General features: G+C 42.9%; 2 protein-coding genes across 3 annotated transcripts in view; both read right to left on the reverse strand.

The window, feature by feature from the left end:
* Positions 1 to 11566: 11566 nt before the first annotated feature.
* Positions 11567 to 46382, reverse strand: FXN (frataxin). The gene is made up of 5 exons (XM_082243120.1): positions 46170 to 46382; positions 42282 to 42379; positions 42005 to 42125; positions 20933 to 21030; positions 11567 to 11934 (listed from the first exon to the last, which is right to left on the reverse strand). The coding sequence occupies exons 1-5, from the start codon at positions 46266 to 46268 to the stop codon at positions 11793 to 11795; spliced, it is 558 nt and encodes a 185-aa protein (XP_082099246.1). The 5' UTR covers positions 46269 to 46382; the 3' UTR covers positions 11567 to 11792.
* A 10292-nt stretch (positions 46383 to 56674) lies between these two features.
* The window catches only part of PIP5K1B (phosphatidylinositol-4-phosphate 5-kinase type 1 beta), a 152811-nt gene continuing 137396 nt past the window's right edge, over positions 56675 to 72089 (reverse strand). For both annotated transcript variants that reach the window (XM_082256004.1, XM_082256003.1), the window contains exon 15: positions 56675 to 57412. In XM_082256004.1, the coding sequence (XP_082112130.1) occupies positions 57410 to 57412 (3 nt within the window). In that variant the 3' untranslated portion in view covers positions 56675 to 57409. The remainder of the gene's footprint in view (positions 57413 to 72089) is intronic.

Below are 72089 nucleotides of genomic sequence, written 5' to 3' on the forward strand. Positions count from 1 at the left end.
TTCTCAATGACAATGGAGGTTTACTGAACAAACTGGCCACTTAAACCGGGGCATAGATGGGTTAGAGTCATAGTTGGCTCATACGGGACCGGCTGACATTTGAACCATCTATAGGCAGGCAGATTGTACCCAAGTCATCGTGTGATCCATGTGTTGATGGATGAACTAAGCGATTTTCTTTAGTTGCAGGAAATTAAATCATATCATGGATGGCCCGTCTTAGAGCAGAAGATTTCTGAAAGAAATAATTCAAAATAAAGAAATGACAGCTCGCACCCCCCCCCCCTCCACACTCTGACACCTTTCCGGCTGTCGGCTTGTAGTTTTCAATGAACTACCAGGGTCCTGTGAGCGCTGTGGTAGTTCATTCATTCTTCCAGTCAGCATGTATCAGCTTCCTCCTAAGAGGTAAGAGCATGTTGATACACTGAAAGATCTGCAGGAGACCTGCATGGTACCAGCGATCTGCTGGTACCTTTACAGGCTCCTGCAGCAGAAAATAATAAATACACATTTTTTTTTACCTGCAAAAGATTTTGCATTTACCCTTACCTTACCTAACTTACCCTTTATGACCCATGTGCATCAGTTAGGTGTACTGCTATGCATTAGGTTAAGGCACCCCATTCTTCTTCTGTGGCCTAACACACCACAACAGACTTAAAATTATACCTGTGCATTTTTGGTATCCCAGTGCACCACAACACACAGGTGGTGCATTTGGGTGTTTTTTTTTAAAATGAATGGCATTAACACATGTATTACTGCACATTGTGGTAACAAGTGCAAAGGTGTGAACAGGCCTTTATAATGCAGTGGAAACCTTGTCTTAAGTATTTTTCTTTTTAGAAAGAATTTTTCCAAATCATTTTTTCTAAGCAATCAGTAATTCCTGCGCACCAGAACTAATGATTATTTTAATAAGATCATCAGGTTACCCAAGTGCTGCGTAAAAAGTTTTACTACAGCACACAGGGATCATATATTTCTACTTGATTCATTACAGGATCCAGAAATTAAGCAAGGTACTGAATAAAAACACAAATCTCCTTGGTATCGTGCCCTATATAAGTAGATGTCTATTGATAACTTTAACAATAATGTTACAGAGAAGGATTCCAGTCTCAAATAGTCCTGTACTGCATATCAGATTTGGAGCAGTAACGGAATTTGCTATGGTGCTTGACATCTGTTATGTACGTGCTTGTTCCAGCGCAAGTATGGAACAAATCAAAGAATCAAATGAGTGACAGTCCCACAGGGAGCATCTTCAAAAACTAGTCGTCAGCACCAGATGCTCCTCCTCCTGTATTTTGTGCTGTCCTGCTTCACTTTAGGGTGCATTTCATGAATTATTCTTTTTAGTGAGCCTGATTTTCTTTATTGCATCAGGTTGGTGCACTTTTTGTTAGCATTTCCATTTTAGTACTGGGCTATCCCAGTCTTTTTGCTTGAGTCATGCAGGGTAACTAACTATGCTTCCTGCACCAATATGACGACACAGACAACGGTCAGGAGTGGCATGCACCATATTAACCAGATAGTTCTGTTTCAGGTCTATCTGTGACACCAGTGCCATTTTTTTTCCAGAGTGACAGAAACTAGGGTCTGCACCTAGTTAAGAGATAATGCAGCAGTTTTCCACATAAAAATTCCTGCCATATCTGACCTGGCACACAGGATTTGATCTGTCAGCGCATAGCTCACTTCCCTCTCCCTGCATGTGCGGGGGGTTACACTACATAAGCAGAGTCTGCAGGGTTAACAACCCTCTCCCCTCCTGTGCAGTTCAAGATCTGTGCAGTAGTCCAGTATGCAACAACTCCTGCATTTGACCTTTGTTCAGGAGTTATGTGTAATAAAGACTGGTTACTGCTGATCTCTCTCATTGTGTAGTTTTCTGCAAATGACCTCTAGTGGGTGGACCTGCTGCCCCCCCACAACTCTACTTTCTGCACAGCCTATGTACAGCACAACATAGCATAGCATAACATTACCACTAAATTTATGAGGTAATATCTGGGTCTGCTAAGACATTTGATTCACACAAAGTGGATTTATATCCTTTGCAGCTAGTTTCTAGTTTTTGTACCTAGAGTTCTGCTTTAACCACTTGCCGACTGCCGCACAACTATTTACGGCGGCAGTCAGCCCCTCACAGGCAAAGTGACGTAGGGCTACGTCACTAGCCTGTGAGGCTCTAGGGGGCGAGCGCGCCACCGGAGGTGCGCTCCCGCCCCCACTCGCTCCCTAACATCCCCGCCCGTGTGACCGGCAGACCCGATGCCCACCGGTCACTTGCGATCGTCCGGTACAGAGGGAGAAAGGCAGGCGGATAATGTAAACAAAGCCGCCTGTCATTCTCCCCTGTGTAAGTGCAGAGATCATACGGTCCTGCTATGTAGGATCGTATATCTCTGTAGTTACACAAAAAGCCACATCCCTTTACAGTTAGAAGCATGCCCCTAGGGACACACTTAACCCCTCCTTCTCCAATAAAGTTAACCCCTTCCCTGCCAGTGTCATTTTTATAGTAACAGTGCATATGTATAGCACCGATTACTGTAGTAATGTCACTGGTACCCCCAAAAGTGTCAAAAATGTCAGTCAGAGGTCCGATCTGTCCGCCGCAATGTCGCAGTCCCGCAAAAAAAAAATCGCAGATCGCCGCCATTACTCGTTAAAAAAAAACAATAAAAATTACAAAAATCTTTCCCTTAGTTAGTAAACACAATAACTTTTGCGCAAACCCATCAAAATACGCTTATTGCGATTTTTTTTTACCAAACATATGTAGCGGAAAACAAATTGGCCTAAAATGTTAAAAAATTTAGATTTTTACATTTTTTTGGGGGGGAATTTCATATAAAAAAATTTGAAAAATATTGTTATTTTTGCAAAATTGTCGCTCTTTTTTTGTTTATATCGCATGATCAAAAAATCGCACAGGTGATCAAATACCACCAAAAGAAAGCTCTGTTTGTGGGAAAAAAAGAATGTCAATTTAATTTGGGCCTTGTATCTATACAAGCACGGTGTCAGGAACGCATTAGGCTTCTCCCGATGACGTCATTCTTATGAAATGCATAGAACGTCATTGCGTCCCTTCCCGCCTCACATTTCCAGTCCATCGAACACATTGCGCCAGAGATTGTGACTTACCTGCACTGGTCTTTGCACTTGTCCCTTTATATGGATTGATGTATTTTTTTAGATTCATTTATTGTGTTTTTTGCATTCCTTACACTGAGAGCACTTTATATTACACCACGTCCTGTCATATATTCATGATGCGTATTGTTCATTGATTTTTTGCACTTTATTTGCAACCAGAGCAATTTATTTATACATTATAGATACATATAGATACTTTTTTACACATTAAGGGCACAAAACATTAGCACTTTATATTTGTTTATTACATATTATAGGCCCAAATGCATTAGTATTTTGTTTTGATACACCAAGTTTCTCAGGCAGTGCCACCCATCCCTCCTTTTAACTCAAATAACCTTGCTGTGCTCTTGTGGCACCCTCCTTGTGGGATGCTTAGATGACCTCCTGTAAAAGGAACAGACAGTTCTGTCAGGCAACGTGGCTTCGATCAGGTGGATCCTGAGCCCTTAAAAATTGGTGATGGAATCATCTAATCATATGCAGTACTTGGGTCTACTCCTAGACAGAGCTCAGAGCAGAATGTTCTTTCTGGAGGAAAAACTTCAGATTCTCTGGGCTTAGATTCATGCTCTCCAGTCCAGGAGTAACCCGACCTATCAATTTTTCCTTTGAAGGAGCCTAACAATGGAAGGCAGCCTTTCAGCTTGGGAGGAGTCCTAGGCAGCCTGTTTGTAGAAGGACTTGAAGCAGTCTCAATTCCCAACTAACATCCTGGACGCTGTGAGATTTGGCTATCTCTGCAGTGTTGGACCACCCTGTTGAAAAATGATGTAATCTGGATTGTCTTACAAAGCCACAACGGGAATCTTTCCGAGGCAGGGGAGGTAGACTGTCATGGGCAGAACTTCTTAATCTAACCATGTCCCCTGTGCACTTCTCCCAGGCATGGGCAATTGGAAGGCAGACTTCTTCAGCTGGCAATATCTGAGTTTGAAGAACTGGTCATTTACACTCCTAGACTTGGAGGTGTTTCAATGGGAAACCCAAATGTGGATCTCCAGATCCAAGAACAAAGTGGACCAATTTGCCTCCAAGTATGGAGATCCTCTAGTGCAAGCAGTGGATGCTCTGGTGACTCCATAAGATCGGTACACCCTGATCTCTGCATTTCCTTAACTGAGAATTCCTTATCACCTGTTTTGCAGGATCGAGGAGGAGAGCATACCAGTAATGTTTATTGTTCCAGAATGGTCCAGGATGTGATACACTGACCTGACAGGACTCCTGAGGTTCCGTGGGCTGTTCTGGTAATAAGCATCTTCTGTTTCAAGGGCTGATTTACGATCATCGTTCACCATTGCTGGATTTAAAGGCATTATTATTGCAGCCCAGGTTGTAGGGGAGAGGGGCATCTCTATATCTGTGATTCCTACAAAGCTAAAAGCTAGAAACACTGCTTCCTGCAAGGTCTATCATCAAATGAGGCAGAATTACTACACTTGGTTTGAGTCTGGGGGATTCCACATTGGTAGTTTCTCCATGGAAAGAATCCTCTTCTTTCTGCAATTGTTTTAGTCCATCAAAGGTTAGATTTTCTGTCCTATTTTGTTTCAATGTCAGTAGGCCTCTCTCTCATTGATTAAGTCCTCTGTAAATGGTGGTCTCTCATAACTTCTCCCTGAGACTTTTTGGGTTCTGAATTTGATTCTCGGTGCACTACAAAAACTGCTGTTTGAACCAATTAGACATTCCTCTCTTTTCTCTCACCCATATAGTGGTAACGCTTGTAGTCATCACCTCTGGGTGTCAGAACTAGTAAATAATCCTGCAAGGAACTCTTTCTGGTTTGAACAGAGACAACATGGTGTTGAGACCAAGGACTTTCTTCTTGCCCAAGGTAGTTTCTTCCTTTCACCTCAAACAGGTCACTGTTCTTCTGTCCAGTTACAGTTCAACTTTGCTACATTATCTGGATGTGGTATTGGGCTTGAGAATCTCTTCTCTTACCTACTGCTTCTTTTAAAAGACATTAATTCTTTGTTATCCTGGATGAACCTTGGAAAGGTGCTCTGGCTTCTTGCTCCATCATCGCTAAGTGGCTCTGGGAGACCATCATCCAAGCTTATAGTTTTCTAGGATTGGGCTCTAAGCTTTCCTGTCAATGCGCAATCTTTGAGACCTGTAATTTCTTCTTGGGCTTCTAGGCATCATCAAACCTCTGTCTCCCAGATTTTCAAGGTTGCCACCTGGTTCTTCCTACCAGTTGGATGTTGTGACCTTATCTGATGTCAGCTTTGGGCATAAGGTGCTACAAGCAACTCCCTAGCTGCAGCCAGGCCCCAGTTTTCTGTTTATTTCTTGGGTCTGTGAGAGTTTGCGGTGTTGTGCACCCCTCTGTTGGACTGCTCTCAGACATCCAATCTAAGAACTCCTGTGTCCCTCAACAGATAAGTGAGAAAAAACTGTGCTTCCCCAAAAATAAGCCTGGGTCTTATATTAATATTGGCTACAAAAAAAAAGCATTAGGGCTTATTTTTAGGGGATGTCTTATTTGTCCCATCTTCTCTCACCCTCTCCCTACCTGTCAGCTCAGGTTTAAGTATCTCTGTAATCCCCATAATAAACTCTACCTTGTAAAATCCTTTAATTTGTTCTCTAAATGGATTTTATAATGTCCAGTGTGTGTCTTTATGTAACATTGTAGAAAATATCTTATTTACAGCGTCGATGGGCGCTTGCATGACCCATTGGAGCTCTTCTTTCCCGGTCTGAGCACTGCTGAGGGAGATGGCGAGATCCCCGCTGACATCAGCCCTGCTCCGTGCACTGCAGAGGGAGGGGCAGGTGATGTCACCTGAGAGGAAGAGAAGAGCTCCGGCAGGTCACATGAGCACTCAGCGGCGCTTTAACCACTTGCCGACTGCCCTCAGTAGATTTACTGCGGCAGTCAGCCCCTCACAGGCAAAGTGACGTAGGCAAGGAGCGATGTCCGCCGGTCACTCGGCGATCGGCGGGGGAGAGGGAGAAAGGCAGGCAGCTTGTGTAAACAAGCTGCCTGTCAGTTCTCCCTGTGTAGAAACACTGATCATACGGTTCTACTATATAGGACCGTTGATCAGTGTAACTACAGCTCAACAGACAGCCAATCACAGTTAGAATCACGCCCCTAGGGACACACACAGCCCCTCCCTCTCAAATAAAGTTAACCCCTTCACTGCCAGTGTATTTTTACAGTAATCAGTGCATAGATATAGCACTGATTACTGTAGAAATGTCACTGGTAACCCCAAAAGTGTCAAAAATGTCAGTCAAGGGTCCGATCTGTCCGCCCCAATGTCGCAGTACCGCAAAAAAAAAAAAAAAAAAAAAAAAATCGCAGATTGCCGCCATTACGCGGTAAAAAAAAAAAAAAAACAACAAAAATGACAAAAATCTTTCCCTTTGTTAGTAAACGCAATAACTTTTGCGCAAACCAATCAAAATACGCTTTTTGCGATTTTTTTTACCAAACATATGTAGCATAAAACAAATTGGCCGAAAATGTTAAAAAATTTTGATTTTTACTTTTTTTTTTTGGGGAATTTCATATAAAAAAAATGTGAAAAATATTGTTATTTTTGCAAAATTGTCGCTCTTTTTTTGTTTATATCGCATGATCAAAAAATCGCACAGGTGATCAAATACCACCAAAAGAAAGCTCTGTTTGTGGGAAAAAAAGAATGTCAATTTAATTTGGGCCTTGTATCTATACAAGCACGGTGTCAGGAACGCATTAGGCTTCTCCCGATGACGTCATTCTTATGAAATGCATAGAACGTCATTGCGTCCCTTCCCGCCTCACATTTCCAGTCCATCGAACACATTGCGCCAGAGATTGTGACTTACCTGCACTGGTCTTTGCACTTGTCCCTTTATATGGATTGATGTATTTTTTTAGATTCATTTATTGTGTTTTTTGCATTCCTTACACTGAGAGCACTTTATATTACACCACGTCCTGTCATATATTCATGATGCGTATTGTTCATTGATTTTTTGCACTTTATTTGCAACCAGAGCAATTTATTTATACATTATAGATACATATAGATACTTTTTTACACATTAAGGGCACAAAACATTAGCACTTTATATTTGTTTATTACATATTATAGGCCCAAATGCATTAGTATTTTGTTTTGATACACCAAGTTTCTCAGGCAGTGCCACCCATCCCTCCTTTTAACTCAAATAACCTTGCTGTGCTCTTGTGGCACCCTCCTTGTGGGATGCTTAGATGACCTCCTGTAAAAGGAACAGACAGTTCTGTCAGGCAACGTGGCTTCGATCAGGTGGATCCTGAGCCCTTAAAAATTGGTGATGGAATCATCTAATCATATGCAGTACTTGGGTCTACTCCTAGACAGAGCTCAGAGCAGAATGTTCTTTCTGGAGGAAAAACTTCAGATTCTCTGGGCTTAGATTCATGCTCTCCAGTCCAGGAGTAACCCGACCTATCAATTTTTCCTTTGAAGGAGCCTAACAATGGAAGGCAGCCTTTCAGCTTGGGAGGAGTCCTAGGCAGCCTGTTTGTAGAAGGACTTGAAGCAGTGTCAATTCCCAACTAACATCCTGGACGCTGTGAGATTTGGCTATCTCTGCAGTGTTGGACCACCCTGTTGAAAAATGATGTAATCTGGATTGTCTTACAAAGCCACAACGGGAATCTTTCCGAGGCAGGGGAGGTAGACTGTCATGGGCAGAACTTCTTAATCTAACCATGTCCCCTGTGCACTTCTCCCAGGCATGGGCAATTGGAAGGCAGACTTCTTCAGCTGGCAATATCTGAGTTTGAAGAACTGGTCATTTACACTCCTAGACTTGGAGGTGTTTCAATGGGAAACCCAAATGTGGATCTCCAGATCCAAGAACAAAGTGGACCAATTTGCCTCCAAGTATGGAGATCCTCTAGTGCAAGCAGTGGATGCTCTGGTGACTCCATAAGATCGGTACACCCTGATCTCTGCATTTCCTTAACTGAGAATTCCTTATCACCTGTTTTGCAGGATCGAGGAGGAGAGCATACCAGTAATGTTTATTGTTCCAGAATGGTCCAGGATGTGATACACTGACCTGACAGGACTCCTGAGGTTCCGTGGGCTGTTCTGGTAATAAGCATCTTCTGTTTCAAGGGCTGATTTACGATCATCGTTCACCATTGCTGGATTTAAAGGCATTATTATTGCAGCCCAGGTTGTAGGGGAGAGGGGCATCTCTATATCTGTGATTCCTACAAAGCTAAAAGCTAGAAACACTGCTTCCTGCAAGGTCTATCATCAAATGAGGCAGAATTACTACACTTGGTTTGAGTCTGGGGGATTCCACATTGGTAGTTTCTCCATGGAAAGAATCCTCTTCTTTCTGCAATTGTTTTAGTCCATCAAAGGTTAGATTTTCTGTCCTATTTTGTTTCAATGTCAGTAGGCCTCTCTCTCATTGATTAAGTCCTCTGTAAATGGTGGTCTCTCATAACTTCTCCCTGAGACTTTTTGGGTTCTGAATTTGATTCTCGGTGCACTACAAAAACTGCTGTTTGAACCAATTAGACATTCCTCTCTTTTCTCTCACCCATATAGTGGTAACGCTTGTAGTCATCACCTCTGGGTGTCAGAACTAGTAAATAATCCTGCAAGGAACTCTTTCTGGTTTGAACAGAGACAACATGGTGTTGAGACCAAGGACTTTCTTCTTGCCCAAGGTAGTTTCTTCCTTTCACCTCAAACAGGTCACTGTTCTTCTGTCCAGTTACAGTTCAACTTTGCTACATTATCTGGATGTGGTATTGGGCTTGAGAATCTCTTCTCTTACCTACTGCTTCTTTTAAAAGACATTAATTCTTTGTTATCCTGGATGAACCTTGGAAAGGTGCTCTGGCTTCTTGCTCCATCATCGCTAAGTGGCTCTGGGAGACCATCATCCAAGCTTATAGTTTTCTAGGATTGGGCTCTAAGCTTTCCTGTCAATGCGCAATCTTTGAGACCTGTAATTTCTTCTTGGGCTTCTAGGCATCATCAAACCTCTGTCTCCCAGATTTTCAAGGTTGCCACCTGGTTCTTCCTACCAGTTGGATGTTGTGACCTTATCTGATGTCAGCTTTGGGCATAAGGTGCTACAAGCAACTCCCTAGCTGCAGCCAGGCCCCAGTTTTCTGTTTATTTCTTGGGTCTGTGAGAGTTTGCGGTGTTGTGCACCCCTCTGTTGGACTGCTCTCAGACATCCAATCTAAGAACTCCTGTGTCCCTCAACAGATAAGTGAGAAAAAACTGTGCTTCCCCAAAAATAAGCCTGGGTCTTATATTAATATTGGCTACAAAAAAAAAGCATTAGGGCTTATTTTTAGGGGATGTCTTATTTGTCCCATCTTCTCTCACCCTCTCCCTACCTGTCAGCTCAGGTTTAAGTATCTCTGTAATCCCCATAATAAACTCTACCTTGTAAAATCCTTTAATTTGTTCTCTAAATGGATTTTATAATGTCCAGTGTGTGTCTTTATGTAACATTGTAGAAAATATCTTATTTACAGCGTCGATGGGCGCTTGCATGACCCATTGGAGCTCTTCTTTCCCGGTCTGAGCACTGCTGAGGGAGATGGCGAGATCCCCGCTGACATCAGCCCTGCTCCGTGCACTGCAGAGGGAGGGGCAGGTGATGTCACCTGAGAGGAAGAGAAGAGCTCCGGCAGGTCACATGAGCACTCAGCGGCGCTTTAACCACTTGCCGACTGCCCTCAGTAGATTTACTGCGGCAGTCAGCCCCTCACAGGCAAAGTGACGTAGGCAAGGAGCGATGTCCGCCGGTCACTCGGCGATCGGCGGGGGAGAGGGAGAAAGGCAGGCAGCTTGTGTAAACAAGCTGCCTGTCAGTTCTCCCTGTGTAGAAACACTGATCATACGGTTCTACTATATAGGACCGTTGATCAGTGTAACTACAGCTCAACAGACAGCCAATCACAGTTAGAATCACGCCCCTAGGGACACACACAGCCCCTCCCTCTCAAATAAAGTTAACCCCTTCACTGCCAGTGTATTTTTACAGTAATCAGTGCATAGATATAGCACTGATTACTGTAGAAATGTCACTGGTAACCCCAAAAGTGTCAAAAATGTCAGTCAAGGGTCCGATCTGTCCGCCCCAATGTCGCAGTACCGCAAAAAAAAAAAAAAAAAAAAAAAAAAAAAAAAATCGCAGATTGCCGCCATTACGCGGTAAAAAAAAAAAAAAAAACAACAAAAATGACAAAAATCTTTCCCTTTGTTAGTAAACGCAATAACTTTTGCGCAAACCAATCAAAATACGCTTTTTGCGATTTTTTTTACCAAACATATGTAGCATAAAACAAATTGGCCGAAAATGTTAAAAAATTTTGATTTTTACTTTTTTTTTTTTGGGGAATTTCATATAAAAAAAATGTGAAAAATATTGTTATTTTTGCAAAATTGTCGCTCTTTTTTTGTTTATAGCGCGTGATCAAAAAATCGCACAGGTGATCAAATACCACCAAAAGAAAGCTCTGTTTGTGGGAAAAAAAGGACGTCAAATTCGTTTAGGTACAGTGTCGCACGACCGCGTAATTGTCCGTTAAAGTCACGCAGTGCCGAATCGCAAAATACCCCCTGGTCTTTTAGCAGCCAAATCCTCCGGGGCTTAAGTGGTTAAATAAGGTATTTTCTACAATCATGCCACATAAGGACACACACTGGACATTATATAATCCTTTGTGGATTACATGATTTTACAAGGAGTTTAACTAGGGCTTATTTTTGGGGTAGGGCTTATATTGCAGGCATCCTAGAAAACGGAGATAGGTTTTATATTCGGGGAAGGTCTTATTTTCAGGGAAACATGGTATTTATGTTTATGTTCATGCCTCAGTATAACCTCAAAGACTAACAATAACTGTGTTCCTCAATGAACTCCAATAACAATATATTATATTGAATAAACAAATTCTATTTTGTGTGTATAAGGCTCGGTTCACACTAGGGCGACCTGTGAGGCGACCTGGTCACCTCACAGGTTGCCTCCCATAGGGAAGCTGCGGACCCGTTCTAATAGGAGCGACACAAGTCGCTACGACCTAGAAAAAGGGTCCGGAGCTTCTTTGGGGTGACCAGGAGGCGACCGCTATAGAGTTCAACCTTATGAAGTCCGTGGCGGCCGCTCCGAGGTCGCGGCGCACTGCTCGCACCGCGATCTCGGAGGTCGCCCCGGGAAGTAGCGTCGTGGTAATGTGAACCGGCGCTTATTATTTTCTTTTTGTTTCTTTGAAATATTAAATAGAAAGATTTTTCATAGCAGATTTTTTTTTTTTTTTTTGCAGCACAGCTTTGTGTATCAACATGCCATATTTGCCATATGAGAAATGAGAACACCACAAAAAGAATAATTCTTAGGTTTTTTTGTTCCTTTTATAGCGAGACCAATTGTTTCTGGTATAAATGTTTTTAGAGCCAAGACCAGTCATGTCAGCAAGACAACAAACAAATGCCCTCATTTTGCTAAAACAGAGAATAAGTCAGCGTAAATAAAAAATATATGTATAAATAAACAGCGTGTTGAGCACATTGAAGAATACCACACAGAAAATGAAGGTAGTAGTCATTAACAGAAATATTACACAAACTGCTGCCTTTGTGTCATCCTGCATATAATAAAGTAGATAGATCTAATTTGGTATTCAGTGCAAGAGAAAGTTCTTGCTCCAGTAACTGATAAAGGGACACTCCATCGTGTGAATACATCCAAGTAGTTCCTGTCCAGTCATATCGCTTTGGTCCGCTGGAAAATAAACGAGAAACCAAATGAGAACAGAGTTTCCAGAGTTCATATAACAGCACAGAAATGTAATTTCCGAAAGTGGGCGGGAATGTGAAGTGGGCAGGAAAGACAGCCACTGACGTCACTTCCGATATTACAACAGGCGGGGGGTTGCAAGGGCAACCGGGCTATGCCGGAAGTGGGCGGGATTGTGACAGCGAATGAGAGCATAGGAATGGGATGAGAAAGGGGGGGGGGGGGTTGGTATGTGGAGAACATCACTTTCAGAAATCACGATGCAGGGTGGGTTGCTATGGGAGCCAGGGAAGCTAATTAAGGGCTGGTGCATTGTTGGCTCCCCGTCTACTGAGGATGCCCAATCACAGGGCGTAACGTGTATAGGTGGGAGGAGCCAAATTAGTGATGTCATACCCGGTAATGCTTTTCTATGGAATTTTGTACATGTTTTTAATCCCTTTTATACCAAGAATAAATGTTAAGATAGAGCACTATGGTTCTCCTTCTTGTGTCTTTCATCATGGGGATGTTCTGATTGCTGAGCAATAATTAAGGAGTGGACCAGGTGCAGGAAGAATGTGGATTTGATACCCGAGCAGAAGGAGAGTGTTACAGGCCAATTTGACTATGTAGTGGGGTCTAAAGTGGAGGTCAGCAGGTTTTTCACCCAAGGGTGGAGGTCACTGGATACACTGCAAGATAGAAGATGAATGAATCACTGATTGCACTGTGGTGTATAGCACATAATTGGGACTTTTTAAATGGATACATATACAAAAAGTATGGTGATTTAAGAATTCACATTATCACGATTGTTTGTGCATATGATGTATTGATACTTCCATATATTTTTTGTGTTTTTGTGATATAAAATTGTTCTGCACTTTTTATTGTAAAATTTTTAAGTGCACAGAAATGGTCAGTTACAGAATCACTAAAATATAGATCTCTCTCTACGTAAAGTGATTGTAAAGTCTATTTTTTTTGTAATAAAAATAACACATTTTATACTTACCTATTTTGCACAGAGCAGCCTGGATCCTCCTTTTCTCTGGTCCCTCTTTGGCTCTCCATGCCCTTCCCTCCCTATGAGTGCCTCTAGAGCAACCTACTATGGGGGCACCCTAGCCGAATCACAGCTCCGTGTATCCATTCAGACATCGAGCTGCAGTTCGGTCCCGCCCTCTCGCTCCTGATTGGCGGCCAATCAAAGTCAGCTAGCCAATGGGGGGGGGGGGGGGGCTGCTGCACAGAGAAGTTTTTTTTATCTTAATGCATTTACTTTATAACCCTTTTAATATAGTGATCCCATGTTTGCAAAAAAAAAAAAAAAAAAAGCCAATGTGCTACTTCTGGTTCTTTAACTATGTGGTCTATCCTTTCGAGACTTTTTTTGGTCCAGGACTGAGAAAAACTGGATTTTTGACTTACCGCAAAATCCTTTTCTCTTAAGTTCATTGACGGACGCAGTTCTCTCTGATTCATATCAGTAGGGTAATACTGCCCCCCTACAGGAGTAGGACACTAGGCAGAAAAAAGTTCTGGCTATGCCTATGGGCAGTCCCTGAGGGTACACCTTCTCTCTTCCTGCATAGGATGCCAGTTTTTCAATCAAAGCAGCGTCAGAAAAGTAACATCAACCCAACTCAAAATAGAGGGGCAGGTACTGGGTCCATCAATGAACTTAACAGAAAAGGATTTTACGGTAAGTCAAAAATCCAGTTTTCTCGATCGTTCATTGATGGACGCAGTTCTCTCCGATTCATATCAGTAGGGATGTCCCAAAGCAGTGCCATAAAATGAGGGGTGGGAACAGCAGAAAAGAACAAGTCCCCAAGGCCAAACACAGCCGACCAGGCAACATAGAACTCATCAGCACAAAAGATGAGGCCCACCTGAAAACAACAGTAAACACCCTTAAGGAAGGCCAAAAGCCCTCCAAACAGCAGCCAGCAAAAAACCTTGTGGCCGAAAAGAGGCACCAGCATATCCACCTTATAAAACATGGTAAAGGTGTGAACAGACTACCAGGTATCCAACTTGCAACCTGGAGCACAGATGCCCACAAGGCGAAAAGCCCAGGAAGCACAAAGCGCCCGAATAGAGCGCTCTGAAACAGGGAAAGGTAGGACCTGACCCCTAATTGAATAAACCTGCACCACCGTCTTTCCGATCCATCCGGGAATAGACAGAGCAGATGCAGGCAGTCCCGTTCACGGGCCATCGGTAAGTACAGAGAGCGAGCCCGACTCACGAAAAGACTCAGTAGTCACCAAGTACACCTGGAGTGCCCGCACTCTAAACAGAGTGAGCAATGCACATTCCTTAGGATGTGAGGGCTCAGGACACAAGATGGGAATACAATGTTCCCGTGCAAGTGAACACCAGAAACCACCTTTCGGAGGGAAGGATGGATCTGGACGAAGTACCACTTGGCCCCATGATCAACATATAGGGAGAACGACAGGACAATGTTGCCAGTGCCGCAGAGTGACAGCAACCAAGAAGGCCACCTTCTGTAATAAAAGGTAGGCAGGGGATACCCTCGAATACTCGTAAACAGAGGGTCTAAAAGAACTGACTGCACCAAATCAAGGTCCCTAGTGGGCGACGGAGTTCGCACAGGAAGCACCAAGTGTCACACCCCCTGAAAGAAGTCTCGCAGCAGGGCACAGGCGGCCATCGGCCTTCGAAAGAAATTTGCCAAAACCGATACCCGACCCTTGACAGTACAAGGCCAACTTGTGATCAACTGCCCATTGAAGGAAGCCAAGATCCGGGCCACCGAGTAAGAGCGAGGGGGAGCCTACACATTATACGACTGTCTCGTATGATAAACAAAAATCACCCTAGAAGTCGCTTCCCACGCTTCAAGCAGGGTGGGAATCACTGAAGAAGCCAAACCCCTGTTCTTCAGCACCTGGCATTCAACAGCCAAGTCGGCAAAGTCAGACGGTAGATGGGCCCTGGAGACAATAACTCCTCCCTGAGAGGAATTCTCCAAGGAGCGTCTGCTGACAGCCTGACCAGGCTCGACGAGGCCCGTCCGGAGCCACGAGAGACCGGAATCCCTTCCGCCTCAATCCTGCGAAAAATCTAGGCAGCAACTTGGGAGGAGGAAAGGCAGACCGCAGCTGAGACTGACCTTGGCCCATCCGTGAGCACGCACACATGACCATGCCAGTGGCAGCCATGCGCAGGTGCCCATGCTAAACTCCATGGCATCGTTCAAGTTGAACCTAGCGATTGTTCTTGCCCATGACAGAACCCATAGTGCCACCATTGCACCCGCCAGAAGGTCCCGGGAGTGGGCCACAAACCGCAGCACTATCCCGTAGATGCGACGCCAACAGGCACAACACGCCAACGCCCCCAATGAAGGCACAACTGCAGAAACCCCTCCGAAAGAAGGGACCATTCACCTGCATTCAAGGCCTGTCGACTGAGGCAATCCACCCACCAAGGTTTCCACACCTGAAAAGGGAACAGCGGAAGAGCTGGAACAAGGCGCACTGCCCAACGAAGAATTAACACATCCAAGGCCGCAAGGACACCTTTGGTGCCCCCTTGGTGAATGACATAAGCCACGGTCATGGCATAGTTGATTGAACGTGCACCAAGCAGCTGCAGGTGCCTGATTCAGTGAACCAGGGAAAGCCGGATCGCTGACCATACTCCCGAAGCAGAGAAACTGCCGAGGACTCCTTCCCACCCAGACAGGCTTGCATCCGTGGTGATAAGTGTTCAGGAAAAAGGGGAGGGAGGACTCCCTGGTCAGCCAGCTCAGCCAGATCCGAAAGTCCAGAGAGTTTGGATTCTAGTCCCATTCGAGAAGGATCACCTTCTGGGGGATCCCAGAGAGGGATTGAGCGAAAGTGACCGTTTTGAAAGACGGCACCATCAGTCCCAGAACTCGCATACAGGTCCGAAGGGATGACCATGTGCGAGACATGAACCGCAGTCTGAAGTTCCAAGGGTCTTTTCCCCGGAGGGAGAAAATACACTGACTGAGGGCGAGTCCAAAGTCAGGCCCAGATAGTCCAGTCTCATGGAAGGGACCATGGATGACTTCTGAAGGTTCAGAACCCACCTGAACTCCTCCAGAGTTCTCGTGGTGACTTTCAAATCAGTTTGACAGCACCGTAGGAGACTCCACACGGAGAAGCACATCGGCCAGAAACTCTGGACCGATACGCCCTGCTGCCGCAATAGCGCCAGGACCGGAGCCACACCTTTGTGAAGACCCTAGTAGCATAAGCGAGACCCAAGGGCAACGCCACAAACCGATAGAGATCCTTCCCCACTGCAAAAAACTGAGAACCCGTAGGTGTTTCAAACATAACAGGATGTCATGTTAGGCAGCTTAATGTCTATGGAGGCCAGGAATCCCCCTGATGCAGGGAAGCCACCGCTGTGCGAACCAATACCAACTTGAATTTTTGATTTGCATGGAACCATCTAAGGACCAGTTGGTCCAGCTTGTTGAACCAGAGCCTGAGGAGGGGGGTCACAACAGGACAGAGGGAACCCTGGAGTGTGAGGGTCAGACAATCCCAGAGAGAGGGCCTGCGTCCACCCCAAAATCCACCAGGGAGGGGGGTGTTTACTCACCATACCAGGAACACAGGTGGGCGCCATCTCATGACAGGATCCCACGCCACTGAAGTAGGGGGGCTGTCGGCTCCCTGAGCTATGAGTTTATTTCATAGCCCTAGGCTCCAGCCTGTGATGGCTATTTCTCTGGCTCAAACATCACCTTTTGTTTGACTGCATTTGTTTTCTCCACGCCTTGACCTTTGGCCTCTCCCTGTTCTAGATTTTGTCTGTCAACTGTTTATCATGCCCTGGTTCTATTCCTGATCAGCTGCCATTCTTCTCAGGTGTGGTCTAGGGACAAAATCTGTCACACACTCCAGAAAAGTTCAACATTCCTTGTGAGTTGCTCTGGAGAAAATCTATTGAGTGTACTTAGACTTTGTGCCTTAACCCTTTCAAGGGCTACACCCCCCCCCCCCCATGTGCAGATATAACAGAGGTTCCAATATTCTTTTCTTCTGTGACAATAGCATTAATATGATTTTTAGAAGTTAATTTCTGATAAGAGTTCCAACCTCTTGATAATGTGAAACTTTCTCTTATTCTCCAATGTGTGGTCAGGTTGGGCTGTATCGTTTATACCAATGGACACAATGTTCTCCATTACCACACATATATTGTACATGCAAAGTTTTCCTGTTAAAATAAGGTGTACCTTTAAAATAAATTTGTCATGCAAGAAACATGGAGCCTGTTACTGATGATTTCTTCTAAAAATGCTAGTTGTCTAGCTGTCATATTGATCCTTTGGATACAATACTTTGAGTCAGTGACCTAGAATAAAAATCCAGACAATGGCCCCTGACCTTTATCTTATTTGCATTCTTGTGCTAGGTCAGTAACACAGTATTGAAGCTGGCTAACTAGCAGTTTCACAAAATCAGGAACGCTAGCCCCCAGATTTCTCCCATGTTAGATTTTCTATTAATAAGTGCTTTGCTGTGGAAGTGAATGGTTGTGTTCCACTAGATAACCATGTTTAAAATTACTTCATTTAAATTAAACTTGTTTTCAATTTTGGATGGAGTGGCAAGGGGCTAGGGTTAGTATTTTTTATTACTGCCATTGTTTCCACTAGGGAGACTTACCCCTCTATTTTCCAGGTAAACGAGACAGAAAGTGAGGAAAAATACAAAATAACAGGAGGGAAGTTTCCAATATGGTGACAACTGTGTAAAAGATAAAACACCTAACTTTGGAGAGATTTTCTCTCACTTGCTGTTGGACAACCAATCACTACTTGGTCCATAATCAAAGTTTTGGCTTTAGATACACTTTAATTACTTGTATGTTTATGTTAGTGGGCCTGTGCCTCCAAACCACCAGTATTGTGTAATAATATTAATCATAAACAGATGATGTTATTTTTTTTTTTTTTTAATCCTACAAGAAGATTTTTAAAATTGTGGAAGAAAAACAGAAATGTTGTATATTGTAGCAAAGACAAGCAAATATAATGAGATACTGTGGGTGACACCTTCAGTCTTCCCATCATACCCCTCCCTCAAAAGTAATGCCTGATCATCACATTTCATATGAAATACAAAGTTCTTGGAACTATTCTAAAAATTCTGCATATGATTCATGTGTTTCTACAGAATGAATGCCTGGTGGAGTGCGGAGTATACTTCCTACTTTCCAAATAAAGTGAAATATGTTGCAAGAGGCTCATTAGACAAAGCAAATACACTAGGATAAGGAACCTTACTAATTGTGAATTGAGCCTACTGTACTTTCCACACTCATTATACAGTTTAGTTATATACATATACACACAAATACAAGTACATCTCAAAAAATTAGAATACCATCAAAAAGTAAATTTCCGTAATTCAATTAAAAAAAAGTGAAACTCATATTATATAGATTTATTACACACAGAGTTATATATATTAAGCATTTCTTTCTTTTAATTTTGATGATTACAGATTATGGCTTACAGTTAGTGAAAATCCAACATTCAATATCTCAGAAAACTAGAATTTTGTGAAAAAGTTCAATTATGTAGACTCATGGTGTCACACTCTAATCAGCTAATTAACTCAAAACACCTGTAAAGCTTTCCTGAGCCTTTAAATGGTCTCTCAGTCTGGTTCAGTAGGTTAGACAATCACGGGGAAGACTGCTGATTTGACAGTTGTCTAGAACAGTGGTCCTCAAACCTGGTCCTCAGGGCCCACTAACAGGCCAGGTTTGCAAGATAACTGAAATACATCCCAGGTGATATAATTTGCTGCTCAGTGATTGCAGTACTCTAGTCCAGTGGTTCTCAACTCCGGTCCTCGGGACCCACCAACAGGCCAGGTTTGCAAGATAACTAAATTACATCACAGGTGATCTCATTTGCTGCTCAGTGATCGCAGTATTCTAGTCTGCATCCCCCAAGGTAATACTTAAAATCTGGCCTGTTAGTGGGTCCCGAGGACCGGAATTGAGAACCACTGCTCTAGTCTGCATATCTCCCCAAGGTAATACTTAAAATCTGGCCTGTAAGTGGGCCCTGAGGACAAGAGTTGAGGACCACTGGTCTAGAAGACAGTCATTGACACCCTCTACAAGGAGGGTAAGTCACAAAAGGCCATTGCCTAAAGAAGCTGGCTGTTCAGAGTGCTGTATCCAAGCATATTAATGGAAAGTTGAGTGGAAAGAAAAAGTATGGTGGAAAAAGGTGTGAAAACAACAGGGATAACCACAGCTTTGAGAGGATTTTGAAGCAAAGGCCATTCAAGAATTTGGGGGAGATTCACAAGGAGTGGACTACAGCTGGTGTCAGTGCTTCAAGAGCCACCACACACAGACGTATCCAGGACATGGGCTAAAACGGTCGCATTCCTTGTGTCAAGCCACTCCTGAACCAGAGACAGCATCCCACCTGGGCTAAGGAGAAAAAGGACTGGACTGTTGCTCAGTGGCCCAAAGTCCTCTCTTCGGATTAAAATAAATTTTGCATTTCATTTGGAAATCAAGGTTCCAGAATCTGGAGGAAGAGTGGAGAGGCACAGATTCCAAGTTGCATGAGGTTCAGTGTAAAGTTTCCACAGTCACTGATAATTTAGGGAGGCAGGTGATCTGCTGTGTCGGTCCACTGTGTTTTATCAAGTTCAAAGTCAGCGCAGCCCTCTACCAGGAAATTCTAGAGCACTTCACGCTTCTCTCTGCTGATCAGCTTTATGAAGGTGCAGATTTCATTTTCCAGCAGAACTTGGTGCCTGCCCACACTGCCAAAAGTACCAATACCTAGTTTAATGCTCATGGTATCACTGTGCTTGATTGGCCAGCAAACTCGCCTGACCTAAACCCCATAGAGAATATGTGGAGTATTGTCAAGAGGAAAAAGAGAGACACCAGACCCAAAAATGCAGACGAGCTTATGACTGCTATCAAAGCAACCTGGGCTTCCATAACACCTCAGCAGTGCCAAAGGCTGATCGCCTTCATGCCACGCCACATTGATGCAGTAATTCATGCAAAAGGAGCCCAGACCAAATATTGAGTGCATACTATACTGTACATGGACATACTTTTAAGTAAGTCAACATTTCTGTATTAAATTGTTTTTTTTATTGGTCTTATGTAATATTGATATTTTCTGAGATACTGAATTTTGGGTTTTTACTAGCTGTAAGCCATAATCATCAAAATAAAAAAAAATAAATAAATGCTTGAAATAGATCACTGTGTGTAATGAATCTACATAATATACGAGTTTCAATTTTTGAACTGAATTACTGAAATAAATAAACTTTTTGATGATATTCTAGTTTTTTGAGATGCACCTGTACTTGAACAACCTGTCAGCTAGACATAAAATAAAAACAAAAGTAAGTAATTCAGCAATGCATATCTTTAACAATTTAGCTGTTGAGAATATACAAATATTACTGATACATTATAACTACATTTTAAATGCCTTCAATAGTACATAAACTACCTCTTTTTATACTATGAATTTCTTTCTCAGTCATATTTAAAACAAAGCTGTGATCATCAATTCTCAAAGTAGTAAATGTGAGCTAGTCACATGGAGTTCAAATTTTTTTCTGCAAAATGTATTAAAGTGTTTATTTAAAAAAAAAAAGAAAATGGTAAAAACACACAGCAGACTGTCTTTAAAACCCGGTTCACACTGGGGCGACTTGTCAGGCGACCTGGTTGCCTGACAAGTCGCCGTGGGTCGCCTGCCATAGATTAGCACAGGACCCGTTCTAATAGGAGTGACACAAAGGGTCCTGTACTACTTAGGGGCGACCTGGAGCGACCTGCATTGACTTCAATAATATGAAGTCTGCATGCCGCTCCGAGGTCGCGGTGCGCGCTGTGCACCACGACCTCACAGGTCGCCCCGGCAAGTCGGGTCACTGCTATGTGAACCGGCTCTAAGACAGACAGGTGATCTGTAACATACCTTGAGGGTGATGATAGCCAGATCTGTTTGTTTGGTGTCTGTTTATTGATCACATAGGTTCCAATGTCACTACCGAGCTTTACTGTAAGAACACCATTCTAGTGATAAAATTACAAAAACAAAATATGGTTGTATACCTGAATAAACTACCAAACAGGTAACATTGCAATAAAATGTATTTACTATAAATTAAAAGGAAGAAAAACACAGGGCTTGATTTTACCAACAATAACTCAAGATTTGAAAACACAGGATAAAATGAGAGCAAATTTTCTCCACATTAGTCCACTTGCTTTTTTTAAAATATATATACACATGAACAGAAAGAGCTTTTGGTGCCAGATGCCTGGCGTTTAACCACTAGTTTCCCAAGCCAATTCTAACAATTCTGTCATACATGTACAAATCTGCATTTTGTTTTGCTAGAAATTTACATAGAACCCACAAACATTAAATATTTTTTTAAGCAGAGGCCCTAAAGAATAAAATGGTGGGTGTTGCAATTTTTTATGTCACACGATAGTTGTGCAGCAGCTTTTTAAACTACATTTTTTGGTAAAAATACACTTTAATGAATTTTAGTGAACACAAACACAATATGATACCCACTTTTTTGGTAAAATATAAAAAAAGATGATTTTACGCCGAGTAAATTGATACCAAACATGCCACGCTTTAAAATTGGGCAAGCCCGTGGAATGGCGACAAGCTATGGTAACTTTAAATTATCCATAGGTAAAGCTTTAGGTTTAATTTTTTTTCTTTTTACCTTTTTTCAACAGGTTTATTGATTTTCATTAAAACACATACAAAATTTCCAAGAAAAAAGAAATACATAAATCATGTATCGTATATCGCCCCCACCCCTTCCACACACCCCCCCCCCCTCCTGTTTCCCTTCTTTTATCTCCTCTCTTTTCTTTCTCTCTACCTTCTCCATTCTCCCTAATATTTTCAGTTTCATTTTTTCAGGGTCCCAATAATTCTGAATATCTCCTTGTTTTTTTAAATCCAGTCCAGCATTTCCAAACTTCCCCATTTTTTTCAGTTTCCTCTCTTTCACTACAGCACAGATGTTCCATTTTATATCTATGTTCTACTCTACTCAACTATTCTCTTACTGAAAGTGTCTCTCGCTCCTGCCAATATCGTGGGATTAGACTTTCAACAGATGTGGTGTCATAGTATTTTTATATTGTTTAATTGAAACCTCTATTCCATGGAATAAACAGATTCATGGACCTTCTGGAATATCTAAGTTTGTGATCGCTTTTATAAGTATTAACACATCTTTCCAGTATGTCTATCCTGGGGCAGTCCCACCATATGTTCGCCATATTTCCTCCAGATTCGCAGCCTCTGTTTGGGGATTTTCCAGGTTGACACTTATGGATTTTATCTGGAGTTACATACCATCTAACGAGGCATTTATCATTTAATTCTATAGTATTTGTATCAACTGCGGAGCTATGCATCATTTTCAAAATGTTTCTCAATTGTTGCTCATTCACTCGTGCTCCCAGTTCCTTTTCCCCATATTTCGATGTATGGCAATCTTTCCATTCCTGCTAGTGTCGACTATATATTTGGGAGAAACCATGTCTAATCCTTTTAGATATTCACAGTTGTTCTATTGGTAATAGATTCTCCTCCGCTCTTATTGGTTGTGGTAATGATGCTATAAAATGTCTTAGCTGGAAGTATCGCCATTCATTGATCTCTATTGATTCTTTTTTATGCTTGAATTCTTGTATTTTGAGTACTCCCCCTTTTCCCATTATATCTTTCAACTGAGCATTTTCATCTTTTATCCATGTCCCAAATACTTTCCCTGGTGCAAAATAATTTGTGTCCCTTAATGGGATTAGTGGAGAATTATACTTCCAATTTGCTTTTTTGTGTAATAAATCCCAATTTTTTTTTAAATACTTCCAAAGTCAATACATGTGTGTCTATATTTAAATTCTCTATAGTGTGGTGGAATGCAAATAATTTCCCCCACCTGTGCTCTACTAATTGTTTTTCTAAACTCACCCACCTTTTTTCTTTTGCTTCTTGTATCCAATCTATTACTCAAGATAATAATACTGCTTAACCCCATGTCGTTTTTTTTTTTAGGTGATGCTTTAAAAGCATTTACAGGTTACCAGTTAAGAGTTACACAGGAGGTCTGGCCCTAGAATTATTGCTCTCACTCTGAAAGGTGCGGTGATACCTCACTTTTGCTGCTGTTACATACAGTATGTTGTGGGGCAGATGTGTGTGTTCGCCTTTGCGCGTGAGCACTGGCTGTTCATTTTTATTATTTTATTTATTTTTACACTGTACCTTTAATTTTTTTTAAAGGAAAGGTAGCCCAGAGGTACACAGCTTAGGAATACAATATCCTCTCTGTTCATTATCTAATATTGCCATAAAGTAATCTGAGGCTACTAATAACCAGCTAAACACAACGCTTCTGTTCTATGACTCAAAGCTTATAATGCAATTGGCAAAAAAACACATCCTTAGATTAACACAGTTAAAGACCATCTGATGCTACAAAACAAAACAAAGGAAGGTATTGATTTCCGTCCCAAGCAAAACTAATAGCAAACAATCATAATAATCATGTATTTAGCAGGACATTAGTCAGACCAATCATTGCTAGCTTGTTGCAAGTTTCTGGGACCCCAGCTAACCCAGTAAGGATCACTGTGCAGTTTGTTAGCAGTGAAATAACCCAGAAATGGCTGTAATTAGAAAATTATGGAAATCCCCAAAGCAAATAAAAACATATCCGATTGTGGGTTTCACAATTTTTAGACTGATTTGTCTGTGTTGCTCTTTTCTCTATATAATTCAGAAAGAGACAATTATTCCAAAACAACAGTCCCTTACATCTGTATCACCAATTAGAAACAAAGGAGGAGTATACCGGCCATGGCTGTATTGCTAGTAACACATTGAAGGATGTACTCTTGTGGCTAACAAAAGCCGGTGTCCAGAAAAGACTAGAAAAACTTAACACAAATAAATCACCAGGACAGGATGGCTTAAACCCGAGTCCTCAAATAACTGAGTCAGGTTATAGCCAGGTCATTATTCTTAATCTTTATGGACAGCATACTGGGCAGGAATGGTACCAGCTGATTGGAGAAAAGCACAACTGGTACCAATATTCAAAAAAAGGGCAGAGACATATACCTGCAAACTACAGGTCAGTCAGTCTGTCGAACATGGATAGTATGTAAACTATTGGAGGGGATGATAAGAGACTATATCCAAGAATTTGCTGATGAAAACAGTATCATTAGTAGAAATCAGCATGGGTTTATGAAGGGCCATTCCCGCCAGACCAATCTGTTAACATTCTATGGGGAAGTGACTTGCCATCTGGATAAGTGAAGACCTGTGGATGTTGTATATCTGGATTTTGCAAAAGCATTTAATAAAGTTCCCCACAAACACTTAATCTACACACTGAGGTCTGTAGGCATGGACCATAGGATTTGTTCATGGATAGAAAACTGGATACAGGGGCATGTCCAAAGGGTGGTGATAAATAACGTGTACTCAGAATGGTCTGGAGTGGTAAGTGGGGTACTCCAAGGCTCTGTCCTTATATAGAGGTCGGTATAAATAGCTTGATCTCAGTTTTTGCAGATGATACAAAAATTGGCAAGGCAATAGCTTCACATCAGGATATAGAATCTTTACAAGAAGACCTGATTTGTGCTGTTTTGGTCACATGACAAAAAAAAAAAAAAAAAAAAAAACTGTTTCAGACGAGCAACTCAAATTAAATTCTAAATACCAAAAAAAGTTTCACTTCTTTCTTGCGCATTAATATGGTCTAGGTCGAGCCAAAGATGACTGACACTAGCTTTCACTTCCGGTATCATGATGGCTAGGGTTTGCTGGCGCAACAAGGGCTATGCCGAAAGTGGGACATTCTGTTCAGATGACACCCACATCCAAGGCTTTTTTTTTTTTTTTTTTTACACTTTAACATTCATATAAGCAATTACATTTGATACATTTAATACTGATTTATATTACTACATTTTTTTGTGACTTTCCTACTGAGTAATCAATCAGCATTCTATCTATATCCTGCCCCTAAAGTGTTTAGCAATAGGAGGACATGAAGTAAGAGGAGAGGGAATGTCCTTTATCACTGTGTATATTGTCCACCTGTGTGACTCTATAGCCATGCAGGCTGCACAGATAAGATAAAAGAAATGAACAGTTTAGAGGGAAAAATGGAGCAGGCTCAGTAGATGACAACAGCTGGTCTATACAATCTCAGGTTGCAGTGGGGACACAGAGAAGATGGGAGGGACAGCTGAAGGATCAGCCAGGTATATTTCACTCTACACAAAACCAATGCTTTAGTGGCCTTGTGAGTATGAACACTCTGGTATATAGTATGGAATGGGAGTTTTTTTTTTTTTTTTTTTTTTTACAGTCTGGGTTTAATGACACTTTAACAGACGTGACTTGTATACAAGCTAGTGGGCGGATCAAGCCTGTTTTAGTTACACAAAGCCACATATTTTCATTGTTCACGACTTCCTTCTAGCCGCCAGCGTCATAGCAACCAAATATGTAATTTTTTTATTTATTTTTTTTAAATCCACGGTGGTGCAAAAACCTAAACTAAAAACTCAGTAAGTGAACACAAAAAAGGTGCATGTGAACACACACAAAAAAGTGCACCTAGGGGATGTGCTTTGTCCACCCCCTCCAAAAGGGGTAGGACCGCTACCCTGATCCCCCGGGGCGCAAGGCTCCTGACAGGGACAAAGGCTTTCCAATGGTCCGCCTAGCCAGAAGGCCTGGCCGACACCGTTCTTTTGGGCCAGCCGTAGCCGACCCTGAATACTTGTTTGAGGGGCTCTCCGAAGTGGGACCCCCCCCAGGGACAGAGGAGGAAAGAGCTTGAAGGCCACATATCCTCCCCCTAGACTTCAGGGCAAGCCCGAGGACTCACACCCTCAATCCTAGTTAGAAGAAAATTACACACATAAGTGAAAGGTGACAAAATGTAGGAGAAAATAAATAAATAAGTCACCGTGAATGACAGTGCACTGGCCAGGCCCTGAGGCCTGGTAACAAAAATTGCCCCTGGACTTTAGCCAAAAGGCCCAGCCCTAAAAGGCTGGTTCACACATTGGGGTCCCCACACCCAAGTGTTACTAAGAGCACCTCTGGGGCGACCACTCCCAGAGGGCACAGACACCGGGGACTCTGTCTTCCCAGCCCAATGTAGACCGTTCAAATCAGGAGGTAATATGCTCTTCCAGCTTTCCCGGGGGAATTAATCCCGTGCCCCAACTGCTTGTGGGCGCCCCGGTTTCTGCTCCAGCTGGTACTAACCTTCCAAGCCCCCATCACTCCAGCAGGTTTGCATAGCCACCACCCAACCTTGGTCAGGTCAGATGATAGTACAGCACCCCCACCTGATCACTGATAAGAACAGCCAAAAGGATAATGTCATTAGTGAATAAGAAGGATGTCATGTGCCTGCACAGCATGCTTGTTTGCCCCTCTCCTGCTTCCTATGTCAGCACTGAGGTCACATTATCTGAGTGAGGGTGAGAAAATGAGTGAGAGGAGAAACATTGGAATACTAGTCATTACCAGTGCGAAAAGTGTATTTGCTTTGGGAGAATAAATCACCTTTAACATTGGGTGTTCTATGTGTGTTGTGTGTGGATTTTGTCGCATTACGTAAAACTTTTAGTTTCATTTTTTACATTTTAAAATTGGGTGCCTCAAGATTGTGCAGAATTTTGAAGGGTGTCTTGACCAAAAAAAGGTTGAGAAACACTGGTGAATTTTGAAGGGTGCCTTGACCAAAAAAAGGTTGAGAAACACTGGTGAATTTTGAAGGGTGCCTTGACCAAAAAAAGGTTGAGAAACATTGGTGTATATGATCAATCTGATGAAAGTAGGTGTGGGGTTATAAATAAAGCCTAAAATTGTTTGTTTGGAAGTGATAAATCTGTAATAAGTTTGATTACATAAGCATTCCGTAAATCAAAATAACACATAGTACAGGGCTCGACAAACCCCAGGTGCCAGTCATGTGCAGTTGCCATGGCGACCAAAAACCGGGTCCTGGTGCCTGGGCTTCTACCAACCCACTGACCAAGGGGGAACTCTCATTGCTGTCACATATGCTTCTAAAATCTGCCCTGATGCCTAACACTTTATGCCTGAGCAGCAAAGAAAATAAGATAAGATCACTTTGCATACCCAAAGAGAGCAATAAAGTGGAGTTCAAAGTAAACCACTCTATTACCTGTATGCTAGCCAAGCCACAGCAAACCAGTGTGAACCCACTTAAAGCGGTAGTAAACCTTTATTGAACCCTTTGCCTTACCTGCAGGTACAGTGAATATCTCCTAAATGTGCACTGTTCAGGAGATATTCACACAGCCGTTGACATCACCGGCGCATGCACTCTGAATGAACGGCATACCTGTGATGTACCTTCAGAGCTTCATACTGTGCCTGATGTAATTGCGGCTCAGCCAGTCAGGCAGCAAGAGGCAGCGAACCCAGAAGGAAGACAGGGTGAAGATGGACGCTGGAGGGCTTCGTTCTATGCTAAATATTTCATAATGTGCTAGTATGCAATGTACACTAGCACATGGCATTACCTTGCAGGAGATTTTCTTTTTTTTTTAACATGCCATGCAAGTTTACTACACTTTAAAAGCACAAAAAGGACCTACTATGTGCTGATGACACAATTCTAAACTCTTTTATGGCTGCAGTTATAACAGCTACTGCTGTACACAAAAGGGAGAGAGGGAGAGATTTGAAGGAGAGAAAGGAGGTAGAGAGTCCAATCCCACTTTGATGGTCCCTGGAGGCTCATCACTCAGAGGCATCAAATTCACGAGCTAGCTGCCACTTGCTGCGTTTACATTTTCCTGCCCACACAACTCCTTCACCAGCATAGAACAGACTGCATCAAGCGTGGGCAGGCACAGGGGTTGCAGAAGGCAAAGCAGACCCAGCCTCTCTCCTCTTTCATTTGTGCAGCGAGAAGCTTATAACCACACCAAGCAACCACAGGTGCAGCCAACCACCCCTACTTTTGCATACTGCTTCTCCTGCCCCACCTGCATTTATGGAGAGGAAAAACCTCTCTACTGGCTGGCAGCAAGGATGAAAGCTGTACAGCTGATCTGTCGCTGGCGCCCCTCAACCCCCTGTCCAACGAGGCTTCACGCACAGCTTTTTTCCACTCGCCTAATGCGAGCAGAAATTTTGAGGGATATATATACAATTATACAAACATACAGTGAATATAAAAAGTCTACACACCCCTGTTAAAATGAATGTCAGGTTTCGGTGATGTAATGAAATGAGACAAAGATAAATAATTTCAGAACTTTTTACACCTTTAATGTGACCTAAACACTGTACAGCCCAGTTGAACAACAAACTAAATTCTTTTAGGTAGAGGGAAGTAAAAATAAAAAACTAAAATAATATGGTTGCATAAGTGTGAACACCCTTAAACTAATACTTTGTTGAAGCTCCTTTTGATTTTATTACAGCACTCCCATCTTTTTGGGTATGGGTCCATCAGCATGGCACATCTTGACTTGCCAATATGTGCCCACTCTTCTTTGCAAAAACACTCCAAATCTGTCAGATTGCGAGGGCATCTCCTCTTCAGATGACCCCACAGATTTTCAATCAGATTCAGGTCTGGGCTCTGGCTGGGCCATTCCAAAACTTTAATCTTCGTCTAGTGAAGGCATTAATTTGTTGATTTGGATGTATGCTTTGGGTCATTGTCATGCTGAAAGATGAATTTCCTCTTCATGTTCAGCTTTCTAGCAGAAGCCTGAAGGTTTTGTGCCAATATTGACTGATATTTGGAACGGTTTATAATTCCCTCTACCGTGACTAAGGCCCCTGTTCCAGCTGAAGAAAAACAGCCCCAAAGCATGATGCTCCCACCACCATGCTTTACTGTGGGTATGGTATTCTTTTTGTGATTTGCAGTGTTGTTTTTGCGCCAAACATATCTTTTGGAATGATGGCCAAAAGTTCAACCTTGGTTTCATCAGACCATAAACGCATTTTCCCACATGCTTTTGTGAGACTTCAGATGTGTTTTTGCAAAATTTAGCCGGACTTGGATGTTTTTCTTCATAAGAAAATGCTTTCGTCTTGCCACTCTACCCCATAGCCCAGACATGTAAAGAATACAGGAGATTGTTGTTACATGTGCCACACAGCCAGTACTTGCCAGATATTCCTGCAGCTCCTTAAATGTTGCTGTAAGCCTCTTGGCAGTCTCCCTGACCAGTTTTCTTCTCGTCTTTTCATCAATTTTGGGTGGACATCCAGTTCTTGGTAATGTCACTGTTGTGCCATATTTTCTCCACTTGATGATGGCTGTCTTCACTGTGTTCCATGGTATATCTAATGCCTAAGAAATTCTTTTGTACCCTTTTCTGACTGATACTTTTTAACAATGAGATCCCTCTGATGCTTTGGAAGCTCTCTGCAGACCATGGCTTTTGCTTTAGGATGCCACTAAGAAAATGTCAGGAAAGATCTACTGGAACAACTGAGCTTTGTTTGGGGTTAATCAGAGGCACTTTAAATGACAGGAGTGTACTGACTCCTATTTACCATGAGTTTGAATGTGATTGCTTAATTCTGAACACAGCTACATCCCAGTTATAAGAGGGTGTGCACACTTATGCAACCACATTTTAGATTTTTAGTTTTACTCCCCCACCTAAAAGATTTTAGTTTTTTTTTTTTTAATTGAGTTGTATGGTTTAAAAGGTCACATTAAAGGTGGAAAAAGTTCTGAAATGATTTATCTATGTCTCATTTTTTTACATCACAGAATCCTGACATTATATCTGTGTGCGTGTGTGTTATATCTGTACTTTTCTCTTGATCCTGACCCCTACACTCTGTATGCTCAGAATGCCGCTCCTCTAAAAAGCAATTCATGCTTGGATCACTTTCCAGAGGCATTTGACAGGTGGGGAGGAAGTGATAGGTCTTCTCCTCACTGCCTGTTTTGCCCCTAATTGCAGCACCACTGTGCTGCAACCGCATGCAGTGCACGTGGCTGCAGGAGGGTTGCAGCCCATCCCCGCTCATCAGTAATGCCAGCCGAACGCAACAGGGGGTATAATTCTTGCCATAGCTGCAAAGCATTGCGGCTACTGCATGTATAAAACCCCGCCGGTTGCATCTGCAGGTAAAGGTAGAGCAAGTGGTGCGAAGGGCTGTACTAACATCGCTTGGGCTGCACAAAAAAAAACCTCATAGTGTGTATCCCATATTAGAATGGGGTGCCTTGAGATGGAATATAGTTTCAAAAGAGTGCCTGGGCTGAAAAAAGGTTTAGAAACACTGGTCTAACCTACCACTGTCCTTTCAGGTCCGATTTTTTTAAATGGCAAAATGCATCTTCCAAATATATACTGAACACATACCTTCTACTTATCTACGTTTTAACATTCATAAATGTTCCCCCATATCTCGGCACTCCTGTAGTATTGGATACTATTAAATAACTATGTTAGAAGATCCATGAAGGAGTATTCCAAGGTCAGTTATCATTAGTGTTTCATTTGCTCACTGAACCAAACAGTGGACTGAACTGAACTGAATACAACAGTATATCCCACTTAGTAACAAACAGCCTCATTGTTCTGTAGACTGGAAAAAATAACAAGTCAATGTCATAGAAAAGAGGTTACAAGGACAAAAAACAACATTTCCATTAGAAGGAAATTTATCCTCATAAAGAAGTAAAACTATCTGTACAAATTAAACAATTCAAAAATATCTATGAGAAAACATAAAACACAAGTTACACAGAATTTTAAAAATAAAGAAAATTTTGCAACTCTGCAAGACTATGTAAGAGTGCTACCACCTGGTGACTTCTGTAACTGCAGCAATTATGAAATGTCTTAGTAAGCATTGACATCTCAATGCGTTTAACATTAAACTCTAAAGTATCTGGTCTCAACCACATGCATATTCCTTGAAAGCGGACTTTCTGCATTCAGAGAATATGCTTATATGCTTTGTGCGTGTTTACATGAGTAATAGTGTAGACCCGTGTATAGCACTTCATGCCCCCCCCCCAGTTATTACCTTTTGTATCACTTGACCCTCCCTCCTAGACTGTAAGCTGTAACGAGCCGGAATCTTGGATTCCTCCTGTATTTAATTGTATTGCAACTGTACTGTCTGCCCTCATGTTGTAAAGCACTGTGTAAATTGTTGGTGCCAAGTCCTGTATAATACCGGTAATAATAATGATAAAATAATGGGGCCACTGTATGCAGCACCTGGGCTTTCTGTGTGCAGAAATACAACCAATTTTACTGTACATCCTGGCCTAATATGCCTGCGTGCATGAGGCCTAAATGTTAAAGGATAAGTTCACCTTTGGGAACAGGTTATCAGAATATATGTTTATTGTGCCGAAGGTCAAAGTAAACAGGAAAATAAAACATACACATTCAGTAAGGAGTATACATCAGCCATAGGATTACATTGTGTACATGAATATATGAAAACTTCCCCAAATAGAATAAAAGTAATAGAATACCAAGATACAAGAAGAGCAGAATCAGTAACAAATGTGAGCATTCCTCTTGGCAACAGAATCTGGTAACAGCATAATAAAACAATGGCCAATGGGCCAGCTTATAATAAGGTTATAAAACAACCCAGGAAGGCAATCAGTCTCCAGACTCCTGCACAATAACAATACGTCATTAAATGTGGCTTAAATTTGCAATGATACAGGTAAGGTATACATTGCTAAACCCCTTGCTAAATAAGAGGTCTCTCAGTGGTGTCATACGCAAACTTGAATCAATCTTTGCATGACCAATTGAGCCGGAGCTACTCCAGGGGTGTTCAACCATGCCTGCCAGATCCGGTCAAATTTTTTGTTAGCGCTTCTATGCTGGTAAGTCATCATCTCCCGAATAAGGGTCTGGTTAACCTATTCTATCCATTGTGCTATACAGGGGATGCGTGAAGACAGCCAGTCTGGCAATTCGTTTTTTGGCCATGTATAGCAGTCGCAATATTTACCAGGGGGGGAAGCTCTTCTTCCACCACTCCCAATAAAAAGACAATAGGGTCCATGTATACACCAGAGATGGTATCCGTCACCCCCTTCCAATATCTGAAGAGTTTGGGACATCGCCTCATCAAGTGTACCAGAGTTCCCTCCGCAGGGGAACATGTTACATGCTCTGCCTGTTTCTAGGGTGGAATATGTAACACGTTCCCGCTCCTGCAGCTCTCCGCCCGATCCCCCCCTGTTACAGTGGGCCAGAGATCTTCTCCCCGCACCCGCTGCCAGAATTTGAAAAAAGCGCGGCAGTGTTCATTCATAGAGTTCTGTGAATGAATAAAATACAAAGTACCAACATCCTTTGCGACTGATAGCTTGTAGAGGTACCTGCAGACAGCTAAACTGACAGTCTGCAGGAGCCCGACATTGCACCTGCTTAACAGGGGTGCAATGCTTCACATTCTCCTAAAAAAAAAAATTAAATGCACAATTTACCTGCCTTTATTTATTTATTTATTTTTTTTTTTAAAAAGGGGAACTTATCCTTTAACCAATTCGCTGCCAGGTCCGTCGTTATATGGACCTGACAATGGCAGGGTGCACACACAATCAGATGGCTGCAGCTACGACTCCTGCCTGTTAGGTGGATGCATTTGGGCGACTGTGCTGCTGCCTCGATTGGCTCCAAACACCCCTGGTACCAGCGCCCAACTCTGCCATGTATTCTGGGCTCTGCTTGCCTATCTGTGGGCCTGTGACTGACATGGCAGGTGGAGGGGAGGGAGAAGAGCAGATAAATGTCCCCTCTCCTCCCCTTCTTGCTGTGACCCGGAAAGCGACGTGTAAGACGTCACTTATAGGTCAGCCTCTCAGTGTCCTTGGCTAGCAAAGTGATCTGCATTGCAATACATTCAGTGGAGAGATGTGCAGGGTCTTTTAGAGCCTGCATATCCAATTAAAGAGAACCGGTCACCTAAAAATCATCACATTAGGGACTTTTTGTCCCTGATGTGATGAAAAAAAAGAATAATAATAATTTTTTTTGCAAAAAAATAAAAAGGTACACCCAAGCACATAAACCCCCCCCCTCACACACAAAATGTTGAGGCCCCCACTCCCACCTATATGACCGTAAACACATGTATTGGGGGTGCCTACACTTGAAAACATTGATTGCGATATACGTTAGATATAGCTGCGCATACAGGAGTGGGAGCAATAATTCTGGCACCAGACCTCCTCAGTAAGCTGATGACCTAGAAGGGGCTTTTGAAGCTTTGTCTATAGAAAATGTTGGGTACTGAAGTTTGTAGCCATTTCACAGGCGAATACAAATGTAAGGTTTGTCATGTTGGGTATCCATTTACTTGCTGCAACCTCGTCTTTTAGATTTTAGCAAATAAAATTGGGTAGTTTATTGTGCTTGTTTGCCCTAAAATTCACGGTCTTTTTTACTGAAATTTTGCATTTTCTAGACCTTTGAGGTAATATCAAGTGACATAAAAAATTGGAACTACCACTATTTTCTGCTCTAGGATGTCTGCTTTCAGAAAATATACTGTATAATGTTTGGGGGTTTTAAGTAATTTCAGGCCAAAAATGATTTTTCAAATGTGTGCAAAAATGGCTCTGGCAGCGAAAGAGTTAAAAGAAACCTTAGTTGAGAGATATAGGAGATCTGCCCATACTTCCTCATACAGCAGATTTCTTCCCTCCACACATTCCTATTTTCTAGTGAGGTAGCCTAATAGGGGTCAATAGGAATGTGTGAGGCTAACTACCCAGAAGTGTCAGAGCTTTGTTTGATACAACAGACCAGAATTTAGGTGAAGCTGAGAATACCAAAAGGTGTTGCAGGTGTGAAATCAGGCATGTGTGTCAACTTTCAACATTCTTTAAGGCTCGGTTCATATATATGCGATGCGGGAAGGCTGCGAATTCGCAGCCTGTTCCTGCATCGCACACGCACCCCCGGCAGTTCACACTGCCATATGCGATACGCTGGGGGTGTCAATGTAATCTTAACGACACCCCCAGTTTGATCGCATATCGCAGTGCGATCGTGCAGTTCGCACAGGAGCGGATTGCACAAGTGTGAACCACTGTGCGATCCAATCCTGATGCGGCTGCAAAAATGCCTCCTGTGCATGTTTGCTCCTGGTGCGATGCGAATTTAGCCATACAAACTGTATGGCTAAACTCGCACCGCACAGCTGATCGCATGTAATGTCGGAGCAGTGCGCTCCGATATTACATGCGAACCCGGCACTCGCACAAATGTGAACCGGGGCTAAAGAGGAAGTGAATGCACGTAAAACAAAAACGAGGAGAAAAAAAAACCAAACCTGTAAAGACAAAGGCATAATGAGCTAGTATGCATCACATACTAGCTCATTATGAAATACTTACCTAAAAATGAAGCCCCCGAAGTGTCGCCCGCTCAGCAACAGAGCGACCGACATGTCCGGCCGCCCTGCTTCCTTGTTCGCGTCCTCCGGCCATCTGATTGGGAGCCGCCATTCACGGCATAGGGTTCTGAAGGAACGGCACGGGTGGCCGTTCCTTCAGAGAGCATGCACCGATGACGTCATCGGCTGCATGCATTGTAAATCTCTCCTAACTGGATCACTAGGTGAAAATTAAAAAAAAGGAGCCTAAAAAAGAAAATGAATGCAGCCACCACATCTAAGAATTGTTAAGCTGCAACATAATAAAATGTTTGCTTTTAGGTTTAATACCACTTTAAGAGGTGGGGTGTATAAAACCGACATCACTCTCAAGTGTTTATTTACTGGGAATAAATTAATTGTGGTAATTGAAAAGTTTATATCAGATACTGATATCTGCAGAAGCCTCTGAACTTTCTGGTCAAAGTTAAAACTTGGTCATTGTGAATGGCACAGCTCCAACACTTTTCCAGTAATGTCAGAGCCTGCAGCTAAATTTCATCTCTATGCACATTCCTACTGGCCCATCACTATAGTAGGCCATGTTACTGGTCAATATTAACGTTGTCAATGATTCAAATATCATGCTGAGACATGAAGGTTTTGGAGCCCACTCCAGAATCTGGTTGCATTTTCAATCTTTTTATTTTTTATTTTTGGTAGTATTTACCCACTTGACCTCCAGAAGATTTATCCCCCTTCATGACCAGGCCATTTTTTTGCGATACGGCACCGTGTTATTCTAACTGACAATTGTGTGGTCGTGCAACGCTGTACCCAAATAATTGATGTCCTTTGTTCCCCACAAACAGAGCTTTTTTTGGTGGTATTTGATCACCTCCGCGGTTTTTATTTTTTGCGCTATAAACAAAAAAAGAGCCATATTTTTTACTTTCTGCTATAAAACATATCCAATAAAAAATTGAAAAAATCTAATTTCTTCATCAAAATTAGGCCAATATGTATTCTGTTTGATTGTTTGGTAAACAAAAACCCCAATAAGTGTATATTGATTGGTTTGTGCAAAAGTTATAGCGTCTATAAACTATGGGATATTTTTATTTTTTACTAGTAATGGTGGTGAACAGCAACTTTAAGCGGGATTGCGATATTGCGGCAGACAAATCGGATACTAACTTCCACTTTTGACACTTTTTGGGGACCAGTCACACTAAAAGTAATCAGTGCTAAAAAAAAAAAAAATGCACCGCTACTGTACTATTGACACTGGTGGGAAAGGGGTTAACTTTAGAGGCGATCAAAGCAAGATTTTTGTTACTGTGGGGGAGGTGCTTGTACTAGGGGAAGGCTTGGATCGGTGGCTCTTTGAAGAGAGACAGGATCCATGCCTTCTGTAGTAACAGAATGGCGATATGCCTTGTTTACATCAGATCCCCATTCTCCCTCTGTACTGAAGCATCGGCCGGTGCCACCGGACATCGAGTCCATGGTACCTGTCGATCAGTGGCGGCGGATGGGCGTGCACCCCAGACCCCGTAGTCCAGAATCACGTACTATATACGTGATCCTGCGCAGCAGAGCCACCTTGCCACAATATATGCAAGTTATATGGTCAGAAAGCAGCAAATACCCACAGTTTTTTTAATTTTGGCAAAAGCTAAAGGAGGTAAAGGGTTTACCATAAAGTCCACTACAGAGACAGAATGGAGCTGACATGTACATGAGAGGATGGGGGGGGGGGGGGGTGAAAGGGGTTAAAACGATCCACTACTGCCTCAGCTACTGATCTGGAATGATTGAGTCTGTTGAGTCAGTGCTCATCTGGAAAACTGATCCAAATAGCTGTAGAATAGGAGAGCCTGAAAACCCCCGCTCAGTGGTTCCTGGGCTCTCCTGCTCCTGATTTCCTCAGTGTGAACAAAAAAGCGATCTGCTTTGGGTCTTCCAGTTTCACAGCTGCTAGAACCCCGGTTAAAAAGCCAGGTACACAGCAGATCAAGCAACAGTGTGCGTTTGATTGGTTGGAGTGGAGGGCAGGGTAGACCTTAGGGGTCCTACACACTCTTGATGTCTCCACAAAGAGAACCTGTCATCTGCTCAATGCTATCACATATGGGACTTGTTAGCCCTCTTGTGATGGCAATGAATGAAAATGTAAAAAATAAACTTAACCGCTTGCCGACTGCGCACAGTATATTTACTGCGGCAGTCGGCCCCGGCCAGGCAGAGTGACGTAGGTCTACGTCGCTCGCCTGTCACTCCTTCCAGAGCCAATAGCGGGCGGGCGCGCGCCCGCCTCGGCTCGTTCACGGAGGAGTGCGGGAGTGTGACTGGCGGACCCGATGTCCGCCGGTCACACTACGATCGCCGCTACAGCGGGAGAAAGACAGAGCGGCTTGTGTAAACAAGCCACCTGTCAGTTCTCCCTGTGTAAAAGTGAAGATCAAACAGTTCTACTATGTAGAACTGTTGATCTTTGTTTTTACACTAGTAGACCTGTCCCTGCACAGTTAGAATCACGCCCCTAGGACACACTTAACCCCTCCCTGTCCAATACTGTTAACCCCTTCCCTGCCAGTGTCATTTTTGCAGTAACAGTGCATATATATAGCACTGATTACTGCAGTAATGTCACTGGTACCCCCAAAAGTGTCAAAAATGTCAGTCAAGGGTCCGATCTGTCCGCCGCAATGTCGCAGTACCGCAAAAAAAAATCGCAGATCGCCGCCATTACTCGTTAAAAAAAAAAACACCAAAAATGACAAAAATCTTTCCCTTTGTTAGTAAACGCGATAACTTTTGCGCAAACCAATCAAAATACGCTTTTTGCGATTTTTTTTTACCAAACATAGGTAGCGTAAAACAAATTGGCCGAAAATTTTAAAAAATTTTGATTTTTACATTTTTTTTTGGGGGAATTTCATATAAAAAAAAGTGAAAAATATTGTTGTTTTTGCAAAAATTACGCTCTTTTTTTGTTTATAGCGCGTGATCAAAAAATCGCACAGGTGATCAAATACCACCAAAAGAAAGCTCTGTTTGTGGGAAAAAAAGGACGTGAAATTCGTTTAGGTACAGCGTCGCACGACCGCGCGATTGTCCGTTAAAGTCACGCAGTAAAAAAATCGCAAAATAACCCCTGGTCTTTTAGCAGGAAAATCCTCCGGTGGTAAAGTGGTTAATATAATAAAATAGATACCTTTAACAAAAAAAAAAAAAAAAAAAAAAGGAAAAAAAAGAAAAAGGACCCCCATTGCCCCATGCACGCACGCATGTAAATGATTGTGTCACACATATGACATGTTTGTGCGCACCCCATAGTGAGCCCAACAATTCTAGGTCTCGTATTTAAGGTTAATTGTAAACTGAAGAGCTGTAAAGACATGAAAAGCGTCACTTATTGAGGATATTAGGTACCGTTTCGCCATTTCACTGGCGCACAAATTTAGAGGTATGCTATATTTGGTTTCTATTTAGGAGACACTACCTCATTTTTTATCTTGTACAAAATATTGGGAATTCAATTGTGTTTGTTTGTGCATTTTAGTGTAATTTTTCCTAAACACAGATTTGATAAGCAGTTGCACATAAAAAAAAATTGCAACTACCATCTTTTATTCTACAAGGCCTCTGCATTCAAAAAGTATAAAAATGTTCCGGGGGAGGGTTCATTAATTTTATAGCTAAAAATGTTGATTTTTAGCATGTGTGGGAAAAATTAAAAAAAAAAAAGCTCTGGGGGGAGTGGTTAAAGAGGAAGTAAATCCTGTTTTTGAACTTGCACCAACAGGTAAGTCTATAACCTGCATGGTTTAGGCGATATTCACATTGCATGCAGCCGGTGATGTTACCGGCGCATGCAATCTAAAGGGACGGAATACCACGCCGTTCCTTCAGAGCTCTGTGCCGCGGTCTGTGACTCCCGCGTGCAGCCAATAAGAAGGCCGGAGGACTTCTAGGAAGGCTGTCCACGAGGTTTAGGAGTGTGTTTATGGGAATGTTTGACCATTCTTCTAGAAGTGCATTTGTGAGGTCAGGCACGGATGTTGGACGAGGAGGCCTGGCTCGTAGACTCCGCTTTAATTCATCCCAAAGTTGTTCTATCGGGTTGAGGTCAGGACTCTGTGCAGTCTAGTCAAGTTCCTCCACCCCAAACTCACTCATCCATGTCTTTATGAACCTTGCTTTGTGCACTGGTCCAAAACACTTGGTGGAGGGGGGATTATGGTGTGGGGTTGTTTTTCAGGGCTTGGGCTTGGCCCCTTAGTTCCAGTGAAGGGAACTCTTTTTTTTTTTTTTTTCAAATATTTTATTTTAGAAAAGGAACAACAGTCGAGAAACAATCTGTGACATGTACTATACAGACATATGTAGAAGATATTGCATAAAATGGAAAAGTAAACTATAACATCTGATCGAAGAACAATGAAGGTCCTGGCATAGTCAAAGAACCCAACCCCGGAGTTGGGGAAGGTGCAGACACCTCCACTCGGAGTCACAGATAGCCAGGCCCTTATACAGACATGTGGAGGAGCTGGATTATGGAGAAAGACCTGGATTATGGAGAAAAAAACCTTTCCCGGCCGTCGTTCCCAAATTTTAACTAAAAGATGGGAAAGATAAATGAGAGCAGAGCCCCAGACTGGGCGACATACAAAGACAACAAAGAAGGATGATGGAGGGAACGGGACAGGAGAGGGGGGGGGGGGGGAGGAACAGATGGGGAAACTCCCCGTATGGACAAACCCACGGGTACTCCCGGGGTAAAGATCAACCACACATCAGAGACCTGCCCTTGTCGGAAAGCACAAAGACATTCCAGAAACCCCAAATCTTATCGTATCGTTCCCTGCGATGCTGCCTCGTGAGGGTGAGGTCCTCCATTCTGTTAATGTCCTCCATCCTGCGCATGCAGTCCCCAATAGTCGGTACTCTAGTCGTCTTCCAGAGCACCGGGATGCAAGCCCTCGTGGCGCTCAGAACGTGAGGGATAATTGATTTTTTGCATTTCGAGATTGGCATAGAGGAAACCTGGAGCGGGAAGAACTCCGGGGCATCCGGGATCTCCCGGTCCGATAGTTCCCCCAAGAGGACCCGGACGTCTCGCCAGAAGGGGCGTATTCGGGGACAGGACCAGAAAACATGGAGTATCGTGCCTACATCACTCTGGCACCTCCAACAGAGGTCCGTCGTGGCGGGGAAGATTTTGCTCAAGAGAGAGGGAACCCTATACCACCGGGTGAGAATTTTATAGTTCAACTCCTGCAGTTTCGCGCAGGTCGGAGTCTTCAAAGCCAGGGTATATACTTTCAGGCGTTGCGCCGGGGTGAGATGTAGCTGAAGATCCCGCTCCCACCTGCCCAGCCCAGGCAGGACATAGTCCTCCCCCAGAGAGATCAGTAGGCTGTAGGATTTAGACAGCGTGCCCGGCAGGATCCCGCTCCCCACGCAATACTCCTCAAACGGAGTGAGGTCTCTGGAGAAAGACGATGGGTCCGGCAAGGAGCGAAGATAGTGGTGTACCTGGGCAGCGTGCCAGAACCCCAACTGAAAGGAGCCACTAGCCGACATCAGCTCCTCTATCGTTGGCCACCGAGACCCCCTGAGGAAATGGACGGCCTGAGAGACGCCCCGGGACATCAGTCCGCGGAATGCCGCTTCCTTCAATCCCGGAGAAAACTCCGGGTTACCCAGAACCGGATAAAGCGGGGACGTCTGCGTGGAAATGGAGGGGTGGGACAAAGCGCGACGAGTGGCTGCGATCGTCACGCCTATCGTGGGGTGTGCTCGGAGGTCCCGTGGCAGTTCCCCTCTGACCCACGGCAACTCCTCCAGGGAGGTGACAGACTGTCCCTTTTCCAATTGTACCCACAATTTACCCGCACTGTGTCTCCGCCAGTCAATCAACTGGCCAAGGTGGACCGCTAAGTGATATTTAGCCACATCAGGGAGGGCCAGGCCCCCCCGAGTGTTTCCGTAGAGTCAACTGGGCACGAGATAGCCTAGGCCTCCCATGAGCCCAGATGAATTTCAGAAAAATGCTGTGGGTTTGAGCAAAGAAGGAGACCGGGATCCTCACAGGCAATGCCTGCAGCAGGTACAAGATCTTAGGGAGGATCGACATCTTAATTAGGTTGCACCGTCCGAACCATGAATGCAGTCCGGTATTCCAAGTCTGTAGCAGGCCATGAATATGGGTCAGGAGGGGAGGGAAGTTCAATTTATATAGTTTGGATAGATCCGAGGGAATCTGGGTTCCGAGGTATGTCAGGGCCCCCTGAGTCCATTTGAAGGGCAGCGTTGAGGACAAGTGCGCCAAGAGGGGGGCTGGGACTCCCACCCCCAGAGCCTCGGACTTATGAAAGTTCACCTTCAGATTAGAACACAGGCCGTACTGTTCCAGTTCCTTCATCAGGTTAGGTGCCGAGATCGCCGAGTTCGAGATAGAAAAGAGCATGTCGTCGGCGTAGGCCGATACCTTACACTCCAGGTCCCCAACCCTAATTCCCGAGATGTCGGGGTTGGCCCGCACTCTGCCCAGAAACAGCTCCAGAGAGAGCGCAAATAGCAACGGGGAGAGGGGGCACCCCTGCCGGGTACCATTAGAAATGTGAAAAGGGCTAGAAAGCACCCCGTTACACTTCACTTGGGCCGACGGGCAGGAGTAAATATGCCCTATCCAGGACATCAACGTTTCCCCGAAGCCCATTGCCCTCAATGTGGAAAGCATGAACCGCCAGCTAACGCGGTCAAATGCTTTCTCCGCATCCGTGTTAAGTAGTATGCAGGGTGTTTTCGTCGACTGGGCCACGTGAATAAGGTTCAGGACCTTAGAGGTATTGTCCCTCGCTTCCCGAGAGGGAATGAAGCCCACTTGATCCAAATGGACCAAGTGCGGCATATGATGGCCAAAATCTTCGTGAACACCTTCAGGTCTATATTCAGCAAGGAAATGGGCCTGTAGCTGCCGCAGCTGGAAGGGTCCTTTCCGTCCTTGGGAAGGACCGAAATGTGAGCCCGAAGCGTGTCCGGTGGAAAAGATGACTCCCCCTTGCCCAGCAAGTTGGAAGGGAACTCTTAAGTCGTCAGCATAGCAAGACATTTTGAACAATTTTATGCTCCCAGCTTTGTGGAAACCGTTAGGGGATGCAACAGGACTACGCGCCAGTACACAAAGCAAGGTCCATAAAAACATGGATGAGCGAGTTTGGGGTGGAGAAACTTGACTGGCCTGCACAAAGCCCTGACCTCAACCCGACGGAACACCTTTTGGATGAATTAGAGTGAAGACTGTGAGCCAGGCCTTCTCGCCCAACATCAGTGCCTGACCTCACAAGTGCGCTTCTGGAAAAATGGTCAAACATTCCTACGGACACACTCCTAAACCTTGTGGACAGCCTTCCTAGAAGAGTTGAAGCTGGTATAGCTGCAAAGGGTGAACCAACTTAATATTGATCCCTATGGACTAAGACTGGCATGCCATTAAAGTTCATGTGTGTGTGTAAAGGTAGGCGTCCCAATACTTTTGATATTATAGTGTATTTCTGTTATCATGGAAATGTTTAATGGACAGAAACATACCCCAAAAGAGACATCAATGTCGACAGGTGTAAAAGGCTGATCAGCCAGGTCCTCAAAGAACTCAGCAAGGGCATATAGTGTATCTGCTGCCAATCTTTCATACGTTGTTTCATCTAATGCACTATGAAAAGAGGAAAAAGATGCCCAGTTACCAGACAAATAAATAGTAGTTTGAAAAGAAATGACATTCTGAAGTGGGAAAAACAATCATATTTACATTCCTCAGTTATTTCTGTAGACTGATGCCAGGCAGAATTCAGGATAAAGAAAATATTACCTACTGCTTGTCAAAGTTCCTGCTTGTCTGCTAGGGCATATTAGAATGTTTGTGCAGATATTCTTTATTAGTTGATTGGGCAATATAGACAATCTATCCTAGAAATGAAAAAATACAAATGGTAAATTATATATTCCTATTTGCCATTGTTATCAAATTTAGTACAGGTATAAATTGCACAATCAAGATTTCAAGTGTCCACAAAAACAAGATATCATTAGGAAAAAGTACACTTATTTTAGAATTTTTAGTATGAATAAAGTTTATCAATAAATGGAAAAGTCCAAACTGAAACTGAGAAGGAAGGAGAACTGCATAAACGATCTGAAAGAAATATACTGTAGGTTTCCAAAGCAGTCAGAATCCAGCTGTCATCTTTGCTGCAGCCTGAGCTCCGCTTCACACTGCTGTGACTTATGCAACTTGAGACACAAAGTCACATGACAAGTCAAAACACAAATTCATTTTAATGGGTGCTGTCTTAATAAATGCGACTCAAGTCTACACTACTTTTCTGGGACTTTGGTGCAACAGATTGCAATGTAAAAATCACAAAAGTCACAGGCAAGTGGTACGGGTTTGGGGGTCACAGCAGTGTGAACCCAGGCTGAAAAATGAATAAACAATCCTACTAGGTCTTTGAACAACACGCTTAAAGTGGACCTTCACCCCCTTTTTGCACTTTCTAAAGTTTATTCCTCCACTTCCTTTTTCAGAATCCCCAAGGCCATATTTCAGTGAATATGAAGCCATTTATTATCATTCAACTGTGTTTACTCTTTTTAAATCATAATGACAACAAACTACTCAAATGACCCTGATCAAAAGTTTACATACCCCAGTTCCTAATACCGTGTATTGTCCCCTTTAACATCAATGACAGCTTGAAGTCTTTTGTGGTATTTGTGGATGAGGCTCTTTATCTTCTCAGATGGTAAAGCTGCCCATTCTTCCTGGCACAAAGCCTCCAGTTCCTGTAAATTCTTGGGCTGTCTTGCATGAACTGCACATCTGAGATCTCCCCAGAGTGGCTCAATGATATTGAGGTCAGGAGACTGAGATGGCCACTCCAGAACCTTCACTTTATTCTGCTGTAGTCAATGACCGGTCGACTTGGCCTTGTGTTTAGGATCATTGTCATGTTGGAATGTCCAAGTACGTGCCATGTGCAGCTTCTGGGGCTGATAAATGCAAATTTTCCTCCAGTATTTTTTAAAAAACATACTGAATTCATCTTGTCATCAATTCTGACCAAATTTGCTGTGCCTTTGTAGCTCACACATCCCCAAAACATCAGCGATCCACCTCCGTGTTTCACAGTAGGAATGGTGAACCATTCATCATAGGCCTTGTTGGCTCCTCTCCAAATGTAGCATTTATGGTTGTGGCCAAAAAGCTCCATTTTGGTCTCATCACTCCAAATTACTTTGTGCCAGAAGGTTTGAGGCTTGTCTCTGTGCTGTTTGGTGTATTGTAAGCGGGATACTGTAAGGCATTTGTGTAGTAATGGCTTTCTTCTGGCGACTCGACCATGCAGCCCATCTTTCTTCAACTGCCTCATTGTGCATCTTGAAACAGCCACACCACATGTTTTCAGAGAGTCCTGTATTTCACCTGAAGTTATTTTTGGGTTTTCTTTTCATCCCCAACAATTTTCTTGGCAGCTGTGGCTGAAATTTTAGTTGGTCTACCTGACCGTGGTTTTGTTTCTACAGAACCCCTCATTTTCCACTTCTTGATTGGAGTTTGATCACTGCTGATTGGCATTCTCAATTCCTTGGATATATTTGTATATCCCTTTCCTGTTTTATACAGTTCAACTACCTTTTCCCGCATATCCTTTGACAATTCTTTTGCTTTCCCCATGACTCAGAATCCAGAAATGTCAGTGCAGCACTGGATGAAAGATGCAAGGGTCTGTCAGGAGTCCAGAAACTCATTGACCTTTTACACACACACTAATTACAAGAAAACAGATCACAGGTGAGGATGGTTACCTTTAATAGCCATTCAAGCCCCTTTGTGTCAACTTGTGTGCATGTTATCAGGCCAAAATCACCAGGGTATGTAAACTTTTGATCAGGATAATTTGTGTAGTTTCTATTGTCATTATGATTTAAAAAGAGTAAACACAGTTGATTGATAATAAATGGCTTCAGCCAAACGCCCCTTTCACACGGGCGTTCCGTATGTTTGTATATCACCCCATCCGTTTGCGGGTGATATACTGACATAATGCATGTCAATGGGATTGCGGATGTCAGCGGATGACCATCCGCTGACATCCGATTTGCGTCCTTTCAGTTCTGTTACGTTTTTTGGAAAAAAAAAAAAATCCCATTTCTTCATGAATTCAGGCCATACATATTCTTGGTAAAACAAAAATACCAAAAGGCGTATATCGATTGATTTGTGCAAACGTTATAGCGTCTACAAACTATGGAATAGATTTATGGAATTTTTTTTTTTTTTCTTGTTCTTTTACTAGTAATGGCAGCAATGAGTGACTTTTAGCGGGACTGCGATATTGCAGTGGGCAAATCAGACACCTGACACTTTTTTGGGTACCAATGACACTAATATAGTAATCAGTGCTAAAAAAAAACTGGCAGGGAAGGGGTTAACATCAGGGATGATCAAGGGGTTAAATGTATGGCCAACATGTGTTCCGGTTTGTGCTGTTTTTACTAAGCAATGTGCTGTTTTTTTCCTTCCTGCTTTGCAGTAAGAAAAAGACAGCACAATGCTGCTGTCAGAAGAGAGCCATGTGTTTGTTTACCTATACACGGGTCTCTTCGGTAATGTCTGGAGTCGATCGGTGGGTGCCGGCAACCAATTAGCCCCCGACACCCACTGATTGATTGGTGCTGCAGCCAATTGCAGCAGAGCCGTTGTGGAAGGGGCACGCTCCCTACCCCGGCGGGCAGATTGTATATTAGGTACGTGATCCGGCACAGAGCAGTCGCCCTGCCGCAGTATGTCTGCAACTGGTTAAAGTGGAAATATACTTCCATCTATTGTTTGTACCTATAATAAGGCTTACCTATAGGTACTGTAAATATCTCCTAAACATGCACCGTTCAGGAGATATTTACTGTATACAGCTGATGACCACATTGGAGAATGCGTTCTGAAGGAACGGCCACCCGTGCTGTTTCTTCAGAGCCCCGTGCTGTGACTGGCGGCTCCCGCGTGCGTGAAGTCACGTGGCTTCCAGCCAGTCACACAGCCAAGTCCGTGGACCCAGAAGGAAGATGGTTGAAGATGGATGCGGCCTACAGTGATGACAAGGAGGGGTCTGTTTGCAGTGCTTTACTTCCTCCTAAAGGTAAAAAACCTTGAGGCTTTAGAACCACTTTAAGGCTACATTCTCATGGGCGACTAGCACCGCTGCAAATTACAGCAGCAGGAATCTACTGCGACTCGTACATTCCGATGATAGGTTGGTGGTGGCTGCCTGCACTTACCTGCGGTGGTCACTGCTGGACACACTCTTACATTGAAGTAGGGGTCTGTCTTTCCCTTTGACATTTAAATCTATTTTATATTTTGAAGCAATATTAGAAAGTGAATAGCGGGACCCCCCTGGGAGGTAGGGTTACCACATACACCAGGACACATCTGAATTACACAGGTTCTGGGGCCGATATAATGAACCAAGTGAGTTTAAATGCCACCTTAATCAGCCACAGAACCTGTGTAATGATTGTGTGTCCATGAGGTGGTAACCCTACCCTGAGGTGATCACAAACATTGTTCCCCATTGGAATGCCCAATCACGTGACCCTTGTAAGGTGGGCAGACCTCACCTTATGAAAGCTGTGTAACTCATGCCCCTCCCCTGTCTGTCCTCCAGGGGTCCCCAGTTATGTAATGTCATGTACTCACTGTGTATGCGGTCCTTACACACAGCCTGGAACCACTGCTCACGGCTCTTAGATGCCTGAAACCAGCGAGAGCTCTCAATGTCCTGTATACAGACCACATTGTCCCTAGAACACACCGTGTACAGTAGTCACACCGGTGTCTCTCTCCTATACATCGGGGATCGACTTCCTGAGTCTATCGCCGTGAGAGCATTTCTGTACTCAACTCTTCACGTCTAAGCGTAAACATAGAGGCGTGTCTCTGCTGCCATCTGGTGGTAGATCTGCAATATTTCACTTTCCTGGAATGTTGGCTTCTGCTGTTTACTCCTCCTGACAGCTGGCTGCTTCAGCAGAAAGTTTCTTCTCAGTAAGATCATTGCAGCTATTGTGTGGGGCTCTGCCTGTGACAAGAACACAGGTGAGTTTCACAGCAATAGGTTGTATTTTAAAATGTTTCAGAACAGGCATTTAGGCAGGGAAGAAATTATGAAACATAACTTTATGGGAGGGGAAAGAGAGAACTTGGTGGGTGGGAGGATATGAGAACAGAATTCCATAGTAGGGATAGACCGATATATTTTTTTCAGGGCCGATACCGACATTTCAGTCACAACGTATCGGTATCGGCTGATATGGGCCGATATTTTGTACATTTAAAGTTTTGAAAAATAAAGACAATTTTTAACCAAATCTGGTACTGAACATGTTATTTTTTGTTTAATGTTTAAAGGCTGGCTTGCAGGCACCCTGTGGTGGGTGGCTGGCTGGCTGGCACCCTGTCGTGGGTGGCTGGCTTGCTGGCACCCTGTGGTGGATGGCTGGCTCACTGGCACCCTGTAGGGGGGTGGCTGGCTGTCTGGCACCCTATGGTGGATGGTTGGCTGTCTGGCACCCTGTGGTGGTGGGTGGGTGGCTGGCTGTCTGGCACCCTGTGGTGGGTGGCTGGCTGGCACCCTGTCGTGGGTGGCTGGCTTGCTGGCACCCTGTGGTGGATGGCTGGCTTGCTGGCACCCTGTGGTGGGTGGCTGGCTGGCACCCTGTGGTGGGTGGGTGGCTGGCTGGCACCCTTTGGTGGATGACTGGCTTGCTGGCACCCTGTGGTGGGTGGCTGTCTGGCACCCTGTGCAGGGTGGCTGGCTCGCTGGAAGCCTGTCGTGGCTGGCTGTCTGGCACCCTGTGGTGGGTGGATGGTTGGCTGGCACCCTGTGTGGGTGACTGGCTTGCTGGCACCCTGTGGTGGGTGGCTGGCAGTCTGGCATGCTGTGGTGAGTGGTTGGCTGTCTGGCACCCTGTGGTGGCTGGTTTTCACCCTGTGGTGGGTGACTGGCTGGCACCCTGTGGTGAGTGGCTGGCTTGCTGGCACCCTTCGGTGGGTGGCTGCCTGTCTGGCATCCTGTGGTGATGTGTGGCTGGCTGTCTCGCACCCTGTGGTGGGTGGGTGGCTGGCTGGCACCCTGTGGTGGGTGGCTGACTGGCTGGCACCCTGTGGTGGGTGGGTGGCTGGCACAGGGGCTGTGGGTAGCTGGCTGGTACAGGGCCTGTGGGTGGCTGGCTGGTATAGGGCCTGTGGGTGGGCGGGTGGCTGGCTGGTACAGGGCCTGTGGGTGGCTGGCTCACTGGTACAGTGCCTGTGGCTGGCTGTTACAGGTCTGTGGGTGTGGGTGGCTGGCTTGCACCGGGCTGCTGTGGGTGGGTGTATGGCTGTGATACACTCCCGCAAGACTAGTCCCAATTCCAGACGCGGCTGTCCAAGGTGAGGGAGGCGGCCTAAGGAGGCAGAATGACATCACGAAAACATTGGTAATATCGGCCAGTTCCGGGGCCGATACCGATATATCGCTTCTCCTGTAATTAGTCACAGCGGAAGCCAATCAGCGGGTGCCGGTGAATGGATGTCCACCAGGAACAGAGGCTGGAAGGAGCTATGTCTATGTAAACAAGGCAGGGCTCCATCTTGACGGGGGGAAGTGATGGATTTTGGAAAGAAAATCCATTACATCCCTTAGTAAAAACACCTCACTGTGTACACATAAACACTGGTTAGGCACACATTTAACCCTTTGATCGCCCTAGCTGTTTAATCCTTTCCCAGCCAGTTAGTTAGTACAGCGATAGTGAATACTTTTAGCACTGATCACTATATTAGTATCACTGGTTCCTGCAACATGTCAGAATGTCCGCCGCAATATCAGAATCCTGCTATAAGTCGCTGATCACCACCATTACTATTTAAAAAAAAAAAAAAATATTCCATAGTTTGTAGAGGCTATTATTTTTGCACAAGCCAATCAGTATATGCTTATTGGGATATTTTTTTTACCAAAAATATGTAGCAGAATACATATTAGCCTAAGTTTATGAAGAAATTCGATTTAAAAAAAAAAAAATTATTGGATGTGTTCTATAGCAGAAAGTAACGCAGTGCTGTATTGCAAAAATTGGCCTGGTCACGAATGGGGGTATATCTGCCGGAGGTCAAGTGGCTATAGCTATAGTGTATAACCACTTACCGACCTAGCTTTATCTGGCACTTTTTGTTTACAAGTTTAAATCCATATTCTTTGCTAGAAAATTACTTAGAACCCCCCCAAACATTATATATATTTCTTTTTTTTAGCAGAGACCATAGAGAATAACATTGGGGTTGTTGCAATATTGTATGTCACACAGTATTTACGCAGCAATTTTTTGGGGAAAAAAATACACTTTAATGAATTATAAAAAAAAAAAATATAGTGGGTATAGAAATTAATCACACCCGTTAAAACAGGGGACCTCAAACTTTTTAAACAGAGGGCCAGTTCACGGTCCCTCAGACACAGTTGGGGGCCGGACTATAGTTTGAAAAAAAATATGAACAAATTCCAATGCGCATATTTTATTTGTAGTGCACAAAAAAACAGGAAGAACATTACAACATTTATTGGTTTATTCATATATATATATATATATATGACCACAGCGTGCCCCCTTTCAATGCCAGAGTGACCACAGCGTGCCCCCCTTTCAATGCCAGAGTGACCACAGCGTGCCCCCCTTTCAATGCCAGAGTGACCACAGCGTGCCCCCTTTCAATGCCAGAGTGACCACAGCGTGCCCCCCTTTCAATGCCAGAGTGACCACAGCGTGCCCCCTTTCAATGCCAGAGTGACCACAGCATGCCCCCTTTCAATGCAAAGCGACCACAGCGTGCCCCCTTTCAATGCCAGAGTGACCACAGCGTGCCCCCTTTCAATGCAAAGCGACCACAGCGTGCCCCCTTTCAATGCCAGAGTGACCCCAGCGTGCCCCCTTTCAATGCAAAGCGACCACAGTGTGCCCCCTTTCAATGCCAGAGTGATCACAGCATGCCCCCTTTCAATGCAAAGTGACCACAGCGTGCCCCCTTTCAATGCCAGAGTGACCACAGCGTGCCCCCTTTCAATGCAAAGCGACCACAGCGTGCCCCCTTTCAATGCCAGAGTGACCACAGAGTGTCCCCTTTCAATGCAAAGCGACCAGCGTGCAGAGACTGCCAGAGAGACCAGTGCACTTGCCTGCAGTGGCGGGCAGCTTCTCCTCAGTCCGCCGTGTCTTCTTGAGTCCTCCTGCCCCCTCCTCTGCCAATGGCATGGGTTTGCCTTTTGGCCAATCTGAGTGGCCAGGAGGAGGATCCATGTGACAATAGCGAATTTTCATTCGCTATTGTCACACAAATGGGTGGGCTAGGGCGCAGTGCTCTGCGCCCCGGGTCCACCCTTTTCTGAAGCATATTACAGCTTCAGTGAGTGACCGACAGTCAGCCCTATGCCGATCCCGGCCGGTGGGCCGGGTTCAGGATCCTGGCGGGCCGCATGCGGCCCGCGGGCCGTAGTTTGAGGACCCCTGCTTTAAAAAAATCACATTTTGTTGCTTTGCAGCCTCAAATTAAGACAGATACAGTTTTTCTTTAATTCAGTTGTATTTACCAGTGCAACTTATAACATCTAAGTGAAAGATATAACCCCAACATGTCAGAAAAAAAAATCAAAAACAGAATCACTGAGTTGGAAAAAGGATAATCCCCCTTATGTCAGCATTTTGTTGGACCACCTTTTGCTTTAATTACAGCCTTTAGTCTGTTGGGATATGTCTCTGCTAACTTTGCACACCTAGGCTTTGAAATATTTGCCCACTCTCCTTTGTAGAACTCCTCAAGTTCAGTTAAATTTGATAGTGAATGTTTGTGGACTGCAGTCTTCAAGTCATTTCACAGATTTGAAACATGCAATGGTGTTTAAGTTTGGGCTCTGAGTAAGACATGCAAGGACATTCACCTTTTTATCCTTTAACCACTGTGTGGTCATTTTTGCTGTGTGCTTTGGGTCATTTTCATGTTGGAAGGTAAACCTTCTTCCCATTGACAACTTTCTGGCAAAGGGCAGCAGATTTTCCTCATGAATTTGATGGTATTTTGCCCCATCCATTTTCCATCTATTCTGACAAGTGCTCCAGTCCCTGCTGAAGAGAATAGGATAATAATAATAATAATAATAATAATAATAGGATATTACAGCCTCCATGCTTTACTTTTGGAATGGTGTTATTTGGATGGTGAGCTGTATTGGATTTCTGCCAGACATATAGTTTGGTGTTGAGGCCAAATAGTTATATTTTTCGCTGGGTGTACACTTATGCGATCACAGACATCGCATGTGGTTCGCACCACATTGCTGTGCAGATCACATGCGATGTCTGTGAGATGCAAATTCAGCCATAAAACTGTATGGCTGAAATCGCATCGCATTCACACCAAAATGGTGCAGTACCCTTTTTTTTTGGTCCGCACTGGAAACAGATCGCATAAGTGTACACACCTATGCGATCCGATTCCTGCAGTATTTGAAAGTTTTGACTGCGATCTGCGAGCCGATCTGGGGGGTGACATTAACTTTACATTGACACCCCTAACGGTTTGCAGATGTCAGTGTGAACCAGTGTGCGATTCTGGTGCGATGCGGGAACCAGCACTGTGTCGCAGGGTTTCCCAGATGGCACCAGTGTTAACTTGGACTTATGCCCCATACACACGTGCAAATTATCTGCAGACTTTTGTTCTGGTCTACTTTTCGTGTGTTTTTTCTTCTCTGAGCATGCCCAGTCTTGCTCATCTGACTTTTGTCGGCCGAAATCTGTACTGACTGACGAACAATCGGCCGTTCTGGTGACGGCCAACAAAAATTTTATAGCATGCACACCAGATTTTGTTCGGCCAAAAAGTCGCAGCCGGTTGTCGGAAGCATCATACTAACAAGCCGACAATCGGCCAATCGGACGTTGGCCGAAAATTTACGACAATCGGTGTGTGTGTACGGGGCTTTAGTCCAGATTTACCAGGCACAGTGAGTAGCAGGCCACAATCACAGTCCAGGGTCACATGGAAAAAATCCGGACACAGTGAGTAGCAGTCATGATCCAGCACAGCAAAGTCCGGGGGCACAGGGCAGCAATTCAGGGACTCACCAGCCAACAGTGGCCTCAGTAGAGGAAATCCAGACAGAGTGGCTGGAAAAAGAAGGTCTAGAGGACAAAGGTCCTTCACAAATCCACCGAGGTTCCTCAAAGGGCTGTGTGTCCTGGCCTCAGTTTCAGGGCCACACAGACAGTAGTTGAAGGAAGAGCAGAGAATAGAGTAAAAGTCCTGGTGTCCAGAACACCGCACCGAACAACAAGTCCCAGCAGTGCAGAAAGCAAATGTAGTCTTAGCAGTTCCATGTATTTTCTAGTTTCCTTCTAGTGGACCTGCAGCTAATCTGTCCATCACTAAATAAACTCTCAACAGACTGTCCCCCTTCTTTGTTATCTGCATTTTTAATTTAGCTAGAGACCTCACCTCAAATTCAAGTGGTGTCAATATGTCTTTCCTGCCACAGTATACAATCATTTATAGGAATTTAAATCCCAAAGGGATTAATATAGCGCTTGCTTCTAATTAATCAGGGATGAGCAATTCCTTGTTCACACACCTGAATAGTGAACAATCAGGTGGGGATAAGTTAATTAATATAGGTAATAGCAAAAAATACATATAAAAAGTGCAATGGTGCTAGATGAAATTAAAATACATCAATACATAAATATAATTAAGGTAAATTATCAAAATATTAAAACAGTCCCAATGTGAAGTTCCTTCGTGATCTTGTGAAAATAGTGCTCTAGTAAGATTTCTCCAATATTCCAACTGCTGGTATATTTGGCATAACTTGTGACATAAGGGGTGCACACTCACCGGACTTGGTGGGTCTTGAATACCATAGAGTAACAAGACCTTACGAGCTTATGGCTTCCCAAGCCTGTAGGTAACTGCTGGGCTCTGTGGTTCACTCTGGTCCGTGATACTCCTGTGTTTGGAAACCGATCCTCCAGGTCCAAATCAAAGAGAGGGACAAAAAAGTGCTCCAATAGTGCAGTACCATTAAAAGTGGTGTTTTATTAAGTTTGCCGATAGGGTAAATTGTACAAAATAAAAGACAAGCAAGTAAAAACAAGTGAATGCCAGCTATGGGTAAATGCCTGGGAATGGAGAGCGGCGACTGCCGGTTTACGTCACACCAGGCTACCCGGAAGCGTGCGGCGTGCGTTCCACCTGACGCGCGTTTGGTCAGAGCGTAATGACGTCTTCAGAGGTGGAGCCGTACGCCACTCAGAGAGCTGATCCATCATCCCTCCCCAACCGGAAGTTTACAGTATTTGGCGTTCTCGGTTACCCGTGCAACACCCAAACAAAAGAAAACTAAGTACGGACTTCCGTATTGGGGACATTACTCTTATATAGGCGACTATATAATACAATTCCACCATTTATCACATATCTACATTGCTGTATTATAATCATCCATTTATCTATGCTTTGGATAGTCTTAGACCAATAACATTATTTATATGATATTCCATTTCATTAGATCAATTATTTTATATTTTATATTGCTTAATATTATAGTGGTTTAAATAAGTGTATTAATAATACATTTTCCATAATTACCCCTTGTGGACGGGGTTACATGAGCAAAATAGGTGCTATAAGCTATAAATTAAATATATATATATATACACTATATTATGTGGACTACCATTTTATTCTATAAAAGATTTTGTAAGAAATTACTTTCCATAATTAAAATTTCCAAGTGCGTTTTAAAATTATTTAAAATATATAAAAACTTATTTTAATTAATTAATTAAGGAGCAGATTTTATACCTAGTAGGAAGATAAATAACCTATTAAGATCTATACATAAATTATTAAAAATTATTTAAAAATATAGTTTTTGTATATAAAAATTTCCAATCATATATACAGAATTATGGATTTGAAATGAAACAATTTATGTCCATGTCTATGTTCATTCCTAATGGCTGTAACGTGGAAAGTTCATAGATCCATCTGGACTCATTTCGGGATACAGCTATTCTCATGTTTTTTCCCCGCCAGTCATATTCTATTCTGTCTATTCCACATACTGATAAGCGAGTTGGATCCTGGTTATGTGTTAATCTAAAATGATTTGAAACACTATGATTTTTAAAACCTTTTTTAATATTATCAATATGCTCGCCTATTCTATACCTACCATGATACACTCCGCACTCCTCTCCCTGCACGTTACCTACCATGATACACTCCGCACTCCTCTCCCTGCACGTTACCTACCATGATGCACTCCGCACTCCTCTCCCTGCACATATTAGCTACCATGATACACTCCGCACTCCTCTCCCTGCACATATTAGCTACCATGATACACTCCGCACTCCTCTCCCCGCACATATTAGCTATCATGATACACTCCGCACTCCTCTTCCCGCACATATTAGCTACCATGATACACTCCGCACATCCTCTCCCCGCACATATTAGCTACCATGATACACTTCGCACTCCTCTCCCCGCACATATTAGCTACCATGATACACTTCGCACTCCTCTCCCCGCACATATTAGCTACCATGATACACTCCGCACTCCTCTCCCTGCACATATTAGCTACCATGATACACTCCGCACTCCTCTCCCCGCACATATTAGCTACCATGATACACTCCGCACTCCTCTCCCTGCACATATTAGCTACCATGATACACTCCGCACTCCTCTCCCTGCACATATTAGCTACCATGATACACTCCGCACTCCTCTCCCCGCACATATTAGCTACCATGATACACTCCGCACTCCTCTCCCTGCACATATTAGCTACCATGATACACTCCGCACTCCTCTCCCTGCACATATTAGCTACCATGATACACTCCGCACTCCTCTCCCTGCACATACTACCTGCCATGATACACTCCGCACTCCTCTCCTTAATAAACTATCTGTTGTCATACACTCTGCAATCCTCTCCTGAACATACTATCTGCCATCATACACGCTGCACTTCTCTCCTGAACAAAACTATCTGCCATCATGCACTCTGCATTCCTCTCCTTAACATACTATCTGCCTTCATACACTCCACACTCCTCTCCTGAATATACCATCTGCCATCATACACTCCGAACTCCTCTCCTGAACATACTGTCTGTCATCATACATGCTGCTAGAGGGAACCGCTGTTTGTTATGACCTTTCTGGTAAAGCAAAGGTCATAAAATTAAGGTGAGCAGTTAGTGGAGCATGAATGGTGGCTGCCACTGAAATTGCAAGATTTGGCATTGGTGGTGGATTATTTATTTATTATCGTTTATGGACTATTCATTTTATATCCCAGTGCAATGAATATAAATATTGTATATGGACATTGAAGCACTTTATATCATGTAGCACAGTTGTGACAATTGTGTTCATAACAATGTGGGTTTTGATGTATTCATTTTATTTGAAGTTGCACTACACTGTATAGTTGGGTTTTATCCACCTTGCCAACTGATCAGTGACCAATCCACCTTACTGCCATTCTCTCCACTAGCTTCCACTCACCCAACTAAAAAAAATTCAAAATGTAAAGAACATCATACAAAGCATGCCCGAAGCTACATCACTAACCTCATCTCAAAATATCACCCAAACTGTCCACTTCGATTTTCCCAACACCTCTTGTTCTCTAGCTCCCTTGTCACCTTCTCCCATGGTCATCTCTAGATCCTCTCGCATCCCTTGGAACTCTCTTCAGTAATTTGTCTGGCTCTCCCTTACTTCTTTAGGTGATCCCTGAAAGTTAATCCCTTTAGGGAAGCCTATCCTGCCTCTGCCTAAAAACTGTACTTTTACTTCGCCCATCAGTTCATCCCTCACAGTTATACAATATGAGATGAATGTGCAAATGATAGAATATGTAATGTTTTCACAAGCAGGGCCTTCCTGGGGAAATCCTCCCACTGTGCCCTTGTATTCCGACAGTGGGAAGACTTCCCGGCTGTTAGAATGCACTGATCAGCACAGTGGTGCTGATCGAACTTAAATTTTCCAACAGGGCGGTTGTACAATTCAGAAGAATTTTTTTTGTAATGCCTAAAGCTATGTTGTACGATTGTGTTTTTTAAGCAGTAGGACCAGGGGTTTCATGACTACTAATCTGCAGCTAGGGTCAATGCTACAGTGTAACCTCAATGTGGGCCCACCGTGCTTTCCCCCAGTCTCCACCACAGGCTCTGATGAGGACCCAGATGTAAAGGAGGGACTCTAATGGGGATCCTGATGTAAGGATGAACCCTGAGGGGGACCCTAATGTCAGGGGAAACTATAATTTGCTTTTTTTTACTTAACCTTTTTCTCTGTTGCGCTGAATCATATCATGCGGTTTACAAAAGAAGCTCCAAGTAAAGCTTATTAATTTATTAATTATAGGTACTTAGCGCAGCGTTTTACATATATATATATATATATATATTATACGTCCACATCAGTCCTTGCCCTTAGGGAACTTACAATCTAAGATCCCTAACTCACATTCATACAGTACATACTAGGGGCAATTTAGACAGGATTCATCTAATTAACCTACCAGCATGTTTTTGGAGTGTGGGAGGAAACCAAAGTACCCAGAAAAAACCCACACAGGTACAGGGAGAACATGCAAACTCCAGGCAGGTAGCATCATGGTTGAGATTCAAACGGATGATCCCAGTGCTGCTAGGTGAAAGTGCTAACAACTTAGCCACGGTGCTGCGTTTTATTATTTTTATATTTATAGAGCTGATTTTTAATTTGTAAAATATATGATGTGGCCCCTATACTGAAAAGTTTGGAGACCCCTACTGATTGACAAATTGAGTGTATTACCTGACTGCCAATTACACTCTTTTTTAAATGCTATTCTAGAGAAGTTCACATTTTCCCATCAATTACCTTGATTGTGTAAATCACTTTAATAAAGATACACCAAAGAAATTGTTGAGTGGTATTTTTGTTTAATGAGACTTTATTACTTTGGCTTTTTTATTATGAAATATAACCTACTATGAGCCATTCTTAAAGAAATAAAAAAAACTCTTAAGGGTTTACAAACTTTTCCATCAAAGATTAATGGCATCAACCTATATACACAAGAAAATCACAAGCACTGAGAACAAAATATTTTATTTCTTTCATCAATAAAACTATAGTATACAGTTATTCTTTCTAAATAAATTATATAATTTTTCATTTACAAGCAATAAACTAGATCACAATATTTCAAAGACAGTATGTACACAACATAAGGCTTAGTTATAAATAGCACATCTTCATTTCTCTAGTAAACATATTGAAAATATCTGTACGGAAGCTATTCTCCATAACGTATGTGTACACAGAAGCAAATTGGTGCATGAAGTTATTTGATAACCAAACAAGACTGACTTTAGTGATTATTATTTCAGAATCAGATGAAATGAAAAACAGCTTAACTTTGCATTTATGATGTTCTTGAGTCTATCTTTAGTAGGCCAGTAAGTTCACACGTCGTGCCAGTAACAGTGGAAAACATGCAAAGAAAACACAAAGTGATTTTTTTTAGGAAGAGCATCACCCTTCAGTCCAAGGTGATCTGCAGCAATGAAAGCATGATCTTCATTGTTTTTTAAGAGTTCTTCACAGTTCAAGAGTAGGGTGCAACAAACTGTCCATAATCCATACCCCCTTTTCATATATGTCAAATCAATGCAGAAGACTTAGCTAGATGTTCTGTCTGAAATGGCATACATTCCTAGATTATCATAGGTCAAAACAGGACACACTCATAATCCACCATTATCTTTTTGTGCACGTGGCAAATGTGAGGTCCTTGCAGTACGGTTCCTTCTTCTCCTTAGTATACTTTACTGTAAGTAAGAGAGCAAAGAACATGGTTAGGACAATTTTATTATTTTGGCCCCTAATGCAGCCTTAAGTACAGTATAAAGTGGTTGTTACAAAATGACTCCTTCATTTGGATATGCACTAATCAGATAGTTGTGTTATAAACAAGCACAATCAAGATAATCTAAATTGTGAAATTCTCTTGCAGTTAGCAATTAGTTCTTTCCTTTAATATTCACAAAATCATCAATAATCGTTTTACTTTGCCCACATGGCACGAGAAGGCGCTGTTAGATGCACTGATTGTATCTGAGCGTGAGACCCTGAAGAGGGAGGATGCAGCTGAAGCTGCAACGGAGGCGCAGGTACCCTTTGGCACTCACAAGCCATCCAGAGCGGCAAAGGTGTTTCCTTTCCCTGCCTATTTTGACAGAATTGTCGCTAAAGAGTGCGGACGACCAAAGCGCCCCCGTGGGGTCCCTAAGAGCGTTACACCTAATGAGGGGTCCCTCCTTAAGAAGTGGACTGTGCCACCGGTGGTGGAACCTCCGGTTTTCAGATTAAACAAGGCAACCATGATTCTGGTAGAAGAGCCTGCACTGGAGGAACCAAATGTCGGACACCCTGGAAAAAGTGGCTGGGATCTTAATTTGGTGCTTTCAGCTATACAGAAGCCTCCCTTTGAAAATATTTGGGAGATTCCCTTGCTTACACTGTCCCAGAAGGTGGCCTTTTTGGTGGCTATCACTATTGCATGCAGGGTGTCGGAACTAGCGGCGTTATCCTGGTGCTCACCTTATTTGGTGATTCACAAGGATAAGGTGGTGCTTCGCTCCTGTCGGTCATTCCTTCCTAAGGTGGTCTCTGACTTTCATTTGAATGAAGACATTGTGTTGCCTTCTCTGTGTCCCAGGCCTAAACATCTCAAGGAAATTGCCTTGCATGCCTTGGATGTGGTCCGGGCAATTAGGGTGTACCTGGCAGCTACGGAGTCTTTCAGGAAGTCAGACTGTCTATTTGTGCTCACGGATGGACCTCGCAAAGGGTTGTCCACTTCCTCTGTGACCATTTCCAGATGGATCAGAAAGACAGTGGTTCAGTCCAATTCCAACATGGGTCAGGTTCCAGGGTGCTTAGAGCCTCCTGGGCCTTCCGTCATCAAGCGTCAGTGACGCAGGTTTGCAAGGTGGCCACCTGGTCGTTGGTGCACGCTTTTACAAAGTTTTATAAAGTGGATGTGTTTGCATCTGCGGATGCTTCCTTTGGCCTGCAAGGTTTTGCAGGCTGCTGTTAAGAGGACCTGATTGTTTTTTCAGGTGGGCTCCAGTTGTTTTGGTTGAGCTACTGTTGTCTGGTTGGCTACTGTTTAGCCTTGGGATTTTTTTTGCTGTTTCCCACCCCTCATGTTTGACACTGCATTTCGGAAGAATGACAGGAGCTGTGTCCGTCAATGAACGAAAGAGAAAATGGTATTTTTTACTTACCGTAAAATCCCTTTCTGGAGTTATAATTCTCCTGATACTGCTTGTAACCAAACTGAGTGACTATAGCAGGGAGAGGGAGTATACCCCCTGGGACTGCCCATGAGTGTAGCCAGAAGCTTTTTCTGCCTAGTGTCCTACTCCAGTAGGGGGCAGTATAACCCAATGGTCAAGAATGAGATTTTACAGTACGTCAAAAATCAGATTTTTGCAATATGGTATATCAAAGCATCCAATATTTCCTTCCTCTGCACAAAAATCGAATGATTGCTTCTACATGCTTCAATGAACTAACTGTCCATCGCTAAATCACCACTCTTAAGAGCTTTGCTCATTTTAAGCCTAGAATAGGTAGAGTTTAATTTACTGCTGTTAAAAAATAAAACATGTCTGTTCTTTGTTAAAGGCTTCCAGTAATAAAATTCCATGTTGCGCTTTAGCATCAGTGGGTGTATAATTAGAGACTGCTAAGAAAAAAAAGAGCACGTGAAACGGTGGAGGAAACTAGCAGCGGATTTAGAGAAAAGCACAATTTAAATTTCTTTGTTCAATGCCCCAAGCAAACACAGAAAATTACATTTTAAATGGAAAAGGGCCCGGTCCTGTGTTCTTGACTGTAAAAGGTATTGCTGCGTGCTTGTTTTTAGCAGGTAATTCAATTATTCTTCTGTATGTTTATGTCTCTACAAGCCCAATGCATTTACACAAAGGGCCATGCATTATGTGCCACTCAAAAAAGTTGTTTCCTCTTTTTCAGCATTGCACTTAGAAAGCCTGTTTATTGGAGCCTAAAATGTTCAGAAGCTTATTTTTTAAAGTAATGCAAAGAGTAACCCTGAGCACAGTTTTCCCCTTTTATCAATTTAGAGCTGTAGGAATGCAGAACTATGCATTTGTGTGTTTTAGACATATTACTAGAGGATGTAATTTTTTTTTTCATCTTAAAAAATATTCCCGTATTCCCATATATTTTTATGAGACATCTGGCAAACTAAGGAAGAATGTGAGGTGTCCAGCAAAAAGAGATTCCTTTCAATAACTGCACTGCGTATCTAAACCCAAAAACAAATATTTTATACATTGCAGCTTATCAGTCATTAGAAGACGTGGTCGCTAAAATACTTTTCATTTTTAAGGCTATAAACATTTTTAGCAAGTACAGAAAATACCTTTTGTTCTTGCCAGAAATGCAATGTCCTAGTCATTTCCTTTGAACTTTTAGTTAGGCACAAAGAACCTTATCTTTATTGTGTAAATATCTAGTCCCCTCAATATGCCATGTAATGGAAATGAACAAAGGCAGACGTGCTTTAGGTCCAGCATGACGGACAACCACGGCCAACCTCCTAGTAAAGCCGGGTACACACTCGTTTATTTTTTAACTGTCTGCTTCTGGTTTTCCAGCATGCAGGTCCCACATTTGGAATCTGCTGTTGTCTCCCGACATTCTGCTTGTGTGTACGGGGCTTAACTGTGGAGAAAATAATTGTAGATACGAAGGCACGTGAATTTTTTTATTTACTAGTAAGCTGCAATAGATTACATTTTTTTGGTGGGTTTATATGACTAATATGGTAAACTGAAAAATAACCCAGACACAAAAATGCTTGGAGATACTGTATGCAGACTTTCTCTTTTGACTACAACAATTTGCAGAATGTCACATCTCATTTAGCCTCTGTTACCCAGATGAGAAAAACAAAAAAATTGTGAATATGAAATTATCACTGTAAATGATTTACATAGAACTTGAAGCCATTTTTAACATACTGTTAATTATACATTTTCTAAGTTGATCTACATTAGGTAAAATACAAAAGAATACTACAAGTAGAGATGTGTAAACTTTTTAAAGTAGCCATTCTCAACCAGAAGTTACTAGAGGTTCCTTGAGCTGTGGCCTAATGACCTCCCGTCTGATGGTGCCTGTATAGCTCCAGAACCAACACCAACTGGGAGTGCCAGTGGCATGATAACAATGTTCACAGAACACCGGCAGCCTTTACACTCCAATAGATGCTATAATTACTGGAGATTGTTAGTCCGACCACTAGTTGTCGCCACCTTGCAGACGGCCATATTTTTGGTTACTAGCAAGCGGACTAACAATTTTCACTAATTATAGCATCTACCGGAGTGTAATGGCTGCCGGTGTCCTGTGAAAACACCAAGTGGTCAACATCTGCAATTATTCCTGGTGTACACTCACCGGAAATAACATCAGAGTTTTCCGCAGAACACCTGCCTAAGGGGAGCATTCTTCCTACTGACCACTAATATTAGGGACATTTTTTCCACAGATCCCTAATAAATTGGCTTTAACTGGGGTTTCCAAAGACCTGAAAGTTATTCCATGGAGAAAAAGAGCACTATAAATGTTAATGTTACAGAATCCCTCCTTCTGCCCTCTTTGGCAAAAATCCCAATATACCTTTATGCTGGACAATGTCTTAGGTTGTATGGACTGCCCAGAATTGTTGCCTGTGCTCCATTCAAAACAAACTTCGGGCCAAAAGCCCACCATAATTGCTGGGTGATGACGGAGAACTGCCAAAAAGTATAATGGCAGTCTGCCAGCACCTTGTGCACTAGTCCGGACAAAGTAAGGAATATCACTATATTGTAGTTCTTCTTCATATGACGCGCAGCACATGTGCTGATCTATAAATTTACCCAGGTCTTCGATATTGTCTTTGCTGTCAATCTGCCCGATATCATTAATCTAGTTTATAGGTTTGCTTCCACTAGTGTTTTTTTCCACAGGGCATAGATAACACCACAGAGACTCATTATAGATTTACCATATAATTGGACTAATGCCAGTCTTTGAAACCAAATAGAGTGGCCAGCAATGACATGTTCCACAGCAAACCATCATAAGCAGATAGTTTTACAATATTCTAGCTTCATTTTTTTTTTTTATTGTATAAATTGCCGACTTTATTTGAATAAATACTAAATATGACAAGCTATTTAAGAGCAGCTTACAGCCTAAAAGAAGGTGTAACACAGAATTGCCAGCTGTCAAATTATCTGGGTACATTGGTGAGCGAATATGACCAATGAATGCTTTAAAGCATTAGCTAATGTGCCTGAAAGTATATTATAAATAAACTCCTAAGATGACTCCTTATTATACAAGCTGGGCTCACCAAAAACTAAAACTCTCATTACAGATGCACAAATTCAACAATCTACTCAAAACATTAGTTTACTCTCTGGTAAAATAGAACAAGTAATCTGATTGCTCACTAATGTACAGTTCAATTTCCCACATTTATTACTACTGCTTTTTAACTACATAGCCCTCTAGTCTGTTTTTTCCTCCCAGTGTGACAAACTTGCAGTAATACTGGTCCACCAACAGGTGGCACTGTTGCCTTAGTAGAGATGAACACTTAAAGGGATAATGAGAAAAAAAAAAATAAAAGTTTATTTACATATCCTTTTCACAACCTTCATTGCAAAAGTTGTACTTTGCTAAATGCTTGCACTTTTACTGTTTTTTTTCGTTTAAAAGCTGAAAATAGCATCAATGGTGTAAGGGACAAAATTTCACTTAAATTTTGGTGTAGTTATTCTTGCAAAGTAGCCAGCCAGGAGTATTTTATTGCAAGTTTTGCAAACTACTGACACTGTTTATGCATAGGAATTTCTAAAATGGTTTGCTGTAAGGGTTACTTATGGGCTTATGGGCTTACTGTCCCTTTTTATACACAAATTATCTTATTTAACTGCCATGCAAAACTACACTCACCAGCAACTTTATTAGGTACACCTTGCTAGTACTGGGTTGTTCCCCACTTTGCCTTCAGAACTGCCTTAATTCTTCGTAGCATTGATTCAACAAGGTATTGGAAATGATAGTGACATGATATCTGGTATGATAGCATCACGCAGTTGCTGCAGATTTGCCAGCTGCACATCCATGATGCGAATCTCCACTACATCTCAAAGGTGCTCTATTGGATTTAGATCTGGTGACTGTAGAGGCCATTGGAGTACAGTGAACTCATTGTCATGTTCAAGAAACCAGTTTGAGATGATTCTAACTTTGTGACATGTCGCATTATCCTGCTGGAAGTAGCTATCAGAAGATGGACACTCTAGTCATAAAGGTATGGACATGGTCAGCAACAGTACTTAGGTAGGCCGTGGTATTTAAAAAATGCTCAGTTGGTACTAAGAGGCCCAAAGAGTGCCAAAAAAATATCCCTCACACCATCACTAGCCTGAACCATTGATACAAGGCAGGATGACCCTACCATCTAAATGTTGCAGGTGAATTTGAGACACATCAGACCAGGCAACGTTTTTCCAGTCTTCTCTTGTCCAATTTTGGAGAACCTGTGTGAATTGTAGCCTCAGTTTCCTGTTCTTAGCTGACAAGAGTGGAACCCGGTCTGGTCTTCTGCTGATGTAGCCCACCTGCTTTAAGGTTCGATGTGTTGTGCGTTCAGAGATGGTATTCTGCATACCTTGGTTGTAATGAGTGGTTATTTGAGTTACTGTTGCCTTTCTATCATCTCGAACCAGTCTGCCCCTTCCTCCTCTCACCTCTGACAAGGCATTTTCGTCCACACAACTGTCGCTCACTGGTGCAGAGGATTAGCCCCTTAGGTCGCACAGTGAGTATAACAAGCATGCTTTACTTTATACAGACTGATTTTTTTTTTTTTTTTTTTTTTTACTTTATTTTTATTTGCATGTAAAATTTAAAATTTATTACAACATTTCCCAAATTGGGATTCACATATTATGCATTAATTTTATAAAAGGAAAGAAAAACAAACCCAATCAGCATTCCCCTCTCTCCTCCCGCCCCGTCCCTCCCAAAGGATCTCCTCCTCCCCTCCCCATCCCTAATCCTACCAACTTCCTAAAGGTAATTATGCTGGGCTGTTTATTTCAATATATTTAATTGTTTTTTTTAAATTCAATCCATTTTCTCCATTTCCTTTTCATATTTATTGGGTTCTCTACTTGCGTGTTACTTATGTACTCCATATTGAAATTTATGTCTATCTTTTTACACCATTCCTTCACGTTCGGGCTCTCTTCTTCTCTCCATTTTTTTGGTATAATTCCCTTGGCTGCATTTAGCAGGGTTGGGACCAGCATCATTTTGTATTTTTTTAAGGGAATAGTTGTTTTGTGGAAAAGGCAGACCCACGGGTCGTCTGATATTATTATTCCTGTCATTTCTTCGATCAGTTGTCTAACCTCAGTCCAGTAACCTCTTATCCTCGGACACTCCCAAAATATGTGGTACATTGTTCCTATACTACCACATTTCCTCCAGCATTTATCTGTCTTGTCTGGTTGGTATTTATTTATTACTTCTGGAGTGATATACCATCTTGTTAAACATTTATAATTTAATTCTGTTGTGCTTACATCCATAGCAGAGGATCCTACCGCCCCTAGTATAACCTCAAGTTCCTGTCTTGGCAGTTGTGTCCCTATTTCTTTCTCCCATTTAGTTATATATGGGGGTCTCTCCAGACTATGCCATTCCGTCAACATTTTATATATCTGAGATACTCCATGTCTCTGGTTAGAGGAGTAACTCAGCTTCTCTATGTTGTTAAGATCTTTTTCCGACCTAATCGGCTGTGGCAGCGACCTAACAAAGTGTTTCAACTGAAGATATCTCCAGTCATCCAATTTCATATTTTTATTTTCTTGTTTTAATTTCTGAAGTGATTTTATGTGACCTTTGTGAATGATATCTTTTAATTGCGTGTTTCCTACCCAGTTCCCAAATTTTTCTTCCTCTCCTGGTGGGAAGTATTTAGTGCCATTTAGTGAAATCATAGGTGAATTGTATTCCCATTTCATTTGTTTGTTAATCCCATCCCATACTTTATAGACTACTTTTGTCAATTCGTGTTCTCCTTGTGTTTCTCTATATTTTGGTGGTATCCATATTGTTTTGTGAAGGTGATTGTTATTTTGTGCACATTCTATCTCTACCCATCTTTTTTCCCTTTCTATTTTTGTCCATTCTACCATTCGTGTAATAATTACTGCCTTATAATATCTTTCCATATCTGGTGTTGCTAACCCTCCTTGTGTTTTACCTCTTGTTAGAATTTTATATTGAACTCTAGGTTTTTTCCGCTGCCATATATATTTTGTTAGTAAAGTTCTAATTGCTCTGAAGAAGGTTGCGGGGATGTTTATTGGCAATAAAGAAAAGGTGTATAAAATCTTTGGAAGAATATACATCTTAACTACGTTGTTTCTTCCGATCCAGGAAATTTGATTATTTGATTTCCTTCGTATTTCTGTTTTTATTTCGTTCAATAATGGTATATAATTAATTTGATATAATTTTTTTATTTGTGGTGTTAAATATATCCCTAAATACTTTAATTTGTCTTTTGTCCACGTGTACGGGAAATATGTTTTTATTGTTTGTTCTTCTTGAGTATTTAACCTTAGGTTGAGGATCTCTGATTTTATAGGGTTTATTTTAAAGTTTGATAGTCTACCATACTCTTTCAGTTCCTTTTGAATATTTGGGAGTGTAATCCTAGGGTTTGTTATGATGAACAGTAGGTCGTCGGCATATGCCGCGACCTTATGTTCATCCTGGTTTATCTCTACTCCTTTTATGTCACGGTTTTGTCTAATTTTTGCCAATAATGGTTCTAAGGTAAGGACGAACAATAGAGGCGACAGGGGACATCCCTGTCGCGTTCCATTGCTCATTCCAAATCTTTCCGATAGGCTCCCGTTTATTTTAATTTTTGCCATGGGTTTCTTATATAATGCTTCTATCCATTGTCTCATTCTTGGGCCAATCCCTATATTTTTTATCGTTTCTTTCATGAAGTCCCAGTCTACCCTATCAAAGGCCTTTTCGGCATCAATCGATAATAGGATGGAGGGGACCTCATGTTTTTTTGTTTTTTGTAGGAGCAGCAAAGTACGAATTACGTTATCTTTCCCTTCCCTACCAGGGACAAATCCAGTTTGATCCGGGTGGATCCACAGTTTTAATAAATCTTTTAGTCTTGTTGCCAGAATTTTCGCAAATAGCTTCGTGTCTGCGTTTAGCAACGCAATTGGCCTATAGCTAGAGCAGAGGGTTTGGTCTTTCCCTTCTTTTGGTATTATCGTGATATAGGCCAATAAAGATTCTTCCCTTAATTCTTCTTTCCCAATTCTGTTCATATAATTTTGCATTTTTGGGATTAATATTTCTTTGAATCTTTTATAATACCTTACCGTGTATCCATCCGGACCTGGACTCCTCCCATTCTGTGTAGTTTTTAACGCTTCTCTTATTTCGTTTTCCGCAATTGGTGCTTCTAAAAGCTCCAATTTATCTCCTAGAATTTTAGGTAGATTTGCTTCCCTAATATATTTTTGGATCTCTTTTATTCTTTCCTGTCTTACATCAGAGGTTTCTTCCTTTCGCACGTTATATAAGGTGTTATAATAGGCATGAAATACCTTAGCTATTCCTGTGGTTGAGTTAATTATTTCATTTTTACTGTTTTTGATTTTTTCTATGTAATTTTTGGATTTCCCCTTCGTCAGTAATCTGGCTAAGGATTTCCCTGGTTTATTTCCAAATTTATACCTATATCTAGCTATCTTATTAAAATGACTTCTGGATTTTTCCTCCAGTAGTTCTTTCAATTCATCTCTTTTTATTATTAGATTTTCTTCTGTTTCTTTTTTAATTTCTCTTTTATGTTTTTGTTCTAATTCGTGTATTTCTCCTATTAGTTTATTGATTGAGTTATTTCTCTCTTTCTTTTTTTTTGATGCTAAGGATATCAATATTCCTCTGATGTAGGATTTATGTGCTTCCCAAAGTGTGGCCGATGAGGTTTCCGGTAAATCATTCTTTTGGAAATAAAACTCTAATTTTTGTTCTAGTCTGTTTCCTATTTCTTCATCTTGAATTAATTCTTCATTTAACCTCCATATTCCCATATTTTTATGATTATTTGGTATCTCAATTGTTAATGTTGAGGGGGCATGATCGGATAGTGTGATTGTATATACAGACTGATTTAATGTTGTGGGTTTAGCAACACTTTAAGTCTTACTGATTGTAGATAAATGCACTGCTTAAAAAAATATGCTTATTTGTTGTTACTAAATGAATAAAATTAATTTTACTAAATTATGAAATGGCTGAATTATTAGGAAATAGTTTGGTTCAGCTTGTGTACATAACGGGTGGCCTTTAATAGCTGGCACACTTCTATGGTAATTTGACGCTTCAACATCAGCATGAGACCTCCTTTACTAAAGGATATGCACAAATAATGGTGCACCAATCACGTGGGGACATCCAACTCATATCCTTGCAGTATTTACTAGTGCTTAGTCTACGATGATATGTGCCCAGAGTTTATTGCATAAAGGATTTTACCAACAAGTTGGTTAAAGTGTCTGAATGTAAGCCTAATAGTAAAATATGATTTCTCTTTCATTCAATGACAGACACAGGTTCTGATCTTCTTGACCATTGGGTATACTGCCCCCCACAGGAGTAGGACACTAGGCGAGAAAGAACTTGACTACGCCTATGGGCAGTCCCAGGAGGTATACTCCCCCTCTCTGCTATAGGTACTCAGTTTTTTCTGCCTAGTGAGGAGTAAGGACCTAGTTCCTTGCTGTGATCTCTGGTCCTGGCAATTTTTTCTTTTTCAATAGATTTTTTACTCCTGGTTTTTTCCTGTGAGATCTACAATCAACTGCCCAACTGGGCGACGCCTCTTTGGATGCGACTCCCCTGATTTCTAGACTGTCTCTTTCGGCAGTGGGCCTTAGGGGTGTTTTGTTGCTCAAATGTTGGTCTGTGGACCAGACCTCTAAAAAAAGCCTTAACTGATCTTCCTTCTCAAGGAGATCGCCTGTTTGGAGCTACCCTGGATGACATCATTAAGAGTCTCACAGGGGGTCGGCAGAAAAGGGTTCAAAGCCTTTCAAGGCCTCTTCGGGAGGATCCAAGCAAACTTGGTTTTGCAAGTCCAAAGTGGGTTTCTGCAGACCCACAGACAAGGCTCCTTTTGCATGAAAGTGCACCCTCACCCATGCCTGGAGTGGGGGGATGTCTTCGCTGGTTTCCGGACTTGTGGAGCACCTTGGTGCAAGACAAGTGGGTCCACAAAGTGATACGGTCTGGCTACAAGATCGAGTTTCATTCTTATGCCTCCACAGAGGTTCTTTCCTTCCAATGTGCATGTGTCCCTGGACCAATTGCAAGCCCTCTTTGGGGCAGTGCAAGACCTGTTACTTCAAGGGGTAATTGTTCCAGTTCCAACTCCCGAACGTTTTCAGGGGTTTTATTCAAACCTGTTCACGGTACTGAAGAAAGAAGGCAAGGTGCATTCAATTCTGCATCTCATGGCCCTGAACTGCTTTGTGTGGGTACAGAAGTTCAGAAAGGAGTCTGTTTGCACAGTGGTGGCATTCTTGCACCAGGGGGATTTCCTTGCTTCCATTGACATCAAGGACATTATCTTACACATTCCAATATGTGTCTGTCCCCAACGCTTCCTCCGCTTTGCCGTGAAGAGGAGCATTTTCAGTTTGTGGCCTTATCCTTTGGTCTCGCCTCTGCTCCTCAGGTCTTCACAAAGGTATTGGCTCCGGTGCTGGCGTTGTTGCGTTAGCGAGGAATCTAAGTGCTGGGCTACCTGGAGGACCTTCTCTTGCGAGCAGAGTCACCTACTGCTCTGATAGACAATGTGGACATCACTATACGGACTCTGAGGGATAAGTCTGCTCTGGTTTCTTCCAGGAAACTGGATTATCTGGGTCTGACTCTAGACTCGGCTCTAGCCAGTGTTCCTTCCTCTGGACAAACTCCAGAAGTTGCATGCTGCGATTCATCTCTTGCTGTCCAGCAGGTGGTCGTCCCCCCAGACTTGCATGAGGGTGCTGTGCCTAATGGTGTCCACCTTCGAGGCAGTCCCGTTTACACAGTTCCATACGAGGTCCCTGCAAAGGGAGATCTTGGCCAAATGGGACAAGTGTCTGAAGTCTCTGGACAGTCAGACATGGCTGAGCTGAAAAACAAAAGGTTCTCTGACCTGGTGGCTTCACTCTCCAACTCTTAGCCAGGGCAAATCTTTTCTCCCCCTGTGTTGGACAGTGGTCACCACGGATGCCAGTCTGTCCGGGTGGGGAGGTGTCCTGGGTCGGCACACCGCTCAGGGAGTTTGGACACTGGAAGAGTCCAGACTCCCGATCAATGTCCTGGAACTCTGAGCGATTAGGCTGTGCCTGAATCACTGGACGGATCACCTTTAGGGGTTTCCGGTGCAAATCCAATCAGACAATGCCACGGCTTATGTCAATCACCAGGGGGGAACAAGGAGTGTATTGACCACTCTAGAGGTAGCCGGCATTCTTAGGTGGGCAGAACATTTTGTTCCAGCCCTCTCTGCTGTACACATTCCAGGGGTGGAAAATTGGCAGGCGGATTATCTCAGCAGGCGTTGGACCAAGGGGAGTGGTCCCTTAATCCAGGTGTGTTTCATCAGCTGTGTCTCCAGTGGGGCACCCCTGGGTGGATTTGTTGGCATCCCAGCTCAACAGGAAGGTGCAAGGTTTGTGGCACATTCACTGGATCCATTAGCAGATGCCACAGACGTGCTGGTGGCCCCCTGGGGCCAGTATCATCTGATTTGGCCTTTCCTCTTCTCAGGCTTCTGCCGATACTCTTGCGCAGGATAAAGGCAGAAGGAATTCTGGTTATTCTAGTGGCCCCAGATTGGCCTCGCCAGTCTTGGTACGCTGACCTGGTGCAGCTGGTCGTAGACGCCCCTAAAGACTACCTCTCAGGGAGGATCTGCCGTCTTAAGGGCCAATCTTCCATCCTGATTTACAGTCAATGGCTTTAACGGCTTGGCTGTTGAAAGCCAGGTGCTGAAGGATAGAGGGTTGTCTGGGTTGGTGATTCCCACACTACTGAAGGCTAGGAAGTCTACTTCTAGGAAGATCTACCATCGTACGTGGAAAGCGTACATTTCGTGGTGTGAGTCACTTGCTGTTCACCCTCGCTCTTTTTCAGTGGTCCGGGTCTTTACCTTCCTTCAATAGGGGGGTTGAGCAGAAATTGGCCTTGAGTCCTTCTAAGGGTCCCATGGCCATGCACTACCTGGTGCGTACTTTTATTCAGGGGGTTCGACATTTGACTCCACTGGTGCGGTCCCCACTACCGCCTTGGGATCTCAACTTGGTGTTTTTAGCTCTACAGAAGCCTCCCTTTGAAAATATTCGGGAGATTTCCCTGCTTACGCTATCCCAGAAGGTGGCCTTTTTCAGGGCTATCACTTCTGCACACAGGGTGCTGAAATTGGCGGCATTGTCTTGTTGTTCCCCTTATTTGGAGTCCACAAAGATAAGGTGGTCCTTAGCCCCAGCAAAGCATGATCCAAAGTCAAAAATCCAATTTTTCTCAAATGTCTATCTAGCTACTGTTAACAATTTTAAATGTGCATATCCTGTAAGAATAAAACTACATCAAGTGTGCATGACTATTACTAAAGGGGATTATAAGAAGCCCTTGTTTTTAAACAACCACAGTAGTGCTCGGTTCACACTAGTCAACTCCAAAGTTGCACGATTTTCAGTGCAACTTTGGGGTCTGACTTTGATACGACTTTTACACTCTCTGTCATTGAAGTTGTGTAAAAGTAGTGCAGGAACCTTTTCTGAAGTTGCAGCGAATTCAGTAGTATCAATTAGAAAGGCTCTCAGAGATGCATGGTATTTCACGTCTCCTACGACTTTGGGTCTCACAAGTCAGATTCTAATGGGCCATACACACTATAAGATTTTCTGAAGACTTTTTCCTTTAGATTTACCAAAACCATATAATATGAGGTCAAACCTAAACACTTTCAATTTGTATGCAATCTGGCAGGCCCTTGCACTACATAGAAAAGGTAAATCTGAAGGAAAATCGTATAGTGTGTATGGCCCTTAAGTCACACTAGTGTGAACCGAGCCAAAATTATACACAGGTGAAAGTTTGAGTAGTTCACGCACCAGCAGCTTGCATTCATACGCTGGCCTGTTGCTTATGAAAGCATGGCTTACAGGTTTTTTTAGGCCAGACGCATGCACATTTCATTCCTTTTGCCATTGAACAATGGTGATCTTTTTTTCTGCGGGACCCATAACAAGTTTAAGGTATGCTCCATATACAAATAATGTTTGATGTAGAGAAGGAAGAATATCGAGAACTGGAGAAAATTAAATGACATAAACTAGAAACAAACTAATGCCAGCCAAGAGTACTGAAACTGGTACCCATGCCTACCACTAAAATGCCATACTTAATACGATGCCTTGTCTATGATGTAGACATCCCCAAACTACAAATTCCCACACTACCTTCATTCATTGTAAACTACAATTTGCTCTATTTGAGACAAGTTCTCCACCCACATGTGACAGCACTGGGTCAATCACCAACACTGTTATGAGTAGAAGAGAATTGAGTTACAAGCTCCCTCTCCCCAGGTATTTTCTTCTTTCCGATCAGCTGAACAGAGCAAAGGATGGAGTAAATGGATGGGCAAAAATGCAGGTTTGCTTTATGCCCCATACACACGTGCAGATTATCTGCAGACTTTTGTCTGCAGACTTACCAAAACCATATAATATGAGGTCAAACCTAAACACTTTCAATTTGTATGCAATCCGGCAGGCCCTTGCACTACATAGAAAAGGTAAGTCTGCAGACAAAAGTCTGCAAATAATCTGCACGTGTGTATGGGGCATTAGGGTGTGCAAATTTGAGTAGTGTATATGAAAAAATATAATACTACATTCGTTGACATCAGCAACAAGCCATTTACCTTTTCTCTAGTTTTTGTAAATCAGCCAGGCAATTAGAGGCTGAGAGTAAAAACAAGAATGCAGAATAAAATACTGTCAGTTGTCTACATATGTACAACATAGCTTTCAGTCTCTTGCTGTATCTCCCAGGAGACACAATCACCACTAGACTGATCAGTGTTCATACTATTTTAGCATCTGCCTGCAGTACATTTGGATATGGCAGGGGAGTGCCATTTGACTAATGCTTTTCTTTGAGCCTCTCTTTATTTGTTATTCAAACCTGACTTCATGCTAGTGAAAATAAGGAAGGAACTTGACTGCCAACACCCATAATATCCTGGAACACACGTAGACAAGAGCAATAGAAAACATTTGCAGATTAACAGCAGGGCGT

Source organism: Pelophylax lessonae (assembly GCF_965119305.1).
Source record: "Pelophylax lessonae genome assembly, chromosome: 1".
NCBI lineage: Eukaryota > Metazoa > Chordata > Amphibia > Anura > Ranidae > Pelophylax > Pelophylax lessonae.

Bases quoted from the DNA above. Each gene is read 5' to 3' on its own strand.
- FXN (XM_082243120.1), bottom strand. From the start codon at position 46,268: ATGTGGTCTGTATACAGGACATTGAGAGCTCTCGCTGGTTTCAGGCAT. The intron at 42,126-42,281 runs GTAATATTTTCT...CTCTTTTCATAG, and splicing joins GGAACTTTGACAAGCAGTAG to TGCATTAGATGAAACAACGT. The intron at 21,031-42,004 runs GTATGTTTCTGT...TTTTATCACTAG, and splicing joins ACATTGATGTCTCTTTTGGG to AATGGTGTTCTTACAGTAAA.